This window comes from Crocuta crocuta, unplaced genomic scaffold (assembly GCF_008692635.1).
Source record: "Crocuta crocuta isolate KB4526 unplaced genomic scaffold, BGI_CrCroc_1.0 scaffold516, whole genome shotgun sequence".
Taxonomy (NCBI): Eukaryota; Metazoa; Chordata; class Mammalia; order Carnivora; family Hyaenidae; genus Crocuta; species Crocuta crocuta.
In genome coordinates this window covers 525,152-596,902 of record NW_027529538.1, presented here as the reverse complement: position 1 = coordinate 596,902, position 71,751 = coordinate 525,152, and the positions used below count along the sequence as shown (strand labels likewise).

The 71,751-nt window shown below is 42.3% G+C and overlaps 3 protein-coding genes and 1 long non-coding RNA gene across 13 annotated transcripts in view; 3 read left to right on the top strand and 1 right to left on the bottom strand.

Annotated features, from left to right (window-relative positions):
- The first annotated feature begins 11,117 nt into the window (after positions 1-11,117).
- SCYGR6 (small cysteine and glycine repeat containing 6) lies at positions 11,118-11,447 on the top strand. The gene has a single exon (XM_077761303.1). It carries the CDS (start codon positions 11,118-11,120, stop codon positions 11,445-11,447), a length of 330 nt encoding a protein of 109 aa, XP_077617429.1.
- A 16,787-nt stretch (positions 11,448-28,234) lies between these two features.
- LOC144229317 (uncharacterized) lies at positions 28,235-29,568 on the bottom strand. Its single transcript, XR_013334455.1, has 2 exons — positions 29,463-29,568; positions 28,235-28,814 (listed from the first exon to the last, which is right to left on the bottom strand). It is a non-coding gene; the product is annotated as an uncharacterized LOC144229317 (long non-coding RNA).
- Positions 28,509-50,859, top strand: SLC19A3 (solute carrier family 19 member 3). 3 transcript variants are annotated; one of them, XM_077761332.1, is made up of 6 exons: positions 28,509-28,579; positions 40,893-41,044; positions 43,466-44,291; positions 46,845-47,037; positions 48,495-48,636; positions 49,657-50,859. In XM_077761332.1, the coding sequence occupies exons 2-6, from the start codon at positions 40,895-40,897 to the stop codon at positions 49,831-49,833; spliced, it is 1,488 nt and encodes a 495-aa protein (XP_077617458.1). In that variant the 5' UTR covers positions 28,509-28,579; positions 40,893-40,894; the 3' UTR covers positions 49,834-50,859. The 3 variants fall into 3 exon arrangements, with proteins under 3 accessions (XP_077617458.1, XP_077617459.1, XP_077617457.1); XM_077761333.1 differs by lacking the exon at positions 28,509-28,579 and adding an exon at positions 31,363-31,382; XM_077761331.1 differs by lacking the exon at positions 28,509-28,579 and adding an exon at positions 34,832-34,963.
- Positions 50,860-58,598: 7,739 nt separating this feature from the next.
- Positions 58,599-71,751, top strand: part of LOC144229315 (thiamine transporter 2-like) — a 45,210-nt gene continuing 32,057 nt past the window's right edge. For 7 of the 8 annotated variants that reach the window (XR_013334453.1, XR_013334450.1, XR_013334452.1 and 4 more), the window contains exon 1: positions 58,673-58,761. The gene's annotated coding sequence lies outside the window, so the exon portion shown is untranslated. The other variant, XM_077761327.1, reaches the window with a different exon arrangement.

The window sequence follows — 71,751 nt, the reverse complement described above, 5'->3', positions numbered from 1 at the left end:
CCTGTTCAGATTTCCTTTTCATCATGATTCAGTCTTTTAGGTTGTGCATTTCTAGCAATTCATCCATTGCTTCTGGGTTGTCCAATTTGCTGGCATACAATTGTTCATAGTTACCTCTTAGTATCCTTTGCATCTCTGTGGTATCAGTTGCAATGTCTCTTTCATTTCAAATTTAACTTGTTATCAACTTAAAATAGACTGTTTGAGATATAAATTACTATATTTAAACCTTGTGGTAACCACAAAACAAAAGTCTATAGTAAATACACAAAAAGTAAAGAGAAAGGAATATAAGTCTTCCACTAAAGAAAGGTAGCAAATCACAAAGAAAGAGATCAAGAAAAGAAGAAAGCAATGGAGAACTATAAAAGCAGTCAGAAAACAATTAGCAAAATGGCAGTAAGTACATAGCTATCAATAATTACTTTACATCAATAAAAAGACATAAAGTGGTTGAATAGATTAAAAAAAAAAAGAAAGACCAGGGCACCAGAGTGGCTCACTTGGTTTAAGTGTCTAACTTCAGCGCAGGTCATAATCTCATGGTTCCTGAGTTCAAGCCTCGCATCAATCAGGCTCTGTGCTTACAGCTCAGAGCCTGAAGCCTGCTTCAGATTCTCTCTCTCTCTCAGTCCCTCCTCCACTCATGCGCTCTGTCTCTCTCTCTCTCCCTCTCCTCTCTCTCTCTCTCAAAAGTAAATAAACATTAAATAATTTTAAAAAGATGATTTATGGTAGAACCTATATGTCCATATGTTCAAAGATGTTCATTGCAGCATTATTTACAATATCAAAAAATGCCCATTAATGGTGACAAAGTTTTAAAAACCAATCATAGTAAACCTATAAGATGAAAAGCTTTGCGAGCATTTCTAAAAGATATGCGTGGGCCAGAGAGATGGCATGCAGTACTAACAAGTGAAAAAAGGAGGTTGCACAAAAGTATATAGAACTTAGTCTCATTTTACAAATATTAGCTATATGTTAGTATATGCATAGAAAAAAAGAATTGTGAGTCTGGCTACCCAATGTAAATGTGATTCTATTTAAGCATTGAGATTTACTCTGGACTTTTGCTTTTTACTTTGTCAGTGTTGGAACATTTAAATTTCTGCATTACCACAATTAACTTTTGTAATATAAAATCAACATAGGTTTAGATAGAGTGATAAACAGATGTGTACATTCTTTGTAAAGCTGCCTTGCCTTATGGTCTATCTAAGCAGAGTCAAATAACCCAGGAAAAAATAAAATGTGAATGTTCACTGCAATCTCTTAGCAAAGCTGAAAGTGAGAAACAAATCATAGAAGCCAAGAAAAAACATCCTAAACATTTGCATCCACCCGTCTCGTGAGCACCCTCCCCATGACAGTATGGCCAACCTCTTCATCTCCTCATCTTCTGAAAAGTACCCACAAATTCCCACAGAACTCAGTCTCGGCTTTCTTTTTTTTAGGATCCTACTTATTTTCTTTCCTCATCTAATCTTCTGGTCTCCAAACATAAATTGATTTTGCCTTTCTGGACTTCTTTGGGTTTTCCACTCCCGGAACTGGCAGACCAACTCAAAACACAGTGGATGGAGAGGAGGGCATGCACACATATTAATTCATGACTAGCGTGTATCTTTGTAACACGTGCTATCTCTTTTATAAGGTATTATGCACACATACATACCATGAAGGTCCCACTTCAGCAATTTTCCCTACAAACAAGTAAGATGCAAGAGGCTAAGAGCAAATAAAGAAAAAGAGGATCTCTTATGGTAATTACTGTTTGATTTCAAGTGCACATACACAGATTAAACAAAAGACTTCATGCTCTTTTGAAAACAAAGAAGAGTAGCTATCCAACAGCGTTATCACTTAAGATACTAGAGCCTAGGGAAATGGTTATAAGGGTGCATTACAGTCGATTATTAAACTTTGCCCTTTTCTAAATCTGGTGCATTCTACTCTCTTGTGCTATGTGCCAAAAGGTCAGCACAGAAATGTTGGAGGATTACCTAGTATCTCATTAACTTTTATTTTGCATAATTATTATGTAAGTGGATTAACATCCTCTGTGCTATCTACGCAGGCAGCTCTTCTCTCTGGACCAGAACTTGTGGAGCACATCACAGAAGTGCTTCAGTCACAGCTCATAATCTCAGTTGACATTCCTTCAAAGGCGAACGGTTCCCAATTAAAATATTACACGAAACTTTGTGTGAGACTAGTCACCATCAACTTTTAATAAGTGACTTCTATTATCAAATATTTCCTGGGTGTGGGTTTTGAAAAAGGAAGAAAACACATGAGATACTGAATACAGATGAGAACATGAGCCCTCCCCACCACCGCCACCAACCTAAGGCACAGAATAGGAACAGGCGTGAGGACACCAACACCAGCCTTGATCTCCCTCACCAATTGCTTCAGGCTAATCTTTCAAGACCCTCTCCTGGACTCCAGCCAACTGCCTCTCATAAATTAGCATCATCAGGACATGCAGCATCCCTGCTCACACCTATGAAACTAGAGGCATCTGTATCTGACACTGGAGAAAGCTAACTGGCTATGGGATTAACTAAGTGTCCTCCTTCATCAAGTTCAGGCTCTGCAGAATGGAATTGGTGTTCAATGAATCCCAGACACATCAAGAACTATTGCTGTGATTACAGTCTTAACCAAAACACATCCAACAGAAAAGAGAGTTGTCCCTGAATGCAGAGTATGCACTAACAATGTGATTGTGAAGATATACATGTAATAAGCTATTTTTTAAAATTAGGGGTGCCTGGGTGGCTTAGTCGGTTAAGCATCTGACTTTCGCTTAGGTCATGATCTCGCGGTTCGTGGGTTNCCCTGCTCACACTGTCTCTCTCTCTCTCTCTCTCTCTCCTAGAAATAAAAAAATAAAAAAATTAATAAAATTAATAAAACTATTTTTCATTATTAAAAAAAAGGCTACCAAAAAAGTTATTTCTGTCTGGGATGAAATTAAANCATATATATATATATATATATATATATATATGATTTTATTTTCAAGTGCAGAAATAAGAACGAAAGAATAACAAGGAAAGGAAAGATAGAGTGAAGTCAAGAGTGAATTTTACTCAGGAAAAGGGTACCGGGAAGTCTTGAGAAATCTCAAATTTGGGTTTGATATCTCCAAAAACAGTCTTTGCAAAACAAGCATAAAAAGAACATTATGGAGTTGTAATTTGGATTTTTGAAGCTGGTCATAGCATGGGAACACAAAGAGGTTGATGGTTAAACCTCCGATCTGATCTCAGAACAAAAGTTTGTGAGTGGATCTTAGGGATGTTTAGTCAAACCATTCATTTCTTTTATTTGAATGGACCACCCCAAAAGACATGAAAAGACACTTTTCCAAAGACATCCAGATGGCTGACAGACACATGAAATGATGCTCAACATCACTCCTCATCAGGGGAATACAAATGAAAACCACAATAAGATACCACCTCACACCTGTCAGGATGGCTAAAATTAACAACTCAGGATAAGATGTTGGTGAGGATGTAGAGAAAAGGGAACACTTTGGCATGACGGGTGGTAATGCAAACTGGTACAGACACTCTTGAAAACAATATGGAGGTTCCTCAAAAAATTAAAAACAGAACTACCCTACGACCCAGCAATTGCACTGCTAGGTGTTTATCCAAAGGATACAAAAATGCTGATTCAAAGGGGCACATCCACCCCAATGTTTATAGCAGCACTATCAACTATAGCCAAATTATGTAAAGAAACCAAATATCCATTGTCCATTGACTTATGATGGATAAAGAAGACGTGGTGTATACATACATACATATATATACATATATACATATATATATACATATATATATATATAATCTTCCCATTTGCAATAATGTGGATGGAACTAGAGTGTATTATGCTAAGTGAAAAAAAAAATCAGTCAGAGAAAGACAAATACCAGATGATTTCACTCATATGTGGAATTTAAGAAACAAAACAGACGAACATAAGAGATGAGAAGGCAAACCATAAGAGACACTTAAATACAGTGAACAAACTGACGGTTGCTGAGGAGTATTGGGTGGGTGGATGGGCTATATGGGTGAAGGGTATTAAAGAGGACACTTGTTGGGATGAGCACTGGGTGTTATATGTAAGTGATGAATCACTAAATTCTACTCCTAAAATCATTATTACACTATATGTTAACTAACCTGGATTTAAATTTTAAAAAAAATGAATGGACAATACTCAAAAGTCATTGTCAGTAAATATGGCCTTGAGAGAAGTCAAAGTGGGATGAGAGAAGAACAAGTCTAAAATATATGAAAAAGATGTCTACATTGAAGAAGAATAAGTTACATGTTATGTTTCACCAAAACATAACATCTGAATCTCCACAAACAAGATAGGACTGTGAAAATCTCTCTGTGGACAAGAGGAAAGGTCATTTATCATGTCAAGGTGAAGTTCTTCTCTTCCAATGTACTTGACTCCCTTTGGCATTATGCACAACTCTATGTTTGGAGGAATTATTGGGTCTTTTTTTCACTATGCATCAAAATAAGGTAGATAGAAGATGTTGACAAATGCACAAAAAGAAAGGTTTCTCAGGGGCGCCTGGGTGGCTCAGTCAGTTAAGAGTCCAACTTCAGCTCAGGTCATGATTTTGTGGTCTGTGAGTTCAAGCCCTGCATGGAGCTCTGTGCTGACAGCTCAGAGCCTGGACCCTGCTTCAGATTCTGTGCCTTCCCCTCTCTCTGCCCCTCCCCCACTTACACTCTGTCTCTCTCTGAAAAATAAAAAAATGTTAAAAAAAATTTTTTTAAATAAAAAGAAAGGTTTTTCATAAAGTATGCATTTCTCCTGCAGGAAGAGAAGCACTCAGGGTGAGTCCACAGGAACCAATCAGAGCGGCTAACATCTGGGAAGCTCCAGCAAAGAAAAAAACTACCGACGTTTTTTTCTTGGCTTAAGAACCAATGGCTTTGGCTTGATTATTTTCTTGCTTGCTTATTTATATTCCACTTCATTTCACAAAGGACTTTAGATGGTTTACAAAAAGCACACAGAAAGATGAAGAATTGAAAATGTGTTAGCAAGAGAACCCTAGAGCTACGTGAGTTACTGGAAGAAGAAAGATTGATACAGAAAACCAGACAAGATGCAGTCCTACTTGCCACTGGAGTGGATAGAAAAGTCAGCTCTAAGCTTCTTTCCAACAAAAGTCAGACCAAGACATCTATGGCACCCATTTAATGCTTTGTCCATCATGTGCTAAGTGCACACACAAGATACAACACATATTGTATTTCAAGAAGTAATTAAGGATAAATAAAGTAGCAAGGCTGGGGGTTTAATCCAATATGACTGGTGTTCCCTTTATAAGGAGAAAGAGACATTGGGGATACATGCACACAGAAACAAAGGCTTCAGGACGACCCAGCAAGACGACCATCCTCGAGCCAAGGAAAAAGACCTTGGAGGGAAACCAAGCTTCTCCAAACTCCAATCTTGGGATCTTGGACGTCCAGCCTTTAGAACTGTGAGAAAATAATTTGCAGTTATTTAAGCCACCCACCCTGCGGTAGTTTACCATGGCAGCTTTAGCAAACTGATAGAGTTTGCCACTCTTAGCACATGATGTCCTCACAAGAAATAAGTTAATATGTGGTTGAGTATTTATACAACATTTCTTACTAATGGGCCCTTGAAATGTATCTTATATTAAAACTCATAGTACTGTTTTTCTTTATCACAGGAGGCTTAGTTCAATATCACCTGATTTTAGTTTAATTAGTCTAACAAATATGAAAGAGAAATCACTGCTTAAATCAGCTGAAGATAGAAGAGAGATTTAAGCACCATGTTATTACTTCAGGCTCCTCCTAAGGTGTAAAGACACTCTCAGGTTGAGAGAAACTGAATCACAGACTAAAACAAAAGGTCAGTAAGGTTGTGTTTTAACTTCAGGCAACTTTATTAAACAGGTCATTTAACATTTAACAGCCAAGAGAACCAGAAGAAGGTCCAATGAGAAAATGAAGGTAGACCAAGTCTTACCATCGAAGGGCAAGCCAACCATCACTGTCCACCTGTTTCTCCTTCCCAGCATCCTCCTGTCCTTCTCACTGACTCTTGCTTTCTTCCTCCCCAGATAGCCAACACATAGTTCCAGGACATTCCATATGTGAGGATATGCTGAAGATCCTTATGTCTTTGCTTCAGCTGTTTTGAAGTGACCAAAGGCCTTTCGGATGGTAACACTCTAACCTGTGATAGGTAAAAGTGGATCATGGAAGCCACAGAGGGAAAGTAAACACAAGAGCAAAGTCCAAGGAGTCATGGTTGACCCAAAGATCAGGAAGGAACAGACAGAAAAAGATGGAGGCAAGCCTCACAGAAACATGTATACTTCAGAACAGATCTTCACAAATCACTAGCTTTTATGAATGAATGAAGAAAAAAAATGATGTGGTAAGTCTAAAATTCAGAGTCTGAGTGTATATGTGCATGTATGCATATATATGTATATAGGTATGTAAATATTGTGTATAACATATACGTAACCTGATGTGTATATATAAAAACATATGTATAACCCATGTAAGTAGCATATATAGCAAAAATAAACAATGATAAATATAAATAACATGTAAATGTATAAAACATATAGGTTATACACATATAGTATAATTAGTTTGTACTAATTTTTTTAAAATTTTTAATGTTTATTTATTTTTGAGACAGAGAGAAATAGAGCAAGAGTGAGGGAGGGGCAGAAAGAGAGGGAGACACAGAATCCAAAGCAAGCTCCAGGCTCTGAACTGTCAGCACAGAGCCCAATGTGCGGCTCAAACTCATCAACCACAAGATCATGACCTGAGCCAAAGTGGAGCGCTCAACCAACTGAGCCACCCAGGTGCTTCTAGTGTCTCCTAATTCTAATAATATTATGAGCAAACTGATGCTAAGCCTTGTGATCCATATGGAGCATATTTTCAATCTGAATCCAAATATTTCTCTTAGAAATGAATGCAAAAAAATCAAGATTAGGTAAGTAGACCAAAAAGACAATTTTTTTCAGATCTAGATCTTTTGAGGTTAGCAAACCAAGCAGACCTGCCACTTCTAAAAATACCCATGCCAAGGGACTAGAATAAATATACTGGGAAGAGGATCAAGGTGATTTATGAGACAATTTAATGTGTAATTTATAGGACGGCTTTTTTACAATGTTATCAATTCCCTTTAACTCCACATCTTACAGAATGAGACAAACAGCCTTAAAGGAAATGGTCAGTTCCTCACTTATTTGTAGACCATATTTAATACAAATTTAAAAACAGGCTGTCTTGTACAGTATCCCAAATCTCTCAGAAAAGAAGAATAGAAGTCCCTATGTATGATTGTTACATTACGGTATCATCCCAGGCCGCCACAGCAAAAGACCGTAGACTCACTGGGTTAAACAACAGAGGTTTGTTTTCTTACAGTTGTGGAGGCCAGTGTGGAGGAGATCAGGGACTGTGGTTGGGTTTTGGTGAGAGCTCTAGTTTGGACTGCAAATGGCTACCTTCTTGCTGTGCCCTCACGTGGCAGAGAGAGAGAGAACGCTAGTGTCTCTTCCTCTTCTTGTAAGAGGATTAATCCCATCATGAGCTCACAGCCTCGGGACCTTATATAAACCTAATTACCTCCCAAAGACACAAACTCCAAATACCATCACATTAGAAGTTAGGGCTTCAACATATGAATGGGGAGTGCATAATTCCATCCATAGCAATCACCACTGGTATCTTGCCTATTTTGGGATTGCAGACATGGTCCTCACTTGTTGGGTTTTGCATTATGCTTTTATCACCCACAAATACACTTCCGGTTCCCATTCTGCCTTTGTATTAGGTCCTCATTGTTTTCTCCCATATTGCTGAAGTAGCTTCAGTTCTGTCCATGAACCAGTTAACTCCGTATGTTGCAGTTAAACATCCCTTCTCAAAAACCACCAGCCTGCAGCATTGTGGCACATCCAGGCTCCACCAGCAACATCCGTGTGCTTTAAGCAATCGACTTAACCTCTCTTTGCTGTTTTCCTTCTGTGCAATGGGCATAATGATAGGGCTTCCATCAAAACGTGTGAGTTCGTAGAAGAATGCCTGGCTATTGAGGGCAATGTGAATGCTAGTCTTATTGGTTATTTCCAACTACACTCACATACTCTGTACCTAGGACACGCTCACCAGCTTGCTAGCTCCCATGGACGTCTTGAAGTTTCCCATCCTTCATGTTTCTTGCCCTTCTGCTTAAAATATCTGTCCCCAATCACCTCCACCTGTCGAAAGCTCACTAATTCTTTCAAACATGCCCCCAAATGGCATCCCTTTCTTGAAGCTTTTCCAGCCCTTTACACTCATTCCCCATCCAACCATGCAGATACCACCTCATGGCCTTCTGACTTGTTTATTATTCTGCCTTGTGTTGGCGGTTATTTGTGCATGACTGGATTGTCAACACAGAAGGCCATAATTATTTGTGTAACCCACGGCCCCAGCCCATGGAGGACCATAATCAAATTAGCTCACTGAAAATAAACACAAGGATAAAATAAGATAAAACAATAACAACCGGTCAGGGTTTGTTTTTGCACTTTATTAAGTGATTTTTAGGTGAACATTGAGAAAGCTTCTATGGTCACAGAAAGGACACAACATTTATAATAAATACAAAAAGGGTTAAAGTCTAGATAGAAAAATAATGCAAAGAAGAAAACGGAGTAGAAGTCATGATTGCTGAGCTCGATCATCAAGGTGCTCTCCTTTTTCTTGAATGACGTTGTAGAAAATGTCCATGTGACTCTTTTTTTAAGTTTATTTATTATTTGTTCTAAGAGAGAGGAAAAAAGCATGAGTGGGGAAGGGGCAGAGAAAGGGGGGAGGAGAGAGACGGAAAGAGAGAGAGAAAGCATGGGTGGGGGAGAGGCCGGGGGTGGGGAGGGGCAGAGAGAGAGAATCCCAAGCAAACTCCACACGGTCTGTGCAAAGCCTGATGCCTGGGCTTGAACTCACAAACTGAGATCATGACCTGAGCTGAAGTCAGACTTCATGGACTGAGCCACCCAGGGGCCCCTTCCATGTGACTATTTTTTAAATGGTAAAACTTACCTCAACTCAGAGCATGAGAAGCCAGGGAGAAAGTACCAGAAAGTCCAGGATTGAAAGAACAGACAGGTGGGATGGAGGGAAGCCTTGGCCATGGGAGCAAGCAGACGCCCCCACNGGGGAGGACGGAGACTCGGGAGGTGAGGGAGGTCTGATGCCGCCTTCTGCGGGGGCGGGGTTTATATACCAACACCCCCCTTATTTTTAGCCCAGTTTCCATGGAAGGCTCTCACAAGATCTTTATTTACTTCCTTCTTGAGTCCCTCGCCAGGTAACGCTGCTATTTTTAGCACAGCGGCCTCCTTGGTAAACTCGGCGCTTTTCATGAATGAAATGGCTGTGCGCTGCATCGAGTCCAGAACTGGAAGCATGACGGCCACGCTGTAGGGAAACAGCAGCTCCAGGGCCCTGAGTGTGATGCCCGGATGTCAGGCGGGGGCCAAGGAGACCTTTAGCGAGGCTCCCTGCGCACAGCAGGGCCCCCCAGAGCCCCGCCCGAGCCCCGAAAATGCAGAGCGGAGCAGCCCTGCGGCCTTCTCCTTGAGGAGAAGCAGATCATGGGAGGGCATTTTAAGGCTTCCTTCTCTGGCTTTCAGAAGGTAAGCTTACCAAAGGTACGCTTGTAAATCTAGGGACACCAACATTCTGGGGGAAGTGCAGGCTTCCCAAGGCCAAGGCCAAGGCCAAGGCCAAAGCCGGGCCGTGTCTGATCCAGGAGCCTCAGCATAAGCCCCGGCACAGACCCGGGAGCGGTGCATCCTCCGGGCGGGGTCCGGAGTGGCCTTGGCTCCCAGGTGAGGCCAGCAGGCACACGGGCCACACTCGCAGGCTCTCTGGGACCAGGGCGTGCGCCTGACAGCGAGCACGCATTTCAGGTCAACGTTCCCAGGCGCGGGGGGTCTGGACCCAGGTCCTCAACAGGAGAGATGCCACCCGATGAAACCTTTCTTATTTTCGTTTTTTCAGGTTTTTTAAGTTGTTTTATTTATTTTTGACAGCGAGAGAGAGAGCAGGGGAGGAGCAGAGAGCCAGGAGATGCATCTGAAGGGGGCTCTGTGCTGACAGCCCAGATTTACAAACCATGAGATCAGGACCTGAGCGGAAGTCCGAGGCTTAACCCAGCGAGCCACCCAGGCGCCCCTGTTTCTCAACGATTTAACAAACAACAGCAGAAACTTCTCTTGGCGGTGATTTAGGAGCGGGCCGTGCACAAGTCTATCTTCAGCAGCTGACATGACACAACTTAAAAAAAAATGTTTTAATGATCAAGCAATTCTTGTAAACAAAACCAAACACAAATCTCAGGGAGCCGGGAAAAGCATATCGGTGTTTTAAGGCGAGATAGAACGCTTGCAGGGAGGCCTACTTTTTCTGTTTTCAGTCTGGTTTTCACTTATTCTTTCAAAAACTTTTTGGGTTTTGTGTGTTTTGTCTTGTTTTGTTTTTTGCAACATGGGGGCGTGTCATGAATCCAAGGAGAGAGAAAAGCAATGTTTTTGTTTTGTTTTTTGACCCAGCTAAGTAAGAAGTATATACAGAAACACAGGACTTCTACTTGACTCGAGACTCAGACAAAATTGTTCCTAAATATTTCAGGCATTTATTTACCTCAACAGCTGTTAAATAGTTACCATGGGCCAGGCATCAGAGGAGGCCCTGGGGCAAAACATATGCATGCATTTACCTTCTCAAGGGCGCACCCCTCTTAGAAGTGTGTTCTAATCCAAATATAGGTTTCAGAGACATGTAAAAGCTAAAATTAGCAAGGTACACTGGCCAGGACTCCAATAAGGAAGGTGTGAGAGGCCTCGTGAGAGCTTTACCAGGAAGAGGGGTAAACAGTCCTGCGGGGGCTCGGCCGGCAGGGGGTGCTATATAAGCCCCGCCCCCGCAGAAGGCGGCATCAGACCTCCCTCACTCCCGAGTCTCCGTCCTCCCCTCTCCTGAGTCCTCTCTACCCACACCATGGGGTGCTGTGGCTGCGGAAGTTGCGGCGGCTGCGGGGGCTGCAGTGGCGGCTGCGGGGGCTGCGGCAGCGGCTGCGGGGGCTGCAGTAGCGGCTGCGGCGGCGGCAGCTGCACCACCTGCAGGTGCTACCGCGTGGGCTGCTGCTCGGGCTGCTGCCCCTGCTGCTGCGGCTGCTGCGGGGGCTGCTGCAGCGTCCCCGTGGTCTGCTGCTGCCGCCGCTCGTGCAGGTCGTGCGGCTGCGGCTCGTGCGGCTGCGGGAAGGGCTGCTGTCAGCAGAAGTGCTGTTGTCAGCAGACGTGCGGCTGCAAGAAGCAGTGCTGCTGCTAGGCGCGCGGGCGCTGGGCATCCGGGCAGGTGCTGCAGGGAACTGTCCCATCGGTAAGATTTTCCTTCTTCCTGCCAGTCTCCCTCGTGTGAATGTCACAGGGGCCATGACACTGGTTCTCAGGGTGCGGAGTGTAATCCAGATCCCTTGGGCCCTGAGATCCGGCCTCCAAATGGGAAACACCAACCCAGTCCTTCGTCCGTCATCGAAGAACGAGCCCAATAGAACAGAGTGATGATTTTTTTAATGCTATGCTTTCTTGAAATGTTACTGTTGAAATGTTTGTTCCTATTCCTTCCCCCCTTTTCTGTGCCTTCTACATCCCGAATCTCTTCTAGTTTCTGTTTCTGTAAACCTAAGACAATGATTTTCTTAATAAACCACATAAAACTGGCAGAGTGTCACCGATGTCTCCTCTCTTGTCATTACTCAGCTGTCTCCTCCGGGGACGCGATTATACTCATCAAAGCGAGTAAGACCCCTGGCGTCTGCTTGAGATGGATTCGGAGTAGGTAATGGATATAATCACAATGTATCCACCTCGGGATTCAACTTTTCTAACAGGTTTTGATCTCAGTGTCCACAGCCAGTGGAAATTCAACACCCACCACAGTGTGTATCTTTTGAAGTTTTGATTATTTCAGTCTGGTCATATTTACAGCCTAAAATCTGATTGCATGTTAATGAGACTTTTTATTCCATCACCAATGCTAGTTAACTGTGTCTCTGGCACATTATAGTCACAAAATGCAAGCCTGATCACAAGTGAATAAATCTATTAATAAAAATTGTGAGTCTCCAAAACACTTTCTCCTCTTTGATTCTGCTGTATCTAAACATATAACAATTGAAAGGTCACATTGGGGGGCTGGGGGGGTTCAGTCAGTGAAGCAACTGACTCTTGGTTTCGGCTCAGGCCATGGTCTCTCAGTTTCAAGAGTTCGAGCCCAGCACCCAGCTCTGTGCTGGCAGTGGGGAGCGTGCTTGGGAGTCTCTCTCCCCCTCTCTGTCTGCCCCTCCCCCACTTGTGCTGTCTCCGTGTCTCTAAAAATAAATAAATAAACTTTAAAAAATGTCCCAGTAGGTGGTTTTCAGACCGCATGTCTTGGTGTCCCTTGAAGGCGAGACCGCATACAGTGTGTGATATTGATGAGTCCACATTCAGGATGCAGTCCCTGTTCTGTGAACTTAGCCTGAGACATTTCTATGGAAATCTGCCTCTTGTTGAAAGCAAGAGATGGAGATGGGGCAGAAGAGCTGTTTTGGCAGCTGCTCAGGATTTGCAAAGGCGATTTCCTCCCACTGCTTCATGGCCCAGACCACAAGGTCTCTGTCTTCCCTCCCTTCCATCCAGGAACGCACTCCCAGAGAGCACCCGAGATGCTTCAGGAGGCTTGTTTTGAAAAGAATTGCAGGAGAGGTTGTCACCAGCAACAAGGTAAAAGCAACACCTCACTAAGGGTTGGGGACCTCCTGGGGAAAGGGCGTTCACAAGATTCAAGCAGAAGGACAGCTGGGTGGCTTCCGACATCAGCTCAGGTCATGATCTCATGGTTTGTGAGTTCAAGCCCCATATTGGGTTCTGTGCTGACAGCTCAGAGCCTGGAGCCTGCTTCAGATTATGAGTCTCTCTCTCTCTCTGCTCCTCTCCTGCTCATGCTCTGTCTTTCTCTATCTCAAAAATAAAAACTAAACATTAAAAAAAAGACTCAAGCAGAAATCAGCACTTAGAGCTGTTGGATGGTTCAGTCAAGTAAGCATCTGACTCTTGACTTTGGCTTAGGTCATGATGACATGGTTAGTAAGTTCAAGCCCTGCATCTGGCCCTGTGCTGACAGTGCAGAGGCCGCTTGGGATTTTATCTCTCTCCCTTTCTCTCTCCCCACCACCTCCTGCTTCCTCCCTATCTCTCTCTCATAAGAAATAAAAATAAACTTAAAAAAAAAAAAGAAATGGGCACTTCTTGCCTGGCCTAAGTCTGTTTTTTTTAAATAGTTTTTTCTTTTTTTCTTTTAAAGTTTATTTATATATTTTGAGAGAGAGCAAGAGCATGAACATGGGAGGGACAGAGAAAATGGGAGAGAAAGAGAATCCCAAGCAGGCTCTGCACTGACAGCACGGAGCCTGAGGTGGGGCTTGAACCCAGGAACCATGAGGTCATGATCTGAGCAGAAACCAAGAGTTGGATGCTTAACCAACGGAGCCACCCTGGGGCCTCCAAGTCTGTTTTCAAATACACCTAGAAGATGATGGGTGATAGTGCTTTCTGGGACAGTTATTACTAGTTACTGCTTGCCAACCATCACACTAATATGTGCATCAAAGGAACCAGAAAATTATATAATAGATGAATTTGCTTCCGCATATACCTGGGGATTGCACCTCTGACAGACAGGTCTGGGCATGGTAGGATTACACAACAGTAATCAAGGGCTAACAGAGGAAGATTAGGTCTGAGTGATACAATGTTTATGTCGGAGGATAACAGCAAAATAAAAAAGGTGTACACAGGTAGCATGATATTTTTATAGACATATTATATTTCCTGATGTTACAAATATGTATGGAGCGCCTAAATGTGCTAGACACTGTTCTCTGCACCAAGAATACTTAAGTGAAGTAGCTCCCAGTGTTAGTTTAGGTCATTGTAAACTTCAGCCTTGCCTTGCGTGTCCTAGGCAGCCTGAGGAGGGTGCGGGTTAGAGAGGTCACCTGCCTTTCACCGCAGAAGGATTCCTGTAAACTGTGCCTTGAGAACTGACTATGGGGAGGGGCTGGATGGGGGCGGCTCTCCCTTGAGCCTGAGGAACCCTTGCTGGGGGTGGGGTTGGAGCCTTGACCTTTGGGGCAGAGGTGCAGGTGATGAGTGGGTTGGATTCTACTGATGCTACCTGGTTTTGCGATCCATTGAGCAAGAAAGGAGTCAAGGGGCATCAATGTCTCTTTGGCCTGAGTCACAGGAAGGATGAAGTCACTGCCAAAGAGGATTAATCAGGAAGGATATATCTGTGAGAAAAGCATTGGGGGAGGGGTTACTGGTAGGAAGATCAAGAGTCCGGTGTTCAACCTGTAGATGGTTTCTAATATTTTTCTATTATAAACGATGCTGTAATGAATGTCCGACATAATCCACCCAGGCTTTGGTTCAAATCCCAGGGTTCAAATCCCCTTTCTAAAGTTACTAGTTCTGAGTGACTTCACCTTTCTGGTCCCCTTATTTCTAAAATGAAAATAATAATAATACTAATAATAATAAACCTAACCAAAATGGTTATTCTATGGATTAAATAAATCAGTGCCTGGCACAAAATAGAGCTTACTAAATGTTAGCTGTGCATTGCATCCTTTCTCCCATTGATATTTCCTTGGAGCAACTCCTTAAAGGTGAAATTACTATCCACACTTTGCTGATAAAAGTCACAAAATTTCTTTCTGTAAAATGTTCATCAGTTCTTCCCATCCACTGTGTATGGTGCTTTCCTTATACTCTGCAACCAACATTAGACATGATTAAAAAAATATTTTATTAATATAACAGATGAGAAAAATTCATGTTTTTCTTGATTATTAGTGAAGTCCACTGTAACATAAAATATATATTTTTTATATTATACACAAAAATATGTATAATAAATTCCCATGTATCCAGCTTCAACAATGATTAATTCATAGCCAGTTACTCTGAGGCCAATTTGTAAGAATTAAAGTATAACTGCAATACCATTGTCATGCCTGGCAATTAACAATAATTTTTTAAAAATGTTTTATTTATTTCTAGGAGAGAGAGAGAGAGAGAGAGACAGCGTGAGCAGGGGAGGGTCAGAGAGAGAGGGAGTCACAGAATGAAACAAGCTCCAGGCTCTGAGCTGGCAGTCAGCACAGAGCCCGACGCGGGGCTCGAAACCACGAACCGGGAGATCCGCGAGATCATGACCTAAGCGAAAGTCGGACGCTTAACCGACTAAGCCACCCAGGCGCCCCAATTAACAATAATTTTTAATTCATTTCTCTTAGTAAGTGGTCATGCTCAAATTTTCACACATATTTTTAAAAACAGTTATCTAGTTAGGGTTATGATATGATTCATATATCCCTGCAACTGATTGAAGGGTTTGTATGGTCTATCGTTTCTTTTTCTTTTCTCTTTTTTTAATTTGTTTTAATGTTTATTTATTTTTGAAAGAGAGACAGAAAGAGAAAGCTCACTCTTGCAAGCCCACAAGTGTGGGAGGGGCAGAGAGAGAGGGAAACACAGTATCTGAGGCAGGCTCCAGGCTCTGAGCTGTAAGCATAGAGCCTGACTCGGGACTCCAGCTCACAAGCCATGAGATCATTACCTGACCCGGAGTCAGACGCTTAACAGAATTAGCCACCCAGGGCCCCATAGAGTTCCCCTCGCAGCCCTGTCCATCACCTTGCCATTTGTCTTCAGTGTAGCATTAGTTTTGGGTGACTGAGTTTTGGAGTTGGAAGATTGCACCCCCATGAAATCATTTAACACCCCCGATTTCCAGTAATCAGATCTACCTGCTAGGATTCAGTATCTAGTTTTGGACAAGCCTGCCAGAGTAGATTAACAATGGACAAGCCCAGGTAGACATCACATTAATTGGCGATCATATCGCCTTTACAGGGTAGACTGACATCGCATACTTCTCCATGACATGTTCTGAGGAGGAAAATAATGACCTGTGTAGTACTCCTGCAAATATGCTCATCTTGAATTTGATCATGAGCAAACAAACACACAAATTCATTTTAAAGGTAATTTTGCAAAAACAACTTGCCAGGAGAAAAACACAATGTTGGAGGCCAACTTAAATTACATAAGATACATCTTTGATTGGACCCAGGTTGAAAAATTATTCAAAATGTCAATATAGGCATGCCTAGGTAGCTCAGTTGGTTGAGTATCCAACTCTTGACTTCAGGTCAGGTCATAATCCTGCAGTCATGAGACTGAGTCCCAAGTCAGGCTCCATGCTGGACTTGAAGCCTGCTCAAGATTCTGTCCCTCTCTCTGTGCCCCTCCCCCATTCACGCTCTCACTCTCTCAAAAAAGTTTTAAAAAAACTAAATAATTTTTAAAAAGTGAATATAGGGGCGCCTGAGTGGCTTAGTCAGTTAGGCGTCCGACTTTCGCTTAGGTCGTGATCTCGCGGTTCGTGGGTTCTAGCCCCGCGTCAGGTTCTGTGCTGACTGCCAGCTCAGAGCCTGGAGCCTGTTTCAGAGTCTGTGACTCCCTCTCTCTCTGACCCTCCCCTGCTCACGCTGTCTCTCTCTCTCCTAGAAATAAATAAAACATTAAAAAAAAATTTTTAAAAAGTGAATATAAATTGCAAAGCATTCTTGGGATTGAGAAATTGAAGGTTGTATATTACATAGTAGCATGTATTAAGTTACTTACGTGTGAAAATTGTGTCGTAGCTTTGTAGGAGAATATCCCTCTTGGGAAATTCCTGCTAATATTTATAAGGGTGAAGTTTCATGTTTGCAACTTACTCTCAAATGAGAGGGAGAGATAAAACTAAAACTGGCAAAATGTTGGCCATCGGTGAACTTCAGCGAGTGGTATATAGGATCTTCTTGCAATAGTTTCACAATTTCCTGGAGGTTTGCAATTCTCCAAAATAAAAATATTGGGAAAAACAAAAAGAATAGAAGACAATGGAAGGAAATATAACAAAATGGTAAAAGTGGTTATGATCAGCAATGTTAACTTTCATTCACCCTTATAATTTTCTATATTTTGAAATTGTTTATAATGAATTTACATTATTTTAAGTTTGTAAAAAATACTTTTAAGAGACGGAGAGAATTACCACTCTATTTTCTTCATTTTTCTCTCTGAATGTTTCATGTCGGTTTCCATGATCCGAAGTCACGACAATAACTCATACGTTAGGGCAGCAGTTCACATTTCTACATGGCACTTCCTCACAAATTTGGAAAAGTGCTCTTAACCAAGGGAGAGCAGAACGATCCTCACCTGTGTTGTGAATGTTTCTGGGGACAAGTTCCTCTCATTTGGGTGTGTTTCCTTAGAAATCTGAGGGACAGTGTGGGTCTAATTCCCCGACCAAAGATCTTTCAGAAGGACCTACAGGAATTTAAGAACCTGCAGAGAACAAACTTAGGGTGCACTATTTAATGAAAACCTACATATTGACGTAACTTGACTATAAGGAATTCCCTGACTTTATTCCCAAATCACTTTACTCTCAGCCCAAACCCAAGTCATTGAACATGTTGGCCAATTGGAAATCAGACACCTGCATCTTGCACAGCAGTGAAGGCAGCCACTGTCACGGTCATGGCCACTATTTTGCCTGGCTTCCCTCAGCCTCAGGCCCAGAGCTGCTGTGTGGAATTGAAAAGATGCAGTGAGTCCACAGAAGCAGAAGAATTCAGGGTACTGCTGTCCTTGGCTTTGGATGCTCCTCAGGACTCTAACACTTCTCTGGGGTGATGTCACAGGAACAATGTAGTGCTTGGTGGTGGCTTTGCCATCTGAAAGCCTGTGGGATTTCCATCAGTTAGGTCTTTCTTCCTAAACTCTTTTGTACCCCCATGGGCACGCTACGCATGCACACCTGCTGATAACACCTTTCTCTTGACTGCGTGTTATAATTTTTTGGGTAAGTTTCTATTTATACAAATGATCTTGTTGAGCTCTCAAATCATCCCTTCCAAGTTCACAGGGATCTCACTCTTTTTTAAAATTTTGTTTTAAATTTTATTTTTGAGAGAAAGAGAGGGAGGGAGAGTGAGTGAATGGGGGAGAGACACAGAGAGACGGAGAGACTCCCAAGCAGGCTCCATGCTATCAGCACAGAGCCCAACGTGGGGCTCGATCTCATGAACCGTGAGATGACGACCTGAGCCGAAATCAAGAGTCAGATGCTTAACTGACTGAGCCATCCATGTGCCCCTTTTTATTTATTTTTATTTTTTGGGTCTCACTCTTTTTTGTTAGCCCTGCTGTATTCTGATGTTTAGATACCATATTTAATGTGACCTCAATAGCAGACATTTAGTTTTTTTCCTACTCTTTAACGATACTGCAATGAATAGACTTACCAATAATATGTTTTTGCCCACAATGTGAAATTTCTGAGTTGAAAGGCATGCACTTAAAAAAAATGTGCAGATTGTTACATTGCTGCCCTGAGAAATAGTGCCATTTAGAACTCTCACCAATATTGTAGAAAAGGGACAGTTTTTCCGTGCCTATGCCAACAGGCTTCTATTCATTTTCAAAAATAGAGAGTGGGGATGGGCAAAGACTGTTCAAGAAAACTTTGCAGGGCAGACATCCAAGTTGTCACTATCCATGCTTATTTAATGCAAACTGGCGGTGGCAGTGGGGGTAGGGGTGGCGTGTGTGATACTCTCTACGGAAAATCCTTTTTGCAAATGGGATGCCAATGTTCGCCTCAAGCTGCATGGCTCAAAAAGCTGATTTGCATACATTTAATGCGAAAATAAAGTTCTAAATTGAGGAGTGGTATTATGTTCTTCTGTAAGGGAATACTAAGGTTGTAAGCAGACCTAAACTTGGCTAAAAATCTGTGGGAATTAATCTCTTGTAACTGAACTAGAATTTTTCATTCAATTGAGGAAACCCTCTTGTCAAAAAGACACCATTCCCAAATCAAATTCAGATTGTATATGAAATCCATATGTTCATGAGATTATGGAAGGAATATGCGTGGATGTCAATGACAGAAATTCTAATGCCCAAGGTAGATTTTTATCACGCCCTGTGTGTTGGCTCAGCTATCATTTTACTGTCAGTTACTTAAGACCTTCTTGAAAAACATGAACATATTTCAAGTTACAACACAGATTAGAGACACATAAAATATTGAAAAGTCTAGGGCCGATTAATGTAGGCCTTCCAATATAGATGTAACTGGTGTTCACAAGAAATGCCAGTAACCTGGTGGGGGGGGCCTGGATGACTCTTTCTTCCCTCCTCAACACTGCCCACCCATGGTCCCAGAGAGATAACCACTAAATAAGAGGCTTTTGTGAGTCAATATTTTAAGGATGACCTAGTACAGTTTATTAGACATTTAGAAGGTTGGTGTATAATAAGCAGAAATACAAAGCAGCAGCTGAGAAATCGGGAATCCGTTGTACTTAGAGATGGGAAAGGCAGACATGGGTAGGCGGAGGCAATGAACACGAATAAAATGGTCTTACTGGTCTGAGCTCAGGGCGGCTGCAGGCTGCTCTTCCGGTGCTGGGAGGGGCTCGCATCTTTCAGTTTAATTATTCCTTTGGATTCAGACACTTTTCGGGTGTGACGTCTGGAGCTACGTGAAGCCAAGAGAGAAGACACAAAAGCAGGGTCCCAACACAGAGTCCGAAGCAATCAACCTCACGCAGCAGGGCAAGTAGCCAGGGAGCAGCAGGCAGGCAGGGACCGGTTGAGGGAGTCTGCCCACCCCCCACCTANATCCAAACTGTCAGCATCTGCCAAATGTGACAGCCGCCAGAGCTCCACGGATGAATAATCAAGATGCTCTCCATCTTTCCCCACTGGACACGTCCTGGTAGAAGAGGTTCTCNGGTCTGATGCCGCCTTCTGCGGGGGGCGGGGCTTATATACCAACCCAGGAGGTGGGCATGGGAAGACACGTGACCTCTTCCCTGTTGCTATTTGGCTCAGTTGTCATGAGAAAAATCTCATCATATATTCATTACTTCCCATCTTGTGATGTCAGCTAGATTTATTAGATTACTTGTTTATTTTTTAAGTCAAATGCCCTAGAAATTCCAGCCAGGGCTCCTGGGAGCCGTGGAAAAGAAGGTGCCGTCAACAGGGGCGCCTGGGTGGCTTAGTCGGTTAAGCGTCCGACTTTCGCTTGGGTCATGATCTCCCGGTTCGTGGGTTCGAGCCCCGCGTCGGGCTCTGTGCTGACTGCCAGCTCAGAGCCTGGAGCCTGTTTCAGTCTGTGACTCCCTCTCTCTCTGACCCTCCCCTGCTCACGCTCTCTCTCTCTCTCCTAGAAATAAATAAAACATTAAAAAAAAGAAGAAGGTGCCATCAACAGGCAAGGCCCACGGAGCGCAGCATACTGTGCTTGACCTGACCTTGGAGCAGCAGGTGAACACCATTGGGGCTGTTTCTGTGTACAGTCCAGGCGGCCTCTTACTAGAGACAAAAAATGAAAGGAGTGTTCGGCGGAAACGTCATTCCCTACAGCAGAATCGGCCTTGATGCCCTCCTCCGAGGTTGTTCACCACAGTGAGGCTCTTACCTCCTAGCACAGAGCTGCGGTCACTAAGCTGCGGTACATTCCAGATCGCCAGGCTGCTGAGAAAGCACAAGGAGTGCTCGCAATGGCTCATCTTTCCCTGGGACGATTCCTAATGCGTTTAAAATAAGAAGACATTTCTTTGGGCTGCTTGGGTGGCTCAGTTAAGCGCCTGACCCTTGATTTTGGCTCAGGTTGGGATCTCACAGTTCATGAGTTCGAGCCCCGCATAGAGTTCTGCACTGTCTTGCGATTCTCTCTCTTCCTCTCTCTCTCTGCCCCTCCCACCGCTCAGGCACATGTGCTCGCTCTCTCTTCTCTCTCTCTCTCTCTCTCTCAAAATGAGGAGACTTTTAAAATAAGAAGACATTTCCCAATTAGAACCAAAAAAATGAAATTGAGTGCTTGGAAAGTTTTCTCGACTGATATCTAAGAGGAAACCCTGCATGTAAAATGGTTTGCCCCACAGTGGCAGATAGATGGAGAAAAATATCTCACTATGTATATATATTTTTAAACCAATATTCAAGGCATATTTGAAAGCTACTGACATGATCCATATTGCACATTCCATGTGGTCTGATATAGAATGTGCAATATGGTGGCTGTACACCCACCTTAGTTCCTGTTCTAAATCTTAAGCCAAATAATGGCACAAAATGGTCCATTATAGAACCTCCTAGCACAGAGCATCATACACGTCAGGAGCTGAATGCATCTTTATTATTGAGAAATATATTTTTTTTTCTCCAAATCTCAGGCAACTATATCACTGGGAAATAATAAATGAGAGGGGCGCCTGGGTGGCTCAGTTGGTTAAGCAGCCAACTTTGGCTCAGATCATGAGTTCGAGCCTCACATCAGGCTCTGTGCTGACAGCTCAGAGCCTGGAGCCTGTTTTGGATTTTGTGTCTCCCTCTCTCTCTGCTCCTCCCCCACTCATGCTGTGTTTCTCTCTGTCTCAATAATAATAAACATTTAAATTTTTTTTTAAAAAAGAAATAGCCCCTTGAAGGCTGCAAAAGTATTTTGCATGGAATTCTCTCTTTTTACATATTTGGAGAGAACCCCTGGGATATATGATTCAGAAGGAGTGGAGAAGACGCGGTAGCTGTTCTCCTGGCAAAAAGGCCAGGAGGGCCCGGCCTGCTCTTACGCAGCCCAGCTGCCATGCTGGTGAGGAGTTGGTGCTCCAGAAATGTCTGTTGGAGTGAACTGATTTGTGCTCTCATCAGTTCCTTTTATGTCAAATGCCACAGGGAGGCAGTAGCAAGAACACCACAGGAAAGTCTAGTAATGTCAACAAAATGAAGTCCTAGCCCTTTCTTAAAAATGAAGTAGAAAGAGCACTGGACTTCGGCTCAGGTCATGACCTCACAGTTTGTGAGTTCGAGCCCCGTGTCAGGCTCTGTGCTGACAGCTCAGAGCCTGGAGCCTGCTTCGGATTCTGTGTCTCATTCTCTCTCTGCCTCTCTACCACTCCTGCTTGCACCTGCATTCTCTATCTCTCAAAATAAACAAATAAACTTTAAAAATAGATGAAGTAGAAAGACCAAAGCACGCGCGCGCGCGCACACACACACACACACACACACACACGCCACGTGAGCCTATCTTGTTTTGCTAGTCAGCACAACCCAACATTCCATCTTTCATCCCCATGGGGGTGGGGAAGGGGTGGGGGAAGAAAAGAAATATGGAGAAATGCCAGAGATGCCCGGTGAGGGGAAGGGGCGGGTGCTGTGGTTGGACCTGCATGCTTGCTCTCTGACTCCTGGATGTACAAACATGGCTGAAAAGACAGGAGACCAGGCAAAGGGGCCTGGGGACATAAACTGTTTATATAATTGTCCCCTAGGGAACTCCAAATAGCTTCCAAGAGGCCTAAGTTGCAGGGACTCGTAAGGCAAGGCTCCAGGAAATAGGAAAGATGCCATAAAAACAGAGCTGGAGAATGCCAGGGACAAAGCTGCCATCTTGTAACTTTGGCCCAGGTCTTAGCCCATCTCTCATTCCCCCTCAGTTCTGTTGCTTACAGGTGGGGCAGGAAGATCCGCTCTTTTTCAAGGTCTGCCATTTCCTCTTCAGGTTTTTTTTCCCCCCAGAAACCTTTCGTGTGATTCTTCTTTGGCTCACGTTATTTTGTCTGATCACATCTGTCTTAGTTTGGGTTGCTCTAACTGAATACCATAGGCTGGGCAGCTTAGTAACACTCACAGTTCCGAAGGCTGGAAGTCTGAGATGAGGATGCCGGCATTGTGGGTTTTGATGAGAGCCCTCTTCCTAATTGCAAACTTCTCAGTATCTTCACAAGGTAGAAGGAGGATGAGGGAGCTCCTGGGGTCCCTTTATAAAGGACTAATCCCATTTATGACCTAGTCACCTCTCAAAGGCCTCACCTACTCATACCATCAGAGTGGGGGTTAGGGTTTTAGCATATGTATTTTGGGAGGATCTAAACCTTCAGTCCATTGCACCATTCTCAACTCTCACCAGCCCACCAGCCTGCCCCTTTATCAATTCATTTCTGTCTTGCTGATACAGGGATGTAAATATAAATAAATATGATCCCAGACTTCAAGGAGCTCAGTCTGGGCAAGAACACAGACAAGGATGTATAATCTGTCAACATGAAGACATCAGAAAGGAGTAGAAAAAGTGGGAAGGAAGAAGTGAGTGATGTTTTGTGGGCAATGAGGGTACACAGAAGATGTTTTCATTGAGCTTTGAGTAACAGCAGAAATCTTTCAAGAGGCTATCGGTGAGGAAAAGAGTGGTGTTGAGGTATCTTTCTTTAAGTATCATTTCTGTTAGTGACCAATTATGGTACATTACAAAGTATGAAAAAACAACCAAGAAATTAAGCTTGGTCACGAAAATAAAGGCCATGCACCATTCCCCCAAGCTTCGCAACCTACGGTGACATTTGCAGAGGGGACCCAAGCGGTAAGGAGATGCAGGAGCTCCTTCAGAAGTGATAGGTGAGGGACTCCTGGGTGGCTCAGTCGGTTGGGTGTTCAACTTCGGCTCAGGTCATGATCTCACGGTTTGTCGAGCCCTTCGTTGGGCTCTGTGCTGACAGCTAGCTCAGAGCCTGGAGCCTGTTTCAGATTCTGTGTCTCTCTCTCTCTCTGACCCTCCCCTGCTCATGCTGTCTCTCTCTCTCTCTCTCTCTCTCTCAGAAATAAAAACATTTAAAAAAAAAAAAAGAAGTGATGGGTGACTGAGCAGGTGTGAACTATTGCAGACAGTTCCACAGAGGGACCTCAAGTAACCATTGTTCTACACAGAGTATGTTAAATGCGATAAGAAGTCATTGTCATCACTACTCATGATGTCAAACCTCAAAGCTATAACTTTCTGAAAGGAAAAATAGAGCCTGGAAATTTCAGCAGTAGATTCTGAGCAAACAGAGCAGACCTCAGAACTGAAGGGACATGATGGTCCCTCTGTTCTGTTCCTCCAGAGTGAGACAGAGCTGGGTTGGAATCCTGGCTCAGACCCCAGATGTGACACTCAGCACGCACCTTGACCCCTTTGGAACCAGAAGTGCTAATGGCATTTACATCTGAGGACTGTGCTGATGCTAAACACAGTAAAGTACCTGGAGTAGAGTTATATACTGTAAACATGTGGTTAGTTTTTCTTCTAGAAAAGCTAGAAGTAGAAGGTACAATGGCAAAGTAAGTTTCCTATATTTACTGGGAAGCTCAATAAGTAATAAGCAAGATCTTGCTGTCATTATTTTAGGTGTGACAATACTAATCTCGGCAGAATTAAATTATATGCAGTTGACCCTTGGACAATGCAGGATTGGGGCATGAAAGCCCCGCACATTTAAAACTCTACATATAATTTTTGACTCCACTAAAACTTAACTACTGGTGGCCTGCTGTTGACTCGAAACCTTCGTGATGATATAAAACATTGATTAACACATAGATTAACACATATTGTGTGTTGTGTGTACTATATACTATGTTCTTACTTGAAAATAAGCTAGAGGGAAGAAAATATTACTAAGAAAATCATAACGGGGGGAGGGGGGCTCTGGGTGGCTAAGTCGGTTAAGGGCCCAACTCTTGGTTTCGGCTCAGGTCATGATTTCACATTTTCTGAGTTTGAGCCCTGCATCAGGCTCTGTGCTGGCAGCACAGACACTGCCGGGGACTCTCTCTGTCTCTCTGCCCCTTCCTCCTTGCACTGTCTCTGTTTCTCTCAAATAAATAACTAAACTTAAAAAAACAAAAAAATAATAAAGTAGACATAACTTAAGCTAAACTGAGGATACTGAGTCGCAGAGGAACCAAGGTTTTCTCTGGGCGTCGGAGCGCCCTTGGCTCTGCTCGCTACCCCATGAGCACAGAGCGAGGGAGTCCTGAGGTGGTGGGAAGCCGGTGCTGAAATACATCAGCACAAACCCTCCAACCCCAGAGCCACCCTTTTCCAAGTGACTTCCCCATCTTTTGACCCATGAGCCAAGGACAAAGGGAATCTGAAAATCAGTGCGGAAAAACTCTCGGACTCTCCAGCCTCGGAACTTGGGACATGGAAACAGAGATACATGTGGGCGCTGAGTGTCCGCATTAGAAAACGCATTGTGTTATTAGGGACGCAGCTTGAGGAAGAAGTAAATGTTAAAACAAGCAATTCTATGAAGTCACAGGTGTTCGGTGAGGAAACACGTTCAGGGTCTTGTGACATTCTGCCAGGGAAGCTGCTGGAAACCACAACAAGGAAATGGCCACATGCCCTGGGGTGGATCCCAAAAAGGGTATATAAGCCCCGCCCCCTGCAGAAGGCGGCANTGGGGCTTTGCTCCCAGCCTGGGAAAAGACCTCCCTGCATCTATGCACTCGGATGCCTTGCAGCTACCTACGCTGTCCTTGGGCTCTGAGGCCTCAGGGCTGGTTCTTTCCCTTCAGTGTGGTGTCATGAGGACACCAATTTCTTCACCCTGCGTTTTCCAGAAGGTACCATGAAGCGGGTAACTATGCTCGGTCATCTTTGTAATCCCGTCTCCGTTTGGGAGAAAGACGAATAACCACTTACATTGTGGCAACAACGGCCACCCGTGTCAAAAATCTATTTCTATTATAAGCTTGGTAAAGTGAAATCACGATAGCTAAGGTTTCTTTGTCTTTAAAAAATTAGTTTTGATGAACTTTTCTACTGTACTTTCACTAACTTCTTCGAGTTTCTATGTCTCTGTAAGAAAAAAAAAGCAACTCTTTCTTAATAAAAAAAAAAATCTCCCTATTCTGATGTGTCTGTCCATTCTATAAAGACGTGTACCTTCCTGTGACAGAGGCCAGTACAGTGACTAATCAACTAATGGATGATTGGTCCTATGCTATCTTATAATGGGTTTTATGATAAAGATAGAAATCAGGGGGTGGAGGGGTAGAACCCCAACTTTGGCTGTCAGTGTCATTGAGTGTCATCCTGTGTTTTCCTACAGATGCCTTCCCGATGTCCGTGTTTGGAACCAAATTCCGGCTGTAAGTGTGGGACAGCCCCACGGTAGGTCATTGCTTCCCCCCATCTCTTCATGTCAGTTTTCCTCACACACTCATTCAGCAGATACGTTAAGTGCTGTGTTAGGCCAGGTATTTAGCCAAGCACTGGAGATCTAAAGAAAAACAAGCCTTTGCCTTCCAAGAGTTGATGTCTGAGAGAGAGAGAGAGAGAGTTAGTTGCAAAATAGAATCCTATGTCAGGTTTCCTGGGCTGCCTTTTCTCCACTCCTGTGTCAACTTTTTGTGTATATTACCACAGCCATGTCATTGAGTCTCAACATAAGGGACTCTCCATCCATTTGCTGGGTAAGACGACCAAATGAGCAGTTGACACCGTCTATGGGTTTTTTTCCCTTGGATCCCAGAGGCATTTGATACAACTGAGCACCTGGTCCTCCCTGATAAACTTCCTCTCCCGGGTTTTCATTCTCCTCCCAGTAACTCCTTTACATCTTCTGTATGTGGTTGTCCAACATGAGCACCCTAGTGCTCTGACCCTCGCCCCCTTCTCCATCATTCTATGTGCTTATCTGATCTCTACTCTGTCTTCTTTTTTTTTTCTTTTCCAAAGCACCTAAAACTTTCTAAAATACCACAAGATTCGGGAATTTATCCTGTTTGCCCTGTGGTGTCCCCTCTGCCTCATCCCATGCACAACTGAAATGTACATTCTACAAAGCAAAGATTTCCCACTCTTTTGTTCACTATCTCAAGCACCTACAACAGCTCCTGGCATATAACATATACTCAATAAATAGCTTCTTCATGAAGAAACAGTTTTTAAAACTTTTTCTTAGTATGGAAAATACCAAACATAAACAGAAGTGGCGAACAGTACAATAAGTTCCTAAGAACCACAACCCCAGTCAACAGTTATCAACATGGCCCGTCTCTTATCGCCTCTGACCTCACCCATACCCCTCCCACCGCTGGATAATACAGAACCAAATCTGGATCTCATGTCACCTAATCAGCAAATATGTTTATGTCCCTTCAAGTGAATGAATTCCTCATCATCTCTCTGTGACTTAGACTATGCCCAAGGGCTATCAGAGAAACACAGAAGTAAACTCAAGGTCCAAAATGAGGTCTTTCCTTGGCAAGTGTTAGGAGAAAATTATGACACCCTCAACCTTTAAGAAAATTCCAGTGTTTTCTGACAGGGCCTGGCAGTCAATGTACAAGGGCACTCTGTTGCACAATGACCAGGGTACTCTCATTCCCAAGGTGTATCTTGGTAATTTATAAATCGATTTTCTGCAAATCAGAGAAAGATGAGAATAGAAAAATCCAAGCCAGCAGGACAGTGACCCAAAAGGCCTGGGTCTTTTAATCAATTTCATTTCCGGTTGTAGTTCTTGGAAATCAAACAGCATTTATCTTTGGGGAGGGTTTTCCATTTCTACCAAAAGATAACAAAAACATTTTTTTTCCCATTTTAATCAACGAGAACTTCATATTGCTTTTTTTTTTAATATTCATTTCTTTTTGGGAGACAGAGAGACAAAGTGCAAGCAGGGAAGCGGCAGAGAGAGAGGGAGACACAGAATCTGAAGCAGGCTCCAGGCTCCGAGCTGTCAGCACAGAGCCTGACATGGGGCTCCAACCCACACACTGCAGGATCATGGCCTGAGCTGAAGTCAGACACAGCCGACTGAGCCACCCCGGCGCCCCCATATTGCTTTTTAAAACAACCTCTGCTTAACATAATCTATTTAATATTTGAACCATTTATTCAAATTCTCAAAGGACAAGAAAACCACACCATCTCACAACCTTAAAAAATAAAGTAAAATAAAGTAACACAGTGATTATAAACATTAGCCCTGGAGCCGAGATGCCCAGACAAAAATCCAGACTTCTCCATTTACTATTCCCACTGCCTTTTGCCTCACTTTCTTCACCTGTAGAATGGGCATCCCAGCTGTACCTCCCTCATAAGTTTTGGGGGAAAGTAAATGGATTTATAGCCAAGGATCCATCTGTAAATAGATCGACACTGGATTCAGTTCATCCTGCTTTATCACACGGATGTATCAGGATAATGCTTTTATTATTATAACAGTTGCTCTTTTCGGGTACAGAGGGTACTAGGTATGAGCTGGCCCTCAGACCTCAGTCCTCAGGTTTACTCCTCAACGTTTCCTCCTGTAATTAGCATATGCAAAACGTGGGGGCGGGGCCTCGCGGCTTCTTGTCCGGCAGGCTCCCGCCCGGCCCCCACCTTCAGCTCCAGCGCTGATCCAAAGGGACCGCATCCCGGCCGAGGGGGCCGGGCCGTCCTGGGGGAGGGTGGGTTCGTTCTCCTGGGATGTGAGAGATTTGGCGAGCAGAACCTCCCTCCGACCGGTAAGACTCCCTGCGGGAGGCGAATTCCTGGCCGAAACACCATCACCCCTAGGCTGCAGCACTCGCCTTCTCCCCAGTTTCCGCCGCGTGGGTGGGACGCGTCCCTGTGCGAGTTGGGACCCGCCTGGATTCCCAGGCGCGCGCGGGCTGCGCGGCGCGGCCCCTGCGCTCTCCCGCCAGCTCGGTGCTGAAGGCTCTCCCAAGTGGGTCTGGCGAGAATCCCACTTTCAGCCGCCTGCAAAGCAGATTAGGTCAAACCACGACTCTGGTGAAGGGCCAGCATCCTCCACGGTTACACCCTCGTGCACAGATTTTAATCGAAAAGAAACTCCAGCGCAGAATTCTAAATCCCAATCCAGGAATGGAGAAAAGGCCCCAGTGAGGAAAACAGATGGGACGTTGAAGGGCAGAGCCCTGGCACTGCGTAGACAGTACCTTAACTAGAATTCAAGGAAAACACAACGGTAGCTTACAATAATATTTCTGGAAAGGATACCTAATTCACGAAATAGCACGTAGAGCAATTATTTGGCAAGTCAGCGTTGCTGCTGTACATGTGCAAAAGGCTTGAGGTTGTGGAGTGAATGCTTGACGTTAGGAAAGGGTGAAGGAAATGTTTTCTAAAAAGACTTACCAAGACTGGGACACATTTGTATTTCCTAAGGCAAAAGGGGTGTTTTCATGAAGGTACAGCTTTTAAATAGACCCAAACATAACTAACTTCCAAATGTGTCTTAGTAGTAGCCGAAAAGGGCAAAAATACTGAGTTTGCTTTGTCATTATTGGTCAGAGATCATCAGTGGTTTCTCAAGGTTAGGTAATAGTAAATCTAATTCAAGGATAAATATTCAAATGAAATTAGGTGAAATTATTTACCGTGTACCTTTTCGGAAATCACTCTCTCTGAACTCTGAGTGCCAAGCTGTGGTCATTCTGGTTGAATTTGCTCTGCGGCTTGCCGGAGGCAGATGGGAAGGAAGCTTCATTGAGCAACTAATGTGTGCGGAGAACCAGATGGGGCAGTTCCTGAGAGGACCCTGTGAGGTGGGTGTGGTTATCCACATTTTAAGAGCAGACTTGAGGAGGTTATAAGTACATGTCACAAATAGGGCTGGGGTTGGGAGAGGAGGTCTTGAGCTTCGGACTCCAAAGTCATGCTCTTTCCACTGAACCACACCGGCCACCAAACCTGGAGAGAGAGAGAGGGAGGAAAAAAAAAAAAAAGAGCCTAAATCTGGGAAGGTCTGCAGTGAGATGTCAAAATATTCAATACTATATTCAGCAATTTACAACTATTAGCAAATCATTTGGATTTCAAGGAATGATTGGAATTATTTGGATAGGCTGGAGATAATGATGAATGGTAGTAAGAATTAAAAGATAATTTCTGAAAAAGGATAATTTTTGTTAAAGGTTTTATTAAGTCATTAATGAGGAAACTGGTAATGCTGTTACAACCAGATCAAAGGAGAGCCCAAAGAATGGGTATACTTGTAGCTCAGTAATATTGAGAGGTAAAACTGGTTTTCCATTGGGGTGGGATCCCAGGCCTGTCCCTTCATTGGATAGCATTCATTTGTATGTCTTTAGTCAAGAATTATTTCATATGGGTATTGGTTACTATAGTTTACATAGTTGTAAAATAGCTCAAACTCTGCATAGTTTCTCCTTGAAGCACGAATTTTTCCCTAGCTGGGTCCACACAGCTAGTCACCCACATGGCATTGAACTAGTAACCCACATGGCATTTCAGCAGCTAGATATGGTCGGCTGACACGCCATGTAAGCTGTTTGCCAACTTTATCCCTCCAACTGCACTTGAGACTAGATTGATCTAACCACAGACGCACAGAGAAGAGACAGCCTGGGAAGGGCTGATTAATTCATCAGCAAATATTTCACACATTTGCAAAAGAATGATGCCTCATGGGACAACACGGTATCTGAAGGCTGTGTTTTAAAAATCACTTGTATCTACTCTTGCCATGGTTTTGACCCAAAAGCAGAACTGTCTTGGTCTGCATTTTGAATATGTGGGTCTAATTCATGCCTTTTGGAGCTCTGTGGAGTGCTTCAGTTCAGCAAAGATCCCCTAGTGTTTATTTCTGTTATGTTTTTTGGGGGTTTGGGGGGGGTTGGGAGGGTTGCTGATAGATAATAGGACAGCTTCTTGGTTTTCTGAGAGCCTAAGTCACTTAATACAAAATTTTAGAGAAACTAAGTTAGACTATTTTTTTGTCTTTTTGTCTTTTTATTTTTTAATGTTTATTTATTCTTGAAAGAAAAAGACAGAGTATGAGTGGGGCAAAGGCAGAGAGGGAGATACAGAATCTGAAGCAAGCTCCAGGCTCTGAGCTGTCAGCACAGAGCCCGACGCGGGGCTCAAACTCAGGAACTGGGAGATCATGACCTGATTTGGACATTTAACTGACTGAGCCTCCCAGGTGCCCCAGACTATTTTAGTTCTAACCTTCAGGAGAGTGTTTTTGATGTATTTAGCTTCCTAATTGTCTGTGTTCCACAAAGATCTGGTTCTCAATTTCTTTTTTCTAATGAGATCCCAAAAGAGGATGTCTGCGGAAGGGGGTGGGTTCCAGTCCATCAAGAGGGGATGGGCTTTGGGGTATAAAGCCATTGCTCTTGACAGCTCAGTTCTGAAGACTCCAGACTTCAGGAGGGGTAGGTGGGCATTGTGACATGGACGCCCAGCAGGGGGCATCAGGAAGGAGCTGGAGTTAGATCTGAAGGCAGGAAACTGGATTCAGCTCTGGAAGGAAGTAAACTCGGGACACAAAAGGGACAGGTAACTCTGGTTCTCTCTGTTTTATTTTGAAGAATGTTCTATGTAGCCAAACTTATGAAGTTTGTTGGTCTGTCCTAGCTTTGATTTGTGGGCACTGTTTCAATTCCAAATTTTCTAGGACAGACCCAATTTGAAAGATTCTATTCTGTTTTCCGATTGTCCCAGGTAGAATTTGGAAAACCTTAGTGCTTACAGCAATAAGCAAATCCAGGGCTGTGGAGAGTCCCATGCAATGAAATGCTTTTAAAGATTGGGGGGGTAGGCAGGGGAAGTAGGAGGTATTTTTTTACTTGCGGTATAATTTGCATGTAACATAAAATATGGATTTTAAGTTTGAGTGGTTACAATTGTAAACACCCAGATATCTATATCTCGTCAAGATACAGGATATTCCATTATTCCAGAAAGTTCCCCTGTGTTCTATTGCAGTAAGTCCCTCCCCTGTCTTCCCCTAACCCCACCCCAGGCAACCACTGATCCAGTTTCTATCCTGTAAATTACTTTTTGCTGGTATTAGTACTTTATATACCTTACTTGAATTACAGTTTTGTGCCTGGATCCTTGGCAGAGCATAACTTTTTAAATATTCACCAAGGTTTTGCAATAGCTCATTCCTTTTTATTGTTGATTAAATTAACATTCATTGCTTAAATACACAACATTGTTCATTCGTTCACCTTTTAGTAGACATTTCGGTCGCTTCTGTTTTTTCACTATTGTGAGTATATGGATGTTCTTGTATGGATTACCAAATGGTTTTCCAAAGAGTTGTTGGTGGCATTTAAGTTTCCCACAAGCAATGTGTATGAATTCAGCTGCTCTAAATCTTTGCCAACATTTGGTTTGCTAGCCTTTTTGTGCTTAGGCATTCTAGTGGTCATAAAGTATTCTCTGTAGCTTTCTTTTCCACTTTCCTAATGGTATCTCTTGATAAGCAGATACGGTTATTTGATGAAGTCCAGTTTATCAATTCATTTTCTTTTAAGTTCAGTCCTTTTTGTCATTTCAATGATAGATTTTCCAAACCCTATGTCATAAAGGTCTGTTTTCTTCTAGACACTACTCTGTGGTTCCTAGAGTTGATTACATCAAATTAGTTTTTGTGTATGGAGTGAAGTAAAGATCAGTGAAGTGCATTTTAAATAAGATAAAGGCTAAAGTACACTAGCTCCCTAGAAATGGGTGAAGCCGTCCTCCGATCCTGATTTTGCAACAGAGCAACAGTAATTAAGCAATTCTCTGGAATCATTTCCCCATACCTTCCTCCAGAATCAACTTGCCTGGATTTCAGCATACTGTGGCTCCTTGCCTTATTTGGATGTTTCACTCCAAGCTATATTCTGTGCTACTTTCATAGTAAGTAGGTTGAAAGGCATAATTAGTTGTTCTGCCCTGCTGTTTGTGAAAGCATACATTTCAGTTTTCAGTAATCACACCTTGGCTTTGCTTCTGACTGATGAGGGGCTTGGCTCCGCAGTGTTGACAACCTGAAAGGTGGGTTTTTGGAAAGTGTAACAAATACCAGCCTGAACTCTGTTTTTCAAAGAGGCTTTGGAGCCTGGGGAGTGAAACCATTTGCAAATGTCATCTCTCTGGACCAGCTGCCCAAGTCTTCCAGCATTTAGAGGTTATAAGATTCATGGTTATTTTAAATGACCAGTCTGATTCTCTGTTATTTGAAAGTGGTCTTTTGACTGTAGTAACATTCTGGAGAATAATGTGAAAATGAGGCCAGCCCATTTTCAGACGCTAGCTGACCTGTCAGCTACCCTCTCTGAGATGACTAGAATGTTTAGTAGGGAGTACTGGGCAGGTGTTGGATGGAGACTAGGGATTCTGGATAGTTTTCTCTTAAATTATTGGCACCTCAGTTCATTCTGGCAGTATCTTTAAAACAAGCATGAAAGAGGATTTGATAAAATGATGCCTTTCCACTGACCAAGTCCCTGATACTCCAGGCTCTCTATTATAGGAAACCTTTGGAAAACCAGGTTTGGGAAAGATCTTTACTCTGACAAGGTAATATATTTCCCTGCCTCAGGGAGCTCACAGCTCTGAAAGCTTTGGCTGTGGAAGGAGAATTCCATCTTCATGATGTGGGTAGTGGAATCTGATCACCTGGAGTCCCCCTAGCTAGGAAGTGTACCCAGTCTACTCCTCAAGGAGCTGCCTACCAGCATATGCCAGTGTCTACAGTTCTTGCTTTTTAATAGTTGCCCATTATACACAAATGGAAATATACCCTCAGAAATATTTGTGGCCACAAAGTACAGCTATACTTAACAGGTGCACATGCATAGTCTACGATTTAGGAAACAGGACACTGACAGTGCTTGCAATTTGGATAAAGTCCATATTGGCATGAACCTAATACGGTCCCCCATGGCATAGATGAACAATATGTGAAAATTTTTGTTTGCTCAAATATGGAAAAGATCTTGTTTACACAATGAGTCAATAAGTTAACTAACTGAAGGAAATACAGCAAGGTGGATGGCTATAGACTTCAGCAAGCAGAAAATGTGAGTGCTAGGTTTACCTTGCAACTCAATCCAAACGAGATCCTGGCAACAACAAAAGCCAGTTTCCTTTTTGTCAAAATGATAACGACAAAGAACTCCTTTTACAACCAATATAAGAAAATTGGGAGTTTCAGGGACAATATTATAAGTCAAAGAACACTTGAGATTATTGGCAAAGCTATGCACATTCGTATGGAAAAGCTAGTTGGAAAGACTTAAAGACGTGGTTAAAAAACAGTAGAAGTGGGGAAAAGTCAATAATGTGGTAACGATTGCAATGGAAGAGGAGATAAAAACATGAACTCTGATATCAAGAGACTGGAAACAATGTAAGAAGAGGCATAAAAAGAAACTGTTCCGAGGCAGATAAAAACAAAAATAGGGAGAAGCCACCCCAACCTGATCATCGTTGAAACACAAGTAAACCTTAAATGTTTTTAAGAGATGGAGAAAAGTTGATGAGCACCTTACAATAAAGTTGGTTTACATACACTAACACAGGGATTGTTAGTCTGAAGAAGGCTACAGCATCCCACATACGCTGAAGAAAGGGAGGTGGCCTTAAAAACATGCGGTCTTCCAGAAACGGACCCCATGGAGAGCCTGAGAGAAGAGACTGAAGACTTGGCTAAAGGGTCCCCAGTGAATGTTAATAAAAAATAATCATCCGTTTCTTACCAACAAAAAGAGAAAGGAACATATCCTTTCCAAAATAATTTAGATGGGTCTCTTCCCAATGCAAGGTACCTGTAGTCTCCAGAGCTCAGACAAAGGTCACATGTGCTGGCTGATAACCCAAACAGTGCACGTGACCATTTACTACCGGGGCCCACATGATGCGATGCAAGTGCGGAGATGGCGCAACTTGGTTAAAAGTTAGTGCTGTCTAGTCCACTGGGCGGGACAGCAGGAGAGTGTACCCTGTAGGGGAGGGAGGGGCTCTGTAGCTGGGGAGTGAAGCAGAAGTGCTTGCTCAGGGCACACCTCTTCCACTGGCTGTTGCTAGTGAGAGCTCTCCTTCTGAAGTGCTTTCCTACACGGCACCCCCCGCCAACCAAGGTAAGTTCAGTGGTAGATTCAGCTACTGCTCCAAGTTTCCTCCAGAAAGAGCAGCTGATTTACTCAGCCTCTCCTGTTATTTCTGGCATTTTCACTCTAGATTTCAAGCCACGATAGTCCAACAAGCTGACTTTTGTTTGGAAGATGTCTTTGTATTGTATTTTCTTTTCATCAACAGCCAAAATAATGTTCTTGTGCCTTTTAAAAAAAATGGTAATGGAGCATATGAGGAATGTGCGAGAATTACTACTGCAGGAACAACCTTTCAAAGGATTATCTTAAGCACAGAAAGAGGAAGGGTCAACATCTTGCTTTCAGAAGCATCAAGTCAGAAAATCAATCCAATTCATGACCTTGGTTTGGAGTCAATGAAGTGAAGGAAAGTGTGGAGTATTCTCTAGGGGGAGGATATTATTACAGCATCAAAGTTCATGATCAATGGAAAAGTAGCAAAAGAATAGGCTTTTGCATGATGGCGCTTTGCTGTGAAGGCTGAGGCCTCTGAGACAGAACAGGTGTTCTGTGATGATGTTTACAGGGTGCTTTTGAGGTACATGTGTGAATATTTAGTCCTATATTTTCCTCTGCAACTTCTTTTACGTTTTTTTTTATGTTTGTTTATTCTTGAGAGAGAGAGTGTGTGTGTGTGTGTGTGTGTGTGAGTGGGGCAGGGGCAGAGAGAGAGGGAGACGGTATCTGAAGTGGGCTCTGCACTAACAGCAGAGAGCTTGACTGCAGGGTTCAAACTCATGAACCATGAGATCCTGACCTGAGCCGAAGTCAGACGCTTAACCTGCTGAGCCACCAAGGCGTCCCCTCCTCTGCAACTTTTAATCCCATGACTGTGTCCCACAGAGATGTAATATACAATGTGATCATTTTTGTATATTTATATATTGATAACCCAAACAAAATCCAAAAAAATGGGTTCACTCTGCGGTTCATTTTGATTTTTAATATATTTTTCTGCAGCATAAAAAAAAACAACATTATGTTTACAACTCACTGAATGTTTTTGATACCCGCAATCTGAAAAACGCTGTTGTAAAACAAACAAGGAATTGGAATCCTGAGGGGGCGACCAGGCCTCTCAACACAAGGGCTAAGATTACTGAACTTGAAATTGGAAAAAACGAGTACAAATTCAGGCTCTAATGTTCATTGAAGGTGAAAACCTGCACAAATATTACTGCCTCTGGCCCTCAATTTCCTCATCTATACAATGAGGACAATACCGTCTCCTCTACCTACCTCACAAAATTGTCAAGGAAAAAATAATTTTCCAAATATAAAAATCATAGACTGTCTAACCTGATTATCATTGTCATCGTCCTAATGCCAGAAAAGAACAGCATCTCTTCAATAAAATAAAAACCAAAGGTGATAATCAATACTTCAGACTTTATGAGACCATTAGCCAGAGGTTTGTCCAGTAGAAGAGAATGATTTTGGCTGTACCTAGATTGTTGAGATGGAAACCCAGGGACCACGTCGACCATGCCTCTGGGGATGGTTGGTGAGGAAATGAGAGGAAAACGTCCAGGAGGTGAGAATGGTGCCCCAGAAGTAGGAGGTACCGACCCGTCCAAGGAGAGGGGAGATGTAAACTTGGCACCAACAGACCCAACCCTGAACTCAATCTTAATCTTTCTTAGCTGAATGGCCATGAGCCATGAGGAGGCTCCATTCCCATGTCTGAGAAATTGGGAACACTTTAAAGACATAGAAAAAATATGTAATTACAGTTGATCCTTGAACAGCATGGGGATTCGGGATGCCAACCCCCTGCACAGTTGAAAATGCAGGTAATCAGCTTTTGACATAATTAACTGCTAATAGCCTACTGTTGACTGGAAGCCTCACTGATAACAAAACAGTTGATTAACACCTATTTTGTATGTTATATGTATTATACACCGTTTTCTTACAATCAAGTAAGCTAGAGAAGAAAATCACAAGGAAGAGAAAATAGATTTACAGTACTGTACTGTATTTATCAAAAAAAATCCACCTGTAAGTGGACCCATGCAGTTCAAACCTATTGTTCAAGAGTCAGCTGTATAACACATAATATTAAATATAACAAATTAGGGGCACCTGGGGGGCTCAGTCCGTTAAGTGTCAGACTTTGACTCCAGNTAAATATATATAATGTATATAATTAGGATTGTTCTAGGGATTAGAGATAATAATTAAAGGTCTAATACAATAACGGATATGATGCTTGATATAAAGCAGGAGGGAAGCAAACAGTAGCTGATAGGTTGTTGTCATCTTACCTGTGCGAGTTGCAGGCTCTCACTTATGTAAGAAAAAATAAATCAGTGCCTTCAGAAGGTGGGTGAAAGGTCATACTGGGCTGGAGAATTTCAGATACCTATATGTGTGCCGTGATGACGGAAGGAGCCAGAACCGTGCTATTTATCCAGTGCTAGATACAGACACTCCAGGGTTTCTACTGGAATTTGGGCTGAATCGGACAAAATGGGTCACAAACAGGGAGTGATGTATGCACATGAAAGGGTGGATGGGTTGAGGCAGACAGCATGAGAGGCGTATCCATAACATCACAGTCACCTGACGATGTTTCTACCTTTCCTGGACTCTTCAGGCCCTAGGGAGCCAGAAAAGAATTTTAGGGTCTCAAGTCTGCTCTCGTGTAGTTTTGCAAAACTCCCTGGTTGATTTCCATCCACTTCCCCATCCACCCTGTTAGGATCCAAGGCTGTGGCATGGAGCCAGTTTCCCCAGGGGTCTGGGTAAGGGGCAAGTGTTCTTGGGCCTCCTGTGTCAGAATCACTCTGTGTATACATACAGATTTCCGGACCCCCACACCTAATGACCCACACACTAGTGATAGAGTCCAGGAGTCCATATTTTTACCAAGCTCTCAGGCGATCTGATATGTTGGTCAAGTTTACACAGTCTTTGTTAACTGACCAGCATAGGAAAGGATTGAAGCTAGTGCTAGACAAAGAAACTTCGGGGTGGGGGAAGGTGAAAGAACAGCCAGACATCCGTCTCTTAGAAGTCTCCCAGTGGGCAGTGATGATGGCTGTAGCCCTGAGGGCCATAGAATAGACACTAGGCAAGATGTGGCCTTGTTAAGGGTCTGGGAGCTCCTGTTGCCATTAAACCGGAAACTTGAGCCCCTCTGCCCAGGCCTTCTTGGTTAATGGATTCCTGCTAATGTTTGGTTAGATGCCTTCTCCTATTTCCTCTGGCAGAAAACCTAGCTTTGGAACATGAGTTTGTTTCTGTGGGGCAGAGGTTGAAAAGGAGTGAGGAAAGGAAGCCTAGTATCCTAGGATGCAGGTATAAGCTCCCCAGATATTCCTCTGTTATTTCCAGCTAAGGTCAGACACCTTCCCTCCTTGTCTCCTCATTAAGCCAGAATCACCGTGGATCCTCCAACCTGAAAAGAGCACAGGAAAGAGAAGAGCCTGTGTTTGAGCAGCAACTCTATGCCTGACACAGCACCATATCCTTTCCAGATGTCAAGGCACTTGATGCTCATGGAGAACCCACACACGTAGTTAGCATCATTAACCCATTTTAGATATGCACAACGAAACTGCAAGGTATTTGTCGAATTAGGGACCTCCCTCACCTTTACCTGATGCAGCTAGCAGTATACTCTAGAAAAGTGGACATATCTTTCCTAGTTCTCAGTGGTGAGATTTGACCATCAGCTCCTTCTTTCTGCAAGACATACCATATGTTGGACACTCTTCTAGGCACTAGGCTTAGAGCAGTGAACGTACCAAACAAAACACCCTGCCTTCCTGCTTACACTGTAGTGGGACATAGACTGTCTTTTCCTGTGTGACCTTCCTCACCAAATCCAGTTGGGTAGCGTAATAGAACAGTTAAGAAATGAAGGGACAGATCATCTAGAGGACTCTTAACAGCCCAGGGAGCCATGAGAGTTGTGCTAGTTCTCTGAGATGCATGGAGAAGATGAAGATGATGACTTGAAGTTAGTGGACAATCCATGGTCAGCATAGATGGAGAGAATGTTCTAGATGTAGAGTCTGCAGATGTTACCCCATTAAGACTACCCTTTGAAAGACAGGCAGGCCTCAAGAATTGCCGACCCCTGATAGACTTTTAGACTTTTCTATGAGAACATTACTTACAAAAAAAGAAGGCCCCATCAGTTCGCTGATGTTTCTAGCAACCACTCAGGAAGAGATAAATCCCAAGCATTGAGGGCTGAGGGCAGTCAAACCCAGTATGCTCTTGGCAAAATTTTCACCTTATCAGCATTGCTTGCAATTATAATCCCATCCAAATTTTGATTTCCATTTTCTCTGCACAGCTGCATCGAGGGTTTTGTTGACATAAATGGACAGTGTTACCCTCATTTAACTCAAGGTGAGAACTATGTAGTGGTCTGGAGTCACCTTATGAAAAGATGGGGTGGGTGGCAGACTGATGGTGTGAGTCAGGAGGCCCTCCCCACCTCCCTAACCCCTAGCAAAGCTCCTCTTCCTGGATCCCTGGAATTCCACTCAGTGACTTGCTCTTCTGGAGTGAGCATTACTGTCCCTCTTTTGAGTCCATGTTCAAACTACAATTGACCTGGGAAGGTCTGCCTATGTAGTAAGTCATAATCTTCAAGATGAATGTGTTCATGAAAACACTTTCCCCCCTCACTGCAAGGGGATGTTGTCATTGTAGGTTACTACCAGCAGCCCAGTTGAAAAACGCCATCAGAGTGAGACAGAGTGCACCAGGGGAAAGGACCCAGATGGAAGTCATGGAGATCTGGATTCAAATCTTGACCATGTGGTTTGAAGCCAGTTGTAGGACACCTTGGACCTACCATCGGCTCAACCTCGGAATTGGGGGAAACAGTGTATATTTTACAGTTATTATTAGGACTTAATTAGATAATATGCAGAAAAGCATTATACTCGCAGCAAGTTAGTTTCCTTCCTATAAATTATCTCAGAGAACTTAACCCCATCCAAGGCCACCAAAAATGTATATACTTTGTAAGTAGAGCTTGATCCAAATTAGGAAGGAATGAGGAGGAATTTTCCTATTGTGGATACTCCATTGGACTTTTTGTCTGAAGTTTAAACTTCAAGCAATCTTATTTGTGGGTTAGGAAAAAAGTATAAACCATTAATGAGCTGCCTGCCCCACTGAGGGGTGTGAAGCTGCAGACTGAGACAAGAAACGGACACTGTCATAATGAAAAGTGGAATAACAGTCAACAAAGTGATGCCTTTCATTTCCAACATAGAGTTAGCATCAATCAGGGAAAGGGGGGAAACATGGGAAAATGGCCAGTCGGGTCTGTACCTGGTTTAATTTTTTTTAACTGAGGAATTATAAATTCTCAGGTTGGAGACACTTGTAACAAAAGCATCTTGGATGTCCATTATGTGTCAAGCACAGTATTAATTAAAGGATAGTCTACTGGAGAGATAAATGCGTAAATAAACACATGAGATTCAGTGTGTTCAAGATTTCATGGTCACAGTGCAAAATATGGTGGGCAGATTCATAGTAGCTTGATCGACTAAATGGATTGGACCTCCTAAAGTTACTTCACCTACCACATGGACACCAGTAATTCTCCAATCAATGTTTTACTTACTCTCAAACATCAATTAACCCATTGTTTACCATTTACTAGTAACTACTCGTTATCATGTTTGTGATTGGAGAACACTAGAGAAGTGTTACCCTGTGCCAGCAATAATGAGCAACAAGCTGGTTGACAAAGGAGGGTTTAACTAGCACACCTAAGGAATATTTGAGAACACTTATTCATCACTCACCCCTTCCATTTCAACTACAGACAGATGAAACATAATCCTTTCACAAAATGTTTAGCAGTCAGTTTTTCTTTATGTCCAAGATACCAAACATAATGAAACATCAGCTAATGTTGGCTTTGTTTCCATTTGATCAGCAATGGGTTGTTTCAAAACGTCACCGAGTCATTCCTGGATTTACCCCACTGTGATCCTGTGCTTATTTGGATTTTTCTCCATGATGAGACCTTCAGAACCCTTCCTAATCCCGTATTTATCTGGACCAGATAAAAACCTGACCAGCTCAGAGGTAAATTAATACATACACATATCTGAAGGTGGTTTAATTTTACAGCATCTGAATGAGACTTTGGGGTTAGGGTTTCTCTCAACTTGAGACACTAATACACTGACCTCAGTGATCCTACATTCATGGTATTTGAATTTTAGTACAACTGTTCAAACTACTTTTTCCTCCTCACACTTGCAAAATGGAAAACCAAAACACACTATACGTGTAATAACTATTTTAACTTTTGTGGAGTCCTACCATTAATTTCAATGCATGCTAACTTCCAGGTCTCAATTGATTTTGTTAGACTAATCCTAAAGTAAAATCTCTGCCAGGCACAGGATCTAGTCCTAATAACCTCTTATGTTCCGGAAGGTATGAGCAGGATCTGATAAAGAATTGTGTCATTTCTGTGGGACACTTCCTCAGTCCTGAAACCTATTTACCAATAGGTGAGACATTAACAGCTTTATCTCTCGGTTTTAGTTTCTCCTGAAGGCCAAATTCTCTTACTTAATAGTTTCGCCTCCCTTTTTATAACAAGTGCAATAAGAAAATGCACTCGCCTGGGGCGCCTGGGTGGCTCAGTCCGTTAAGCATCCGACTTCAGCTCAGATCATGATCTCAGGGTTTGTGAGTTCGAGCCCTGCGTTGGGCTCTGTGCTGACAACTAGCTCAGAACCTGGAGCCTGCTTCATATTCTGTGTCTTCTCTCTCTGCCCCTCCCCTGCTCGCACTCTGTCTCTGTCTCTCTCAAAAAGAAAAAGAAAAAGAAAAAAGAAAATACACTCGCCCAACAGGAGCGCCACCAAGGGCTAGTTTTATAACCTCCAGCCACAGCCATGAGAAACACTGCAGGGTGTGCGGCTCCACCTAGAAGGCTAATTGATGCTAGTTAATTTGGTGGTGAGGTGCTAAGAACAGAAAAACAAGCTTGTTGTGGGGTGATATAAAATCACTTAAGGGCAACTCTGCTTCCCTTTCTTTCCAGACGGAAGCATGTCCTTACTGATACAAAACAAAGGGCAAAGACAGGTCCAAAATCAGCCAGTGAACCCACTGGGGGCTCTTCTGTGATCACTATGGACCAGTTAATGCACTCATGCTCAGAGGTGCCACTCAGTCCCACTAGCCTGTCAAATCACTAAACTTTTCTTCTTCATTGACCTTGGGACCCAAAGAGGTTGCTGTAGACAGCAGAGAGGTGCAGGACAAAGGCTCGTGTGACTGAGCCGCTGCCACACCCATCCCGCCCCAAGGTCAACTCCTTAGGTCGGTCCTTCCTTTCTTTGAACCATCACTGAGTTCCCCTGCATTTCTGACTACAGCCATGTGATGCCCACATCAAATTGAGGCCAGAACTGAGCAAGCAGAGATTAACCAGTAGAATTGGGAGGGAAGAAAAGGGTTTGGGAGCCCAGCAAATTTGGCCAGGAAGAAAATTCTGTGCGCTACATGTTCCCACTTTGTAATTCTGCAAGGTAATTGACTCTTTGCTGTCTTCACATGTGCTCATAGACTGTGGATATTTATGACATGGTGATGGATCAAATGAACAATTCTGGGGCACCTGGGCGGCTCAGGAAGTTAAGCATCTGACTTTGCCTCAGGTCATGATCTTGCAGTTCTTGGGTTCGAGCCCCCTGTCAGGCTCTGTGCTGACAAACTAGGAGCCTGCAGCCTACTTTGGATTCTGTGTCTCCCACTCTCTCTGCCCCTCTCCCACTCATGCTCTGTCTCTGTCTCTCTCAAAAATAAATAAACATTTAAAAAAAATTTTAGGGGCACCTGGGTGGCTTAGTTGGTTAAGCGTCTGACTTTCGCTTAGGTCATGATCTCGCGGTTCGTGGGTTCGAGCCCCGCGTCAGGCTCTGTGCTGACTGCCAGCTCAGAGCCTGGAGCCTGTTTCTGAGTCTGTATCTCCCTCTCTCTCTGACCCTCCCCTGCTCATGCTGTCTCTCTCTCTCCTAGAAATAAATAAAAATATTAAAAAAAAAATTTTTAAAGTTGTTTGATTCTTCTAACATTACAGCCACTTTGTCTAGTGTTAAAATCTTTGAACAAGAAGGGAACGGTGTATTTTAAGAGCCTGAAAACCCCAGAAGGGTCTGTTGAACAATTGTTGACTAATTTAACTCAAATGTACATACTATTTAAATTTTAAAAGAGTTCAGATTGCACATTAAGCAAATATATTCTGTTGGGATTCGCATACATTTATAAATTGGTTTTATTTTAGAGAAGGAGGAGGAGCTGTCTTTTCCTTGAAAAGCAGTTTTCCATTGTGCTCTTCCCTAATATGGAGACTATCCTATCCAACTGGAGGCAGAATTTGATACTGGGCGAGCCGCCTGTACCATAGCAATGTACTGCCTGAAAAGGTATCTCTTTCACCTCCTGGTGCTTTATGGTCACACGATCCGTCTTTCAACCTCACAGATCACAAACGAGATCCTTCCCATCTGGACCTACTCTTACCTGGCCCTCCTGCTCCCAGTGTTCATCCTCACCGATTACGTCCGCTACAAGCCAGTCATCATCCTACAAGGGATCAGCTTCATCATCACCTGGCTGCTGCTCCTGTTTGGCCAGGGAGTGAAGGCCATGCAGGTTGTAGAGTTCTTCTATGGGATGGTCACCGCCACCGAGGTGGCCTACTATGCCTACATTTACAGCGTGGTCAGCCCAGAGCACTACCAGAAAGTGAGCGGCTACTGCCGGAGTGTCACGCTGGTGGCCTACACGCTGGCCTCGGTGCTGGCCCAGCTCCTGGTGTCCCTGGCCAGCCTGTCTTACTTTTACCTCAACGTCATATCCTTGGTCTCCGTCTCTGTGGCCTTTCTTTTCTCACTTTTCCTACCGATGCCTGAGAAGAGCATGTTTTTTCATGTAAAACCCAGCAAAGAAGCACAGAAGCCACCAAACAACACTGCAGTGTTAGATGAAACTTACAAGGTTAACACACCAGGCGGTAGAAAGAAACCCACTTCAGAAATACCCACCATTTCAGGGACCCTGGATGATCGGTGGTCGAACAATCCACTGCCAGGAAATGTAGCTTTGAGTGTTTTTGTGCAGTGGTTGCAAGATTTGAAGGGTTGCTACTCCTCAAGGCATCTTTTTTACTGGTCCCTGTGGTGGGCTTTTTCCACGGCAGGTTTTAACCAAATTTTGAACTATGTTCAAATCCTGTGGGATTACAAGGCACCATCCCAAAATTCTTTCATCTATAATGGGGCAGTAGAAGCTATTGCAACCTTTGGAGGTAAGGAAACATTGATTTATCTTTCTTTGATGGGCTACTCTATTAAGTTTGTCTCCAGTTGCTAAACTCAACTCCATGGCCATTCTGCTCAGAAGGCATAATAATCTTCTTATCTCTCTGTCTCTCTTTCTCTCTCTGTCTCTCTCTCTCTCTTTTGGAATGGAAGGTACAAGAGATAAAAAGAAAAAAAAGACCATGACACTCTTATTTAGAATTACAACAAATAACTCAAGAGCTCAGGATTATGCACCAAATGATTAAATTCTAGCCAAATTCCTAAGATTCCATTTCATCCTCAGGAAGGGTGTTAATAATGCCCCTTGTTCTTCCAGGATTGTTTTTAATATCAAAAGGAAAATACTCACCTTGTGTATAAGTAAGTAGTTTTTATTATTTTAGAAAATGGATGACTGTTAAGTCCAGATTACCAGTGAAAGAGTTTTGTTAATAAAGGATTTGATTCACCATTAAATTCTTCCTAATCCTCCTATATGTGCAAACATGGTATCTGTCCTTCTCTGCCTGACTTATTTCGCTCAGCATAACACCCGCAAGGTCCATCCATGTTGCTACAGATGGCCAGATTTCATTCTTTCTCATTGCCATGTAGTATTCCATCGTATAGATAAACCACATCTTCTTGATCTATTCGTCCATTGATGGACACTTAGGCTCTTTCCATGTTTTGGCTATTGTTGAGACTGCTGAAGAGGACCATGGGGGAGAAGAAGGGGAAAAATAGTGGAGAGGGAGGGAGGCAAACCATGAGAGACTCTTGAATGCTGAGAACAAACTGAGGGCTGATGGGAGTGGGGGAGAGGGGAAGGGGGGTGATGCGCATGGAGGAGGGCACTTTGGGGATGAACACTGGGTGTTACATGGTAACCAACTTGACAATAAACTATTAAAATTTTTTAAAACATAAAAAATAAAAAAAAAAGAAATAAAGGATTTGATTCAGCTCGTGCTTACCTTTAGCCATTTTAGGTTCAACACCAAAAATCTCCAAAAGTAGCTTTCCTAAGAGATCTAAATGAGAAGTGGGATATATGTGAGTCAGGATTCTAATGTCAGAAGGAAATCTGCCTTTGAAGTTTACAATAAATATTTATATCCTGGTAAATGGAAACTTAAATTCAACTGAGACTTTAAAGATATTTTCTAGGAAGTCGGAGATTTCCACACCCTCATTTATAAAAAAAAAAAAAAAATGTCAGTAATCTCATGTAGTGACCCTTCTCTTATTCTCTCTTTTGGGAGGCTTCATCTTAACTCCTTCAAATCAGGACTGCACTGGAATTGGTTTCTTGAAATGATTGCTCCTATATTCCAAGATCTAGGGGGAAAAAATAATTTTATTTCCTTTGTAGCACTGGTTCTTTCCTGGATCACACGTGGAAAGTGAATTAATCAAACATTAGTAATTTGAAATATAAATACCTTTCATTTTGTTAAAGAGAACTATAAATACTAACCCTAATTACTGTTAATTATTATTCAATCTCTTTTTTTAAGGCTTATTTATTTATTTTGAGGAAGAGAGCATGCTCAAGTCCGAGCAGGGGCCAGGGCAGAGAGAGGGAGAGAGAGAATCCCAAGCTGACTCCATGTTCAGCACTGACCCCGAATCACAGAACCCCAACACAAGGCTCAATCCCACGAACCGTGAAATCATGACCTCAGCCAAAATTAAGAGTTGGATGCTTAACTGACCAAGCCACCCAGGTGCCCCAATTATTCAATCTCCTAAACTGTGTAAGTCAATATAGAGTTCACCCAAATGAGGCCAGATCTCAAAGACATTGAGATAGAGACTAAAAGATAAAGATTACTAATAAAGACAAAAATGTTCTACTCAGGGCACCTGAGTGGCTCAGTTGGTTGAGCGTCTGACTTTGGCTCAGGTCATGATCTCACAGTTTGTGGGTTCGAGCCCCGTGTTGGGCTCTGTGCTAACGGCTCAGAGCCTGGAGCCTGCTTTGGATTCTGTGTCTCTGTCCCTTTCTGCTCCTCCCCTACTTGCACTCTGTATCTCTCTCTCTCTCTCTCTCAAAAATAAATAAACATTAAACATTATTTTGAAATGTTCTACTCAATGCAACACATCTGTTACCCACTGAAAAAATTTACAATAAAAAAAACGACAAAGAAAGGCAAGTGTGGACAAACCAGGTGTACTACCAAAGCAGCTGTCTCATTCTTCTCTCTTTGCCCCTCACATGTTGTAGCACGTGACTGAGTTTATGTATCATTTCTCCCCAGTCTGCTGTGGTAAAGAACCTTTCTGGCCCCTCTCTCTGCATGGTACAGTACATGGCATATAGCAGATACTAATTAAAACTGATTGGAAGAATATGAGGTAAAGGGAGAAGTCATAAGAAAGCATGGTTGAGAAAAAGATAAATCCACATGTAGGTGGCTCATGCTATTTTGGTGAAAGCCATATATTCATCTTGTACATTTACCTATGACCTAGTTTTTTAAAGAGAGCGTGTTGATATATCTGGTGTGTAAAGTCAATGTGTTAGATCTCCCTTAATGTTTCTTTTTCAGGGGCTGTGGCTGCCTTTGGCGTGGGCTTTGTGAAGGTCAACTGGGATCTCCTGGGAGAGTTGGCTCTAGCGATCTTCTCCATCATTAGTGCAGGCTCTCTGTTTCTCATGCATTACACAACCAACATCTGGGCATGCTATGCTGGTTATTTGATATTCAAGTCCAGCTATATGCTTCTTATAACCATAGCAGTGTAAGTATTACCAGCCACGTCTCTCCACTCTATACCCACACCATATTCTCTCTTCTGTTGCATTTCTACAGTCCCTTGCAGAATTTCAGAAGGATTTTAATCAAATGAACTATTAAATGTTGATTACATAATTTGGACACAAGTAGGCCATGTTTACATTTAACTATTTCCCCTCTGAATGTTGCTAAGATTAGTCATCAAAGAAAAAAAAAGTTCTGTGGGTTCATCAACCAAAAGCAGTGATATACCCTCAGGTTGCAATTTTTATTTCAAGCCATTTGCCATCATGGGGTGTGGTACAATCTGGTTTTGAATGATTGCATGTAGATTTCATCACTAATTTCATTTGGTTGCATGATTGTAAGCATATACCTTTGTGTGAAGCAAAATATACTCAGCAAGTTATAAAAAGTTGTATTTTGAAAAAAAGTAAATGCAAAAAATTATAAGAAACTGTATATCCCAGAAATCTTTTTTTTTTTTTAACAGTGAAAAACATTTTGTTCCATATAGAAGTGCAGAGAAACTGGACTATAGGAAATGTGCTTTGGTATTAACCGAAGAGATAAGAAACATTTGAATTTCAAATCACAGGAAAGAAGTAGAGCCAAACACTGTATTAACTTGTAGTTTTTAATGTGTGAAAAATATTTGATAAGCAATTGATGAAACATAGAAATATAAGCACCCTGGGAAAAGATCATGGAACAAAAGAAAGAGAATAAGTTTGTTGGCAGGTTTACTTTTTTCATGGAAATATGTCAGTTCAATGAATCAAGCTCATGTCACTTAAGTTTCTTTTTTTAAAGTGAGGACATTGTTAAGGTAGGATTACATTACTTCTTTTCATGTTAAGAATATTCAGAACCTTTCACCTTTGTTCCAAAGAACAGCACTTAATAACGTACATTTGCCACTCATTCATGAGTTGTAAGGTGTCAAAATCTATATAATTATCAAAAATACATTAATTACAGATTCAATCAACTGCATAGCCAGGCGTGATCTGATCTTCCAACGAATAAATAATTCACCAACAAAAATGTGAAGCTATTAATGCAATTGACAGTAAAAAGAATAACTCTCTAAATGATTCCATAGATTGGATGTTGCTTACATTTTCACAAAAATTCACTGCGAAAAGGTATCTAAAATCAGATAGTATCAAATATTCTCAGGTTATGAGAACTTAGAACATTTAGGCTTAATTTCTGGAGGCATTAAATTGGAGAGGAGGAATTTTGTCATATTTCCTTCAACTGTATTTTAAGTCGCCTTTCAACTGTATGTTTTCATTTACTTTCTTTGTTCTACCTGTTTGTCTAAACTGGAGGAGATTTAGACAAAAAGTACTGGTAACAAGACCCATGTTTATCTTCAGTTTCTGTCTTTTAAAGGCAAGAATCCCATGTGTATTTTGTTTCAAAAAAAAAAAGTAATTCAACGTTTCATGATAGATTTCAGATTGCAGTTAATCTGAGTGTGGAACGCTATGCCCTGGTGTTTGGAATGAACACCTTCATGGCCCTGGTGATCCAGACCATTATGACAGTGATCGTGGTAGATCAGAAAGGACTCAACCTGCCAATCAGCATTCAGGTAAAAATACAATATTGCTGTTCTTCCTAGCATTCAGGTTGTCGGGGGGAATGTAGAATCCTTAGGTAATCTCAAAGGGTTTTTTTTCAACATCACTGCTGCCAATACTTAATTTCTTGAATTACTTAGCTAAATCTTTCAGTAAGCAATGTCTTAATTATCCTACTGTAACACACAAAGTAGGTTTTCAGCAGTGATCACAATCAGTTAGCACTTGCCTGTGGCCCCTAACGTCTCATAATGTGATGCTCTGGCTTTTGTGTCTCCCACATGTCTGCTCTTTCCAAGGCTTAGGGGATTCAACTAAGAATGTTACATGGCCGCAGAGCTCAGTTCCTTTTCCTGACTCCGGGGAAGTACTTGAAATCAGCCCGACTTCACATTTTACATATGGATCTGGAAAAGGAGGGGATAAGGCATGTAGGAATTAACCCATTACCTAAAATTCACTCTTGGAGACATTATATATAGCATTGCATTGTCCTGCAAAGGTACACACGTATCTGTAGGAGTTAGTGATATTTTTCACTATTGGCAATGTTAGCTGGAGTTTGAACCCAAGCAATCTTGGCTCTAGAACCCACATTCTTAGTTACTGCATTTCTTTTTTTTTTTTTAAATGTTTATTTATTTTTGAAAGAGAGAGATAGAGAATGAGTGGGGGAGGGGCAGAGAAGGAGGGAGACACAGAATCCGAAGCAGGCTCCAGGCTCTGAGCAGTTAGCACAGAGCCCGACACGGGGCTCGAACCCACGAACTGTGAGATCATGACCTGAGCTGAAGTCGGACATTTAACAGACTGAACCACGCAGGTCCCCGCAGTTACTGCATTTCTTATACTTTTGTGCTTTATTCTTCTAAGATAGAAGAAAGTATTGTGCAAGTCTAAACGACCCCTATTAAGATCATGGGTCTTAGTTATCCCATAATCCAAGCAAACTGACAGCATCACTCTGTGTTATCAATAACCTACCATCATATTTTGTGTGTATGTAATTAATTCTATTTGTTTTTCTCTAGTTTTTAGTTTATGGGAGTTATTTTGCAGTCATTGCTGGCATTTTTCTAATGAGAAGCATATACATCATCTGCTCAACCAAGTGCCGAGAGCAGGCCCGGAGCTCTGCTACAAGTCAGAATCCCTCTGAGCCCCACGCAGATGGACCCAGGAGTGTTAACATGGAAACAAGACTCTAACCGTATAGCAACCACTGCATCCACTGAATAAGGACCCTCTTGGTCACAAAGTCACTGACTGACATAAAGTAACACACTTCCTAAATCTGGATTTCAATGAACCTTTTCAAAACCACAACAAAATACCAGTTTTAGACCAAATGTCTATGTGCCCAACAAGTCCCATCATCTCAATCAAACAACCCGTGCTGGGGACCCCAGTGGGTAGCAAGAACTGGGCAATTCTGGCTTCGAGTACTCTCTAAGACATGCAAATGGCATGGAAACAAGCCATGAGACACTTCCGCCATTCTGGAGTTGATGTTCCCGACTCCTAAGCAGAAATACTAACTGGATTCACCCTTTGTTTGGCTTAGGTATTTGTTCTATCTTACTGAAACTGGCAAGAGATAGGACATTTTTGTCACACAGCCATTTTCTTTCTTCTTCTATTAAGTATATGTCTATATAACAAGCAGTTCTCTAAGAGAATTTCAAGGCTTGGTCCCATTTCTAAGGAACCCTTTTCAATCTTGATAACATGACATTATTCATACACTCAAATGTGATAATATCACCATATAATTTTGTCATGATTACTTTTTACCTTATGTTCTGCTGAACTTTGTTGTTGAAACTCTACCTCAGGAATAGCTCCAGACATTCCTGGATGTCCACAGAATGACATTCAAGTCAATTCTTGGTGGCCATCAAGGAGGCAATGAGCATTCTCCTTACCGTGACCCCAGATAGGTGTTTTATTGCTGTATCCATGTGATCTCTGTAAAACAGAGAAACTTTAGTGGAAATTTCCAGGAGTTTTTGAGTATTTTTAAGTAAGAAAACACTGATAGCATGGGGAGAAATGCCTGACTTTTAAATGGCAGAGCTGTGCCAAATAAAATAATATGAGCAAAAACACTAAAGACTCCTTCTAATTTTTGGATGAATTGTGCTGAGAATCGTCTGTGCTTCTCTGTCCTTCAAAACCTCAGTAGAGGACACATTGAACACTCTGCCGTGGAAATAAAGAATGCCAATTCAAGATTTGTGTTTCAAATATACTTCTCTCCAAATTCTAAAATCCAATCACTGGGCTGAAAGTAAAACTCAGCCCCAAAGCCAACACTTACTTAGGGGGGGAAAGTAATGATATTGCTACTTCTATCAAAACCAATCAAGGATGACCACTAATATGCTTCCTATTTAATTTATTGGACTAGTGGTATAAGCCAACACAGTTAGACAAGCAAAAAAATAAGAAGTGAAAAACCGTAATAGAGGAGGCAAAGCTATCATTATTCCAGAGACTACAAGTATACACGCAGGAGACTCAACTAAAAACTAAGATCACAGTATAGAAAGTAAGTATAAAGCAATTTACAGCATTCATGGTACAACAGTCATTTGGAAGATACATGGGAGTTAAAGACCCGAGTTATGGTAGGACAAAAATAATACAAAAATAAGTACACTGAATCTATTTAATAATTTAATAAATGTGCAAGACATATATGAATATGCCTGGCGAGCACTTTTGAAGATTACAAAATAACACTTAAACATATGGAAAAGCCTATCTTGTCCTTGGTTAGGAAGAAAAATTATAGAAAGACATCATGCTTTCTAGATAAGTTTATAAGTTAAATCCTATCCCAGAGGAAAAAATACGTTTTTTTCAGGACTCATAAGGATGATGCTACATTTTATTTGGAAAGCTAACAAAGAAGAACCAAGAAAATGCTTTGTCAAGGGAAAGTGAGATTAAATTATTGGCAGAGAATAACATGCTACACTAAACTCTTAACTACAATAACATAGCAACGTGAAGAGACAGTCCACTGGAATAGAGTAGAAAGTTCAGAATTAGTCCCTAGTTTACATGGGATTTTAGACTATGATAAAGATACCATCTTATGCAAAAGGAAGAAAAAAATGAAATATTTAATAAGATTGACACAATTTTTTAATGAAAAACTAAATTAGATGCAAAAGTGATAAAATAACTTTATCAACATGCAATATATATATATATTAGTACACAGATATAAAAAATGAAACCACAAAAATAATAGGAAAAACATGTAAACATTTTTAAAACCTCAAACCTTCTAAAGTAGCATAAAACCTCAAAGTCATTTTAAAAAAATGAATTGACACTACAAAACTAAACTTACACATGGAAGAAAAATCATTGCAAACAAACCCAAAAGACAAATGATAATCTGGAGTAAATATTGCAACTCATCAAAGCTGCTTTCCTTTAATTTCTAAAGAAGCAATATCAATTGATAAGAAAAAGATCAGTCACCTGATAGAAAAATGGGCAAAGCACATGAACAGGGAATTCAGAGAAAGCAAAATATGGCTCAGATACACAGAGGATGTTTCAATTAACCCCTAAGGAAAATGTATATTAAATGACAATGAGATACCATTTGTCACCTGGCAGACTAGAAAATAATCCAAAAGTATAACAATATACTTGGTTCTCTGGGAAGGCGTCCACAGGCAGTCACAGAGACGGCTGGTGGGCATATAAATCAGCTTCATTGCTGTGGAGGAAAATTCCACATTCTCACAATTACAAATATATGTACCTTTACACCTATATATTTCTCTGGTAGAAATACACAACTGATGTACTGCACACCTGGGAAATGACTCACACAACTGGTTTTCATTACAATACTGTTTCTGAGAACGAAGGATTGGAACCTATTTAAATGTTGTTACATGGAGACAGTAACAATGTATTATGGTCCATCAGTATATTCACTTGTAATAATAGCTGGATAAAAATGAGGAAGATCATTACGTAGTGTTAAAGGCCTAGAAAATAAATGGTTAGGTGGAGAGAAGTCAAGTGCCAAAATAATGAATGCAGTAGCTCATCATTTGTGTAAAAGTAAGGTGAAAGATACTTGTATTGGCTTATATACACATACAATTTTTCTGGAGGGACAAACAAAACTAATAACAATTACCTGATATAAGGTAATGAGAAATGTGGGGGAGAGGTCATCTTCCCATAGAGTTTGATGCTTGCATCATGTAAATGACCCATAACCAAATGGAGATGCTAATTTTTTTCAAAAGTGTTTAGCCTCTTGAGAAATAACATGGAAAAATAAGGAGCTAAAGATTTTTGTTTTTTACATGTAACCATTCTGATGTTTTTTCCATATTTTTGTAATATGCATGAATATCCTAAATGTAGATTTATAATTAAAAGGAACATACACAGAAGACAAAAGAGTCTTTTGAAATGAAATATTTTTATTTGGTATCTCATTAAAGAGAATGATTTATATATATATATTTATATATATTTATATTTCATATAAATGTATGAAAATATATGTTTGCTCTGTAAGGTGCAGGGTTTCTTGATTGGTAAGAGCACCTTATGGAGACATATCTTAAAGGCTTTATTTCGTACATAGAATGACTTCTGGAAACAGTAACAAAAAGAAAATTCATGGGGCGCCTGGGTGTCTCAGTTGGCTAAGTGGCCCGAATCTTGATTTTGGCTCAGATCATGATCTCACAGTTCATGGGATCAAACCCCGCATTGGGATCTGTGCTGACAGCACATAGTCTGCTTGGGATTCTGTCTCCCTCTTTCTCTGGCCTCCTCACACTCACATGCAAGCACACGTGCTTTCTCTCAAAATAAATAAAAATAAAAACTAAAAAAACTATAAATAACAGAAGTAAGGGGATAGAAATGACAAGAGAGGGGCGCCTGGATGGTTCAGTCGGTTGAGTGTCTGACTTAGGCTCAGGTCATGATCTCACAGTTTGTGGGTTCGAGCCCCACATCAGGCTCTGTGCTGACAGCTCAGAGCCTGGAGACTACTTCGAATTCTGTGTCTCCCCTCTCTCTGCCCCTCCCCCACGCATACTCTGTCTCTCTGTCTCTCAAAAATGAATAAATCTTGAGATGAATTAAACAAAAACAAAAAAAAGAGAGAAAGAAATGGCAAGAGAATGATTTCTGAGAAGAAAGGAAAAGGTTATGGTTCTGTCTTGCTTGCACTTGCCCTTTGCCTTGATGTAGGTGGAATATTTAGATCTGGTTTGGGGAAATTGTAGCTGAAGGGCACATGATGCACATTTGACAAATGAGCAGGGTCTCCGGGCCTTTCAGGAAGAGGCGTACACAGCAGTGGGGGCTGAAACGTCTGCAGGAAGAACCTACCAATCTCAAGAGATGGAAAAACAACAGGTGGTCCAGAGGGGAGGCCCAAGGCCTGGTGGTGGCCTGCCCAGCAGCCCTGAGCTCGTGTGCACACATTCATACGGCTCGGCCACAGAGAGAGAAACCTCCCGCATGCCCCCGTTGCCACAGCAGAACAAAGGCAGAATCACTTAGGGTTGTTTTCTGCATCTTATTTGATTTTTTTAACCCCCTTCACCTGTTTCTCCCACCCTCACTCCTGGTAACCACCTACCTCTTCCTTGTATCTATGATCTTGTCCTTTTTTTGTTGTTAATGTTTTTATTTATTTCTGAGAGAGAGAGAGAGAGAGCAGGGGAAAAGCAGAGAGAGGGAGACACAGAATCTGAAGCAGGCTCCAGGCTCAGAGCTGTCAGCAGAGCCCATCGCGGGGCTCAAAACCATGAACCATGAGATCATGACCTGAGTCAGACACTCAACGGACCTAGCCACCCAGGCACCCCCTGTTGTCCTTTTTTGATTCCACATAGAAAAGAGATTATACAGTAGTTATTTTTCTCTGGCTTATCTCACTTACACACAACCCCCCCCCCCCCACAATTTCTTTATCCATTCATCCATCTGTGGCTGTTTTCTGTGTTTTATTAGGACATTTGGGCAGTAGCTACATGGTGACTGGAAATAATAGTGAAAGTAATAGAAAAGGGTAATAGTAATAAAAATAGTTTGCACACAGGTGCAGAGCAGTAGAGACCACAGGAAAACACCGCAGAGAGAACACTCAGGATCTCGATCCCTTTGGCTGAGCTCAGGGAGTGACTGATCTTCAGGTGTTGGCTGGGTTTACATCCTTGTAACGCCCATCACCTTTGGGATTTTTTCAAATAAATGGTTTGGGATCATTGAGTTGAAAGAGAAGGGCACAGAGTTCAAAAACCAGAAGTATTGTTCCAAAGAGGAAGTCCTGGGGCACCTGGGTAGCTTAGTCAGTTGAGGGTCCAACTCTGTTTTCAGCTCAGGTCATGATCCCAGGGTCATGGGACGGAGCCACACTGAGCGAGTGGCCTGCCTGAGATTCTCTCTCTCTCTCTCTCTCTCTCTTTCTCTCTCTCTCCCCTTCTGCCCCTCTCCCACTCATGTACCCTCTCTCTCACTCAAATAAGAAAAAAAAAGAGTAAGTCCAGTGCACCCAGGTGACAGCAAGTGGGGAGGTCTGGGAGCAGAGACGGGAGACGGATGGAGGAAAATCTCATTAACTGGACAGACCAGATGTCCCAGAGCCTCTCATCCAGCCACCTAGCAGCAGCGTCGCGTCTTGCCCTTCCCAGAGCCCTTCCTGCAGCGGAAGCCACCACAGCCGCCACAACTTCTACAGCCACAGCACCCCATGGTGTCAGTAGAGAGGACTCAGGAGAGGGGACGAGGGAGACTCAGGGGGCAAAGGAGGCCTGATACCGCCTTCTGCTGGGGGAGGCCCTTTAATGCCGTCTCCAGGAGGATGGTAATGGAGCCACTCAGGACACGTGACAAATGTCTTCTTCCTTATTATTAATTCAGAAAGGAATGTAGAGTGCTTTCTCATTTACATCCTTAATGGAAACATTTAGAGTCTTTACCATGTGGAAGATGGATGGTCCCTTTATAGACAGAGTTCACTTTCGTGGAATAAGAATTATTTCACGTTGCATGTCGTTATCTACAGTGCACAGATCTGGAAAGTAGCTCACCTGGCCATGAAAGGCTAGGATTAGGTAGCTGGGAAGAATGTGCTTTAGAGTCTAGACAATGTCTAGTTCTTTCTTGATACGTAGATTCTTCCCTACATATCAAAACACCTCATAATCAGTTGACAAGTGAGAAAGCAAGGTAAAAGCAGCAACATTGTGAGCTGACCATTTGATGCCCCTTTACTCTTGATGAGGCTGGAAAACATCACTTTTGGTGGGGAGAGGGGGACTCCGGTGGTCTCTACACCGGGTGGCAGGCTGCACTGGGAATCTTTTCTAAATCTGGGGTTCTAGGACTTTAAGCCGCTAAGCACAAAACTCTAAAGAAATTCTGAATTAAGTTCCTTTGGTCACAGCAGTGGGGAGAAGATATTGGCTTACGTCCCCGTCCCCCCTCACCGCCCAGACACTTATATTCCCAGAAATATCTAGATCCCAAACCCGAGTCTCTGTGGGACTTTACAAAGGAAGTTGGCTCGAGCAGGGTGCATACTCGCTGTGTGGACTATGCCCTGACAGCTTGGCAGGGAGGGAGGGGGCGCAGAGGACTCGGAGCTGGGCGATCTCAGACACCGGAAGCAGGAGAAGCAGAGATCAGAACTCGTCCAGAAAGGAACAGAAATCAGCAGCCCTGAGAAAAGCTAACTTGTCCAATTTGCCAACCTGCTGCATCCCCAACAACAGAAGAAGGAAGGCCATGGCCTGAGGTGGTATTTGATGGAATTACATTTGTTTTGTTCGTGCAGTCAAGCTGCCCTGCTGGTTGAGTCCTGCGCGCTGTGTGACCTGGGAAAAGTTACTTAACGTTTCTTTCTGCACCTCAATTTTCTCATCTATAAAATGGGGACAAGAACAGTCATCCATCTTAGGATTGTTGTGAAGATTTAAGGGGTTAAGATGTGCATCAAGTGCCCAACAGTGCCCAGCACACAAGAAGGGCTCGGTATATCTGGACTGACATTACGGTTAGTAATTATTTTTCTAAACATGAGATGGCCAGGCATACCATTTTCTTGGGCAGCCTGAGTTTTGATGGCAAGATCACATTAGTGGCATTTTGCTAAGACAGTCGCAATTGGACAGACGTCATGGTACTGCCTAATTACGTTGCAGAGCGTACATGTGAGTTTGGAAAATGACAGCCATTGCACAAATGGGGAAACGAGAAGCATTGAGAAGAGGCTGTCTGCATAAGATTGAAACTAGTGAATGGTGCTAGTAGAGATTCTATCTAAAGTACTAACCCCTCTTATTAATAAATAATCCGGTGCTTAATATGACCCAGGCATTGTTCTAGCCCCTGCAATGAGCTTATTTTTAATCAGAAGTCTTCAAAAAAAAAAATCCTCCTTTGTTTTCTATTTGCAGCCAAGAAAGAGATTAAACAGCTCTCCTTACTTCCCATCAGAGTCTGCTCCATCTGATCCTGGCCCAGATTAGAACAACATATGCTGGCTTTATCTAAATTTGCCGGGGGTTTCCTGCTTTAACACTAAAGAGTAAACTAAAATGTTGTTTTATTTGAAAGTATAAAATTTAACTAAATGCTTAAATTTCCGTTTTCAGGTGTCCAGTGTTGGGAGAGCATATCCCCGCCTTTGGTCTGTAAATTTCTAGTCTGAGTTTATTCTGGGGACACTGTAGGAATTGGGGGGATTATAAAAAAGGGTGTAAAACATAGTTGCCAAAGAAATGTAGGCATTTTTGGCAATGGGAAGCAAATCATTCTACAAACTTATCTGAAGTTTAGCTCTTCCAGATCTTCGGAATTTAAAAAAAGGCTGGACTCTGGGGGTAAAACATTATTAGGGAACGGAGCTGTGTCCGTTCCACAGACACTGTTATTTGAGGTATCACATTGAGTACGTCTTGGAGTTTCTCTTCCACAGTCAGGGTGACCCAGACAGCTAAGGGGTGACTCTTGAAGGATTTGAGGAGGCTGAAATACCCACAACAAATTCTTAGAGAATAGGGGGGTAGGGGGGAGGCACAACCCACACCCATTTCCTTTCTGCTAAATACAAAATGAGAACTTCAGAGAACACTGTTGTTTCCTTTCCTACCTTTGGAAACAATTATAAGGGCAACTGACCTAATCTAAGAATGTATGTGAGTTTCCAGGTCACTGTATAAAATCCACAGGGCTGCCTGGCGAATGCCCGCCCCGGGAGTTACACTCACAAACAGGGAGAGGAATGCTGGCTTGGAGCCAGCTGCAAATGTCCAGAAGGAGGTGACTCACAAGCACGTTGTAAGTGATACAGCAGAAAAAATGAGGTAGAACGTTAATAATGGCAGCAAAGGGAGGTGGGTAGCTGTATCTTAATCCTCAGAGGCCCAATTGCTTTGGAAATCCTAGAAAGGGAGACTTTTTCAAAGGAAATGATTGGGGGTGGGAAATGCATCAAGCTGTGGAGCTAGGAATTCAAGTCAAACATCATGGAAGAAAGAGGCAAGTGTGTGCACTGAAAAACTCAACCCAATTAGATGGTCCAAAGGACGTACACCGTGACTTGCAAAAGACTCGTGGCATGAGATTAAAATATGAAGCTAGTAAAATAGTAGCAGGAGTGTGACTGACTGGTCTTGCCACTAACAAAAATAGGTGCTGAGAAAATCTGAAAACTTCTCCTCTCCAAGAAGCTGTTAAGATGATAGCCACAATCTATTTTTAAGACAAGGAAAAATCAATTCTCTGCAGATGCAAAGGCAGAGGTCTCATTAATCTGTCATAATGAACTCTGCTCGGTCCTTCCTGTCTGCTGCAGATTGCAGCGAGCCACCGCATGCCTCGTTGCTCAATCAAGACGTTCGGCAGGTGTTACAGACCTGCCCTAGAGACCTGCCCTACAGACTGGAACTTTAACATCGCGGATGATGGCGGCTGGCCCTGTGTCCCAGCGGAGCAGAGGACAGAACGCCACGCTCACCTTGTGAATTTCTTTTTCTTTTCTTTTTCTTTCTTTTTTTTTTTTTTTGCTGACTAATGTTCTCCTTTTGTGTAAAGCCTCCTGTTCTCTCGCTTTTAGGACCACAAAGGTAAGCCCTGACAAACTTTACTTTTCTGCTGGAGGAAGCAGCTGATGAAAGACGTCTTTCTAGTTTTTGCTTCAGACACTGGTTTCACCAAATAGGAGACCATGCTTGCTTCATCTTAGTAGGGTAAAATAAAATATGGAACATTATTCATTCCAGAGGGAAAAAATTAGAACAGAGAGGGCAATAGCAAAAGAATAATTTGTATAGAATTCTTATTTCTATTCCTTGTGATGGAGAAGGTACACGAAGCAAATAATAATGAAATGTCATTGGTTTGTATAATTTGCGCAAGGTTGGAGAGGGTCTGCAACATTTACTCAAAGTTGTATACTAGTAAGTGTAATAGTAAAGGCAAAGCATCTTTGAAACAACCTCAGTCTGCTAGCAGCATTCAGCAGCAGGCTGCAACAGAAGGGGTCTATGCCTCATAGCATCCAAAGGACAGAGCCAGCTGTCAATGCAGAAGCTCTTCCCCTATGTCTGAACTTTCAGTTTGGAAACCATTACAGCTGGGAATTAAGCACTACATCCCTGAAAGCCTGACAAATCTTAGATGCCGCTAGCAGTAAATGATCTCTTCATCCCAAAGAATAGCTTGTGGAGGGCTTAAACTACTCAACGGAAACCTCTGTAAATGTCCACTGAACTGATTTCAAGAATGCGTGCTGCATTACTCAGCCATGAAAAGAATGAAATCCTGCCATTTGTGACAAAATGGATGGATCTAGAAAGTACAAAGCTAAGTGAAATAAGTCAGAGAAAGACAAATTCCATATGATTTCATTTATATGTGGAATCTAAAACACAAAACAAATAAATGAGACAAAAAAGAAACAGATTCACAGATACACAAAACAAATGGTTGAGGGGGAAGGGCTGGGAAAGGGGCAAAATAGGTGAAAGGGATGAAGAGGTGCAAACTATCAGTTTTTAAATAAACAAACCATGTCAATGTATTGTACAGCATAGGGAATATAATCAATAATGTTGTAATGACTTTGTATGGTGACAGATGGCAACTATACATATTGTGAGGATCATTTCCTAATGGTATAAAAATATCAAATCACTGTGATGTACACCTAAAACTAATAGGATGTTGGGTGTCAATTGGGTGGCTCAGTTGGTTGAGCATCCGACTATGACTGAGGTCATGAAGTCTCAGTTCATGAGTTGAGCCCTGCATTGGGCTCTGTGCTGACAGCTCAGAGCCTGGAGCCTGCTTCAGATTCTGTGTCTCCCTCTCTCTCTCTGTTCCTCCTCCGCTCGTTCTCTCTCTCCCTCTCTCTTAAAAATAAAGATTAAAAAAAATTAAAGAAAAAGGGTCTGCATGCTGCATATATTAGCAGTAGAGATAATACATGACATTTAATGACACACACCATTTTAGATGGCAACCTTAAGCTGTACGCCACACAGTGGAAATTTGGGGAGGGGCCGGCATGGACAGAGGAGGTGGGAAACAAGACTGTAGAACAACTTGAAAAGAATAAGAGAAGGGAATTTCAGAGCAGCACGCCCCACCCTGCAGGTAAAAGATTTCAAGCTTTACATCCTTACAGAACTGGATTCTAAACTGCATGACCCCAGGCGAGAGCCACATTATCTCTCCCGGAATGTCTGCCTGCCCATCTGCCAAGTAGAGACAATATCTACTTTGTGAACTTTCTGAGGATTCAAAATAAGGCATTGAAAGCATGTAGTATAAATGCCTACCCAAGAAGGTATTCGGTTAAATGGCATGTACAGAGATATTATTTTTACGTGCTTGTTGATAGTATGTGTTAAGAAGCATTGATTTGGTTTTGATAGAGGATTGCATCCTTGGAGCACATGCTGAGCACTCAAAATCTCAGGACATGTGGACAGACCGGTAAAGCCAGATTCAAGTAGGTCGCTAGAAGTCATGATTATGAGTGGTTATTCAAAGGTACCAGAAAGAAGAGGTATCAGAAAAAGACAGGTTTCATTTGACTACCCATGTGCTTCCAGGGGGTATGGAAGGGCTTAAAGTCTTTTGTGGGCTGAAGAATTTCAGATATTTGGATGCATAAGTCATTTAAACAGTGTGGCCCTGCCACACTCACCTAGTGCAGCCCTAAACCTGGCAGCGTGCAGACCTAACCCTCAGGGGCTCCCTTTTGGGAAAGCGGTCTGGGCAGAGGTATAGGAGTGGTCCTCAGCTTGGCACTGGGGAGCATAGGAATTTGGAGAATCTCTGAGAAGCAGCTGAAAATTGCATCCAGGACTGTCCAGAACCTTCTCTTGGAAGGGGACTCCAGGAACTCCATGAAAGCTGGGGAAAACCCTGATGGAGAACTCAGCTATTCATCCAGTAGACGAGATAAGGAATGCAAAATCACCAACAGAAAAATGTACTCCAAAAAACCCCCTTAGAATGAGGGTCTTTTCCATACAGATGGGATCTAAGCATAGACAGGCAATGGAGCTTAAGGCATTGGTGTGATTATTGGAGAAATAATAAGGGAAAGAAAGAAAGAAGAAGGCTGGGATATTGTGGGGAAAAAAACAGAGATATCCCAATGGAGCTAAGGAATGGTACAGTCACAGTAGCTGGTGACATAAGCAAGAAGAGATGGTTGTAGACACAGCCAGATGACTGAATCCCTTATTAGAGAGAGAATACAGTATGGCCATGAGAATGGGGGGCTGAGATAGAATAGGAGAAAAAGGGTCCTCGGAAATGAGAAGCCTCAGAAAATGGGAAGATGAGACATATGTCAGGTGGATATTGAAGAACAATAAGATAACAGCAGGACTTGGGAGAAAAATTGATGTCAAGGATTTGGACAACCAAGGAAGAGAGATGGGGATGTCCATGATAACAGCAACTAGACCGCAAGAAAGTGGTCAAGTTAAGTGAGTTCCCAAAAAATGAACATTTTCATTTTCTCTCAAAGGGTTGGGAATAATTATCTGGAGGCATCATTGAGGGTCAAGGACAGTATCAAATGCCACATGCAAACACCTGAGATCACAGCTAGAAAATGATGAGGCTAGTATTTGATCTGAAGATCCTGGAAAATACTAGCAGCATAATGGTTCTCCTTATTAGTTGGGGCAAATCATTTCTATCTCCCTTCTCCCTCAATATCACCCCCCTCCATCTCTATATTCTTGCCTGATCCTCGCACTTTTGCCTATTTCTCTCCTCCTCTCTCCAAAGAAGCTGTAGTCCTCTCCCATCCCCACCAAGTGGGAGATTGGGTTTCTTCCACTAGATTGATCTCAGGTTTTCTCAAGCCAAAATTTAGAGGGTGGAGGAATTTCAACTTCTCCAGGACAGTGGAAATAGCTGCAGATCCATGGAAGTCATGGAGAAGAAAAGACCAGAAGTTCAGCTCTGAGTTCAGCTGTAGTTGTGCAACAACCCACGGTCAGGCTGAACAGAAATACAATGAATGAAAGAAGAGAAGGGGCTTCCAGATACTTCCCAGCATGGTTCCTCAAAGGCTCCACAGAGAGCCATTTCTTCAGCCACCTATACAGAAAGACCTAGAAAACCCTAGAAGCATTCCATACGAAAGAGCATATCCTTACTCTCTGTGAAGTAGAAGTAAATAGAAAAGAGACATCTCAACCTAACCACTGGCAAATAGTTTTCATTGTCATCATTCATCTTTACTGATGTAATTCAATGCCTATCATTGCCATCTACTCCACTTAAGTAAGAGCTTCATTGATAGAAATTGGATGAGCATTTACTTTCCCTCAAAGAAGAGGACAGTCAATCTAATAGGTCCCCAAAGAAATCAGTCTTCATGTGGGCCCACCTTATGAAGGGACAGAGTGAGTGGGTGGTAGATAACATGGAGTAATCTGGATGGCCATCCCTCCCAAAGCTCTTCGCCCACGGAAAGCCAAAATTCCGCCCAAGGTTACTCACTCTTTTCCAGGGAATATCATCTTCTGTGGTGAACATTATTTCTAAACTCCCTTCGAAGTGAAATCATCAGATGACTAGGTGATTATTACTAGCAAGTGTGTGTGAATACACTTATGGAAATACTTGTATCTGTCATTGTAGACTGCGCTGCTCCCGCTAAGAATACCAGAAGCCAAGTCCTTAACACATGAATTCTTTAACACAGCTCATCTATTTTCAGGCTTTGTTTTATATCTAAGACCACACACACACACACACACACACACTCCCTCTCCCCGTTATCTCAATGGTGAGCAGGACAGGAGGGACCTTGTGATTCAAGGAGAAAAGATAAACTCTGAGAGACTCAGGAGGGGAAGTCTACTCAGAAGGTAGATTTTTATCTTAAGTTCGTTCACCTCACAAACGTCTGTGCTTCCTTGTCTGTGCTTCCTTGTCCCTCGTTGGTTGTCCCTCGGCAGCTCAAGATTATCCCCACCATCACCACCCTCAGGGCCTCCTCCCTCCTGCATGCACAGAAGACCCCCTGGGGTGACATTTGCCTGAATTTGCTTCCGCTGTGTCCTTGCAGGTCAGCCTGCTCAAGAGAAGCTCCCCTGTGAGATTTGGAAGGTGGAAATTTTTTAAAAAGTGGCCAGGATTTTCCAAGGCAGTTACCTTAATTGCAGTAAAATCCAGTGTAGAATTCCTTCTCAGAGAGGCCTTCGGATAAATATAAATACTAATTCCCAAATAACATATAAATCCTAACTTCCTGAAGCCTGGAAGAATATTCTCTAACATACCTGGGTGTATAAAAATAAAATATGATTACATTTAAACAGTTACTGGGAAGTGTCAGATATTGCACTTTTAAACCCAGGAATGCAAGTGGAGATTTTTCCATAAATTCACATAGTGCTTAGATTATATGGGTCCTGTCAGAACTATTTTATAAAACACACTGGTTTTTGCCATTTTAACACATAATATATATAACTCCTATTGGCTCTATTGCTCTGGAGAACCCTGATGGATACAATAATCAGTCTTATACTATATTCTTTGATAGCACTAGGTAATTTATGCAAAAAAAATGTTAATTGAGGGCCTACTAAATACTAAGAATATAGTAGACTTGAAGATGGAGACATATCTTCTTTTAAAAGGAAAGAAATAGGGGCATCTGAGTGGCTCAGTGAGTTAACTGTTTGACTCTTGATTTCGGCTCAGGTCATGATCTCACAGTTCATGGGTTTGAGCCCTGCATCTGCCTTCTTGCTGACAGTGGGAGCCTGCTTGGGATTCTCTCTCTCCTTCTCTCTCTCTGCCTCTGCCCCCCCTCAAAAAATAAATGAATAAACTTAAAAAAAATGGGGGGGACGATTTGAACAAAAACCGTTAAACATATAGAGAGTAACAGAAGGAAAAAAACATTTTGGACATGGTGTTTTGAGAAGTCCTGTCTGAAAAAGGACATTTGAGAACAATCTGGACAAAGATATGGGGCACAGCCTTCAGGTGCTGGAAGGAAAAGTATTCCGGCAGGTGGAACGGGAAGATTCCAGGCCCCAGAAAGGAAGGGCATTTGACTCACCTGGCCATGCTCATTGCCAATGGTCCTGAAGGTTTTCCCGTGGAAAGTACTGTGAGCTGTCACTACCCAGCAGTCACGTTATCTTCCAGTCTCTACTTCCTTCCAGGAAAATGAAAAATTAGGACCAGATTGGTGTTTCTTTCCAAAATACTCACAGCAGCCCTGCATTCTCCGCCCCCCTCTCAAGGAACCTCAATGTACAAATAAAGACGCTGAGGAACATTCCAGCAAAGGAACTCATATGACTTTATTTAACCCAATGCTTCTGAACTTATTTGGTCTCAAAATTCTATGTCTATTAGTAATAGAATTTTATTTCATTGAAGACACTTTTAGAAATGCCAGACTCTAAAGAGCCCACTTACCTTTCAATTCTAAAGCTGTCTGAATAATGGGACATAAAAATCACCTCCCCTCCACCCCTGCTTTCCAGGTGACAGGCCCTGTGATTTCAAAAAAGAAGGGACTGAAGAGAGAACAGCTTTTAAATTTATTTCTGGAAGAAGAACCTTTCTTACATATAAATTCCTATGTGAAAAAAATAATAAAAAATAAATAAACTCCTAGGTGAACCACCAATAAATAGAACAGATAGAAATCAGAGATGTTTGGGCTGAAGCAAAGGTCTGGATTTGATGGGATATGATCTGCTCTCTGTCCCTGTGTGCCGAGATCACACTGCCCTCTAGTGTCTAATCTTCAAGGAGAGTAAAACTAAAACTAAGAAATCTCAAACTTCCAGCCTCAGAACTGACCCCAAACTGCTCTTTGCTAAGCTGTGACTCTCAGAATGAGATCCCCAAAAAATAGCCTCAGCATCTCCTGGAAAATTGTTAGAGATGAAAATTCTCAGTCTCAACGCTTCCCCACTGGGTCCTGCCGAATCGATGAGTGGGGAGAGACCCACTGGTTGGCGTTTAAGCACAGTCTCCTACCAACTTTTTTCTTTTGTATCATGTTGCTTTCTCTTAAGGTGTAAGAGTGGACTTGGGACAGGCTGTTGGAACCCGAAAATTCACAAAGGAGTTTCTATACGTGGCAGTTGTTCAACAGTTTTCACTTTATGCCATTCTTTCAGACTCAATGGGAGTTCCATCCATCCGAACAATACAATGGACCCAGTGTATTTGTAGCACTGCCATGAATAATCAAAGAAGGTTCTAGAATGAACTTGGTCATCTTTTCTTTAAAAGAAAATTTCTGCAGTGATTATGTCCATTGTAAAAAAGAGGGTGTGCATTGTGAAGTAGTAGTGAAATCCCTGTCGCACTAGCCGTGTTGACCATGTACGCAGGATGGTGTTTACATTGTTAAGTCTTTTTCTGGCCAGCCATGCTGAATTTATGCTCTGCTCAGACCATGGAGACCAAATAAAGGTGCATGAATGGATTAGAGCAATTTCCCTACTGCTACGATAAAACTGGCTTCCTTCTTTCCTTCCTTCCTTCCTTCCTTCCTTCCTTCCTTCCTTCGTTCCCTTCCTTCCCTTCCTTCCCTTCCTTCCCTTCCTTCCTTTCATGCTTTCCTTTCCTTTTATGCTTTCCTTTCTTTTTTTCTTCTTTCCCCAAGGGCTTCCTGAGTACTTGGGGTGGATGAGGACTCTGTTGGCTGAAAACAGGACCCTACCAAAGGTGTATCAGCCTTCTGTACAGGACACCACTTCATTGCCACCATGGCCCGCTTCTTTCTAAACCATGATAACTTGATAAAGAAGAGACTCTGTAAAAAGGAGAGCAGTCGTTATAAGCATCAGTACCTCAGTGGAAAAATCAATATAAAATAAACTTACAAGTAGAGTAATGACTAAGCCATAGGAAAATTTATAAATTTTTATTTAAAAAATACAGTTTGTGGAGCATCTGGGTGGCTCAGTTGGTTAAGCGTCCAACTTTTGATTTCAGCTCAGGTCATGATCTCATGGTTTGTGGTTTTGAGCCCCACATTGGGCTGTGCACTGACAGTGCAGAGCCTGCTTGGGATTCTCTCTCTCTCCCTCTCTCTCTGCCCCTCCCCTGCTCTCTTGCTCTCTCTCAAACAACAAATAAACTGAAAAAAAAAATAATTTTAAAGTTATAGTTTGCTTAGGCGGGTGACCTAAAAGGGTAAAGCACCCTATTATCATTTCTGGAATTCATACAACATTAAATTTTAAAAAACTAACATTTCAGTCTTTTATGAGAACATTTTGGGTTTTAAACAACCACCATATGGGGTAGAAGCAATGTTTATTACCTAGCTGAAGATATTTATAGGTAGCTACAAAAACAAACTGGAAGATTTCACTCTGCGTGTAAATAAAGATTCATTTTCCTCTTCACATTTAACAATAATGAAAGTATGAATACAAGGAAATCCAGGCTAGAATATATTAAGTGAAAATTTTTTAATGTGAAATGCATCATACATTTTGTCCAAATTGCCAAAAATTCATATTAGGTGTGTCAGAACCAATATCAGCTTCCGAGGATGATTGTAAAAAAACAAAAGTGCCAGAAAACTGGAGGGTTTAAAACAACAGAAATGTACTCTCTCTCTCTCATAGTTCTGGAGATGAGACATCTAGAACGAGGTGTCAGCAGGACCCTCCTCCCTCTGAAATCTATAGGGCAAGAGCCTTCCTTGCCTCAATTAACTTAAAGTGTTTTCTGGCAATCTTTACTGTTCGTTGGTTGGTAGATGCCTCTCTCCAATGTATTTTTTAGTTTATTTACTTATTTTAAGAGACATAGAGTGTGTGTGTGCTTGTGTGTGTGTGAGCAGGGGAAAGACAGAGGGAGAAGGGGAGAGAGAGAGAGAGAGAGAGAGAATCCCAGGCAGGCTCTGACGTGGGCCTCCTACTCACGAACAGTGAGATCATGACCTGAGCTGAAATCAAGAGTTGGATGCTTAATGGACTGAGCCACCCAGGTGCCCCTGCTTCTCTCCAATCTTTGCCTTTGTTGTCACATGGCCACCTTCTCGCTGTGTGTCTTTGTATCTGTGTTTCTCCTTAAGCATCTCAGTCATATTGGAATAAAGACCCACCCTATTCTAGGATGACCTCATCTTAACTAATTATATCTGCAACAACCTTGTTTCCAAATAATTTCCATTTTGAGATGCTGGGAGTTAGAACTTCAACATATTTTCTTTGATGGGGGGGGGCACGATTCAGCCCAGAACAGTCCATCTTCTGGCCTCTCAAAATTCACATCCTTCCCACATGCAAAATTACATTCACCCAATTCCCAACATTTCCAAATGTCTTCACCATCCCAGCATCCACTCTAAGTCCAGGCTTTCATCAATTCAGAGTCCCAGACTTCATCATCTAAATCACACAGATCCATATGGGTGAGACCTAGGGTATGTGATTCATCCTTTGATAAAACTCCCCCTCATCTGTGAACCAGAGAACAAGGTATCTGCTTACAGAATGCAATATCACCAGATAGGGTAGACATTTTCTTTCCAAATAGGAGAAATTGAAAGGAAAAAAGAAAGAAAAAACCAGGAGAAATGGGTCCTAAGGAAGTCTTAACAATTATCAGGGCAAGTTCAATCAGATTTCAAGCCCTGAGAATAATCCTGTGTGGCTCGATGCTCTGTCCTCTGGGTCTGATAGGGTGGCAGCCTCCCCATGTTGGCCTTGAGGGGATCTCATCAGCCCCAGTTTCTACATCTGTGCCTTTGCCTTCAGAGTCATTCTTTTCTCATTTCATGCCGCCCCTGCCCCTGTTAGTCCAAGCTGGTAGTGATTCTGTGGATATAAAATTCTCAAAGATCTGTCAGAACCCTGTGCCATTCAGAGAGGCTCAAACCATCAGACCAGAGAGACCTCCACGGAGCTTTCCTGGAGAACGCCAGCTCCATTCCCAGCTTCTGCTAAGATGCTTCATTGCATCCATTAACCACACACCTGAGCTCTTTAGCAATGACTGTCCAGCTACGTTCTTGGTGCTGTTTGTAACATATCCCATCTAGATGGGCTGAGAATCTTCCAACTCATTGAGGAGTGGTTCCTTTTGCTTTGCCGTTCCTTCCTCAGTTTCTTTCCTTTCCCTCATATTTTACTGTAAGCAGCAAGAAGAAGCCTGGCTGCACCTCCAACACTGCTCAGAACTCTCCAAGCAAAATATCCAGTTTTGTTGCTTTACAACTTCTATTTTCCTTCCAAAGACAGAACATAATTCAAACATGTTCCCTGCCGTTTTCTAATAAAAATCACCTTTCCTCCAGTGTCCAATAACACGTTTCTCCTTTCCATCTGGGACATCACCAGAAGCACCTTTACCATTTCTATTTCTAGCCACATTCTGTTCCTGGTGCTATATGTCCTCTTTAAGACAATAGACCCTTTCTCCGTAGCCCTCCTCTCTTCCTTCTGAGCCCTCAACAGAATTGCCTTAAACAGCAGTATTTCTACCAACAATCTCTTCAAGGCATTCTAAGTTTTTTCTATCAAAACCTCAAAATTCTTCTAGCCTCTACCCATTATCCAGTTCCAAAGCCACTTCCACATTTTTACATATTTGTTACAAACCACATCCCTTCTCAGCACCAACACTGGTATCAACAATTCATTAATCCTCATGATTTCTTGGATGCAAGGGAAGCGTGCCTTTGAAATGAGTCCCTAGCCCTGCCTGACAGCCTCCAAGCAGCAAGTTGAGTGATGTGGCTGTTGAAAGTCAACTAGAAAGAAATCTGTCAAATCACCATTAAAAATGATGAGGCTACGTGGTCAGTGTGTATTAACCAACACTGCTGGTTAAAAAGGGCAGAGCAAGGTCCAGATGGAAAATGTTGCATGGAGAGTGCATTTAAGTAGTCTAGATTTTAAAAAACAACATTTAAAAAATTATTTTAGTGTTTATTTATTTTTGAGACAGAGCATGGCAGGGGAGGGGCAGAGAGAGAGGGAGACAGAATCTGAAGCAAGTTTCAGGCTTTGAGCTGTCAACGTAGAGCCCAATGTGGGCTCAAACTCATGGACTGCAAGATCATGACCTGAGCTGAAGCTGGACACTTAACTGACTGAGCCCCCCAGGCGCCCAAAAAACAACAACACTTTTAGTACTGAGTCATGGTGAGCTGGATCATAGAGATCATTTTCTCTTAATTCTTTAAAAAGTATATACAGTAAATGATCACTAATTTAGAGGAGAAGGTAAATGAATTTAATAAAACATCTGCATGGAGAAGAATAGGTGTGGACGGCATGTATTTAGAGCAGAACCCAACTAAACTGATTAAGTGTTCTCTGTAACGGCCCGACCATAAAGGCCAGGTTAAAAGGCAAATATGTATGATTTATGACCTCTCATATGTAAGTTAGTATTTATAAAGGGCTTAATGACAATTTAAGTCCTTAAAGAAATAGTTTTCCTTGCAAATCTAATTCTCAAACTGAAAACTTACTTTTCCAGTGTCTTCTTATTCTCTTGAAATAATTTTGAAATTATTTATTATACATTTTGTACTGACGATCAACGATTCAACTTGGCTGGGACTATCATTATGAACCATTAATTTTATCAGCAATTTATTGGTCTTGTGATTTCCTGAGTCATGGGACTAGACCAGATTCTCAAAGACAGGCTAGGGGGAAACCCTGGTATTTATTGCGTTAGGCAGAGCCCCGAGTCCTCTCCTGTTGACCTCATTTACTCCTCGGAAACACTAGAGTAGATCATTGTTACCTTCTTGTAATCAGTGGGACTCAGAGAGGCGAAGGGATTCGGGTAAGTTCAGCCAGCTATGGTTAGTACAACAGGGAAAGCATATATCAGAAGGCCCACATCACAGTAATAGCTGGGGTGGTTATTAGATGCCCACCCAGTGCCCCCAGTACCCCAGTTCCACGAAGTGGCTTCAGGCTCCTCACCTGAAGCAGCTGAAAGAGACCTGTGTCCTGAAACAGAAGGCCACTGCATTACCACACCCAGAACCCTCAGGAAGACTAGAAATTTGCATTTGGACAGAACTCGGAGCAAATCAAAGCATCAGTCTGGTAAAGTTTTAACTGATTTCCAATGACCTTTGAAGCAACAGGTTAAAAATCAACTAAGAATTATCACCTGCTTGAACTATTAACAACCACACCACTAAGATAACCTGGGATTGTAAATTCAGTAGTTTGCCCTTTTAAATCAGTAACTCCACCATTAATTTTAAAAAGAGAAAAATGCCTTGGGATTAAAAAACGAGGTCTGAGGAAGGAATGTTTGCAATCTTTCATGTTGGGTTCTTCGCTCTCTTCAATCTCAGCAGAGACCTCATATCAAGGAATAGTGTTCGCCTGGTGTTTCAAGTTTCTTTCTAGGGAGCCATTAGTTTTCCACAGGCTGTAAGGAAAGTTGTCCAATCTGAAAGGTCTATGCAAGCAAAACACCACAAAGATCAAATCACACTGTCCTTTTGCAATAAGTGAAGATACCAGCAGGGGGCGAACTTGGAGCCCATCCTTACACCAGTAGTCCAAATTCCATGTTCAAGTTTGTTTTAGCTATTTCTCCTTATGACCACTTGTTATGTGAATCTTTCCATTGCGATGGTAACAGGTTCCATATCTAGTCAAACCAACCAATCCACCCATTTTGAGATCAACATTCTTTGACACACTGGCTGCCAACATTTGGGGTAGAATGGGAAATCATCCACCTGCACAGGTGAGGAAAACTGAGGCCTCTGACCATTAAGAGACGTGTCCAGTTCACACAACTCGAAAGTGGATTGGAGATCTGAATTTGCTCAACTGCAAAGCCCGTGTTCTTCTCACCAGGAATCTCCTTCCATTATTTCAAAAAGTAACTTCCATATTCCTGAAAATCAAATGGTGGCTTGTAGTTCCCACTCCAAAGAACAACTTTAAATAACCAAAATACTTGGGAACCATCTCATTATTATTTGAATTTTTCTTCTCAGAAAACCTGTTTGGTCCAATGCATGTACTTTCAACAAATATTTCTGGGAGACATTTGATGTATATGACTCTGTGCTAGACTCAGTGATAGAAAGGAATCCCTGCCCCCACAGAACTCCCAGGCTAACTAGCAGATGTGCATGTCAATACATCAGTGCTTCTGAAAGCCATTCATACTACAGACTGCATAACATGTACTAATGTGTGTAATCTTCACAACACTAGGCAGGTATTATTAACCCTATTTACAGATGAGAAATCTGAGATACCGAAGTGATCCAGTAACTTGCCAAAGTTTACATGGCTGTAAGTAGCAGAGAAAAATTTGGACCGTATTGACTCCAGAGCCCTGCCCTTGACCTCCAGGCCATAATGCCTCACCAGGGCTGTAACTCAGACAAAGCATAGACTAAGACAGGAAAGCAGCTAGAGAGGGTTGGGAAGCTTCCCGAAGGAAACGGTCAATGCCTGGGAGAGTCAGTTTCTCTCAGAGCAGTGGATTGCCTTTCTACAGGCTACCCATGTCTTCCTTCAGTCAGCCAACTGAAGGTTTATCCTCTTGGACTAAGTTCTGACATTTCAGTATTAGCAACATAAGTGGGA

Bases quoted from the DNA above. Each gene is read 5' to 3' on its own strand.
- SCYGR6 (XM_077761303.1), top strand. From the start codon at position 11,118: ATGGGGTGCTGTGGCTGCGGAAGTTGCGGCGGCTGCGGGGGCTGCAGT.
- SLC19A3 (XM_077761332.1), top strand. From the start codon at position 40,895: ATGGGTTGTTTCAAAACGTCACCGAGTCATTCCTGGATTTACCCCACT. The intron at 41,045-43,465 runs GTAAATTAATAC...TCAACCTCACAG, and splicing joins AAAACCTGACCAGCTCAGAG to ATCACAAACGAGATCCTTCC. The intron at 48,637-49,656 runs GTAAAAATACAA...GTTTTTCTCTAG, and splicing joins ACCTGCCAATCAGCATTCAG to TTTTTAGTTTATGGGAGTTA.